General features: G+C 48.6%; 1 protein-coding gene and 3 long non-coding RNA genes across 7 annotated transcripts; 3 read left to right on the top strand and 1 right to left on the bottom strand.

Annotated features, from left to right (window-relative positions):
• The first annotated feature begins 10,518 nt into the window (after positions 1-10,518).
• On the top strand, positions 10,519-13,649 carry LOC112812926 (uncharacterized). 4 transcript variants are annotated; one of them, XR_003205394.2, is made up of 4 exons: positions 10,526-10,804; positions 12,357-12,484; positions 12,823-12,954; positions 13,098-13,649. It is a non-coding gene; the product is annotated as an uncharacterized lncRNA (long non-coding RNA). The 4 variants fall into 4 exon arrangements; XR_003205392.2 differs by having other exon boundaries at positions 12,818-12,954; XR_003205393.2 differs by having other exon boundaries at positions 10,519-10,909; positions 12,357-12,954.
• Positions 13,650-24,923: 11,274 nt separating this feature from the next.
• CRLF2 (cytokine receptor like factor 2) lies at positions 24,924-46,531 on the bottom strand. The gene is made up of 8 exons (XM_025857786.2): positions 46,409-46,531; positions 37,336-37,438; positions 35,589-35,752; positions 34,013-34,146; positions 31,516-31,678; positions 30,450-30,555; positions 28,064-28,148; positions 24,924-25,909 (listed from the first exon to the last, which is right to left on the bottom strand). Exons 1-8 carry the CDS (start codon positions 46,488-46,490, stop codon positions 25,634-25,636), a joined length of 1,113 nt encoding a protein of 370 aa, XP_025713571.2. The 5' UTR covers positions 46,491-46,531; the 3' UTR covers positions 24,924-25,633.
• LOC112812821 (uncharacterized) lies at positions 27,795-30,899 on the top strand. Its single transcript, XR_012381081.1, has 3 exons — positions 27,795-27,952; positions 29,088-29,311; positions 29,565-30,899. It is a non-coding gene; the product is annotated as an uncharacterized lncRNA (long non-coding RNA).
• LOC112812822 (uncharacterized) lies at positions 41,111-45,061 on the top strand. The gene is made up of 3 exons (XR_003205373.2): positions 41,111-41,209; positions 42,731-42,907; positions 44,067-45,061. It is a non-coding gene; the product is annotated as an uncharacterized lncRNA (long non-coding RNA).
• Positions 46,532-70,949: the final 24,418 nt, after the last annotated feature.

Genomic DNA, 70,949 nt, shown 5'->3' with positions numbered 1-70,949 from the left:
TCATCTTTGGGGACATTGTTCCATCTACTACTTGAGGATCACGACGTGGATGCTTTGGGGCCATTATTCCCTGTGCACCATGCACAGATTAGGACATACACATCTCTGAGGACGTAATTTAATCCACCGCATGGTGCCACGATCTACATTACAGGGATCCACGTAGCAACGGCGATAACTATGGCAGGTGGAATTCACATTCAGGTGACAATCATGATCAGTTAAGAAAAGCAAACCTGGACTCTACTGGAAATGGGGAGGGTTGTGTTCCAAACAAAAATCGCTTCTGGACTGAATGTCACAGCCACGGCCATGCAAAGAGAACCATGTCCCCTCACACACGAGTGCTCATGGCTCAGACACACTCAAACCAAACTAGACTGTCTCCCCATCAGCGACGTTGACATTTGGGGTTCAAGACTTGTGGGGGGGTGTTGTGTGTTGTAGGATGTTGAGTGGCATATCTAGGCTCCACCTAACACATGCCAGAAGCATGTTCCTACCTTCAGTGAAGACAACGAAAACTGTCTGCCAACATTGTGCAATGTTCCCTAGAGGCAGAGTCATCCCCAGTCTCGAACCACTGTCTAGGTAGGTAGGTAGATAGACAGATAGATAGATAGTAGGGCCATAGACAGATACATAGATGATAGATATAGATAGATAGATAGATAGATAGATAGATAGATAGATAGATAGATAGATAGATAATTAGCTGTGAAGATGGATGGATAGATATGATGGTTGGATGGATGGATGGATGGATGGATGGATGGATGGATGGATGGATGGATTGGTGGATGGATGGATGGATGGATGGATGGGTCGATCAATAGATGGATGGATGGGTCAATCAATAGATAGATGGGTAGATGATGGATAGATGGATGGATGGGTCCATCAATAGATGGATGGATGGGTCCACTGATGGATGGTGGATGGATGGATAGATAGATGGATGGATAGATGGATAGATATGGATGGTGGATGGATCAATGGATGGTGGGTGGATGGATGGATGGATAGATGATAGATAGATAGATAGTAGATGGATAGTAGATAGACAGACCATCTCTCATGCTAGGTTAGGGTGTCTCAGCCTCAGTACTGCTGGCATCTGAGGCTGGATCCCCTCTTTGATATAGGGCATCCTGAGCACTGGAGGATGTGGAACAGCGTCTCTGGTCTCCGCCCACCACAGCCAGGCAGGATCCTCCCCTCACCAGCCATGACAGCCAAGAACATGTCCAGGTCTTGCCAAGTGTCGCCCGGAGGCCTGATCACTCCCAGCTGAGAACCCCTCTTCCAGAGCCTTGTCTGCTGTGGGAGCAGACAGCTCGACCCACCCCGCTATCTCCCTGGTCCTGCAGCAATGTTCAGCCGGCGGTCATACCCTGAAACCCTGAATGTTCTACAGCCTGCACAGCCCTGGGAAGGGGAGCCACAGGTCTCTCTCCCCACTCCTGGGTCCAAGATGAGGTTTCCGCATGGAGAAAACACGACCGCATGGCTGGTCTCTCCACCGCAGGGGGACAGACTCCACCTCTGCCTCCCGGTCACCATCTGGGAAATAATTCTTGTCCCCCCAACACGATCCCTACACCCGGGGGCCGGGGGACAGCGAACTCCCCCCTTAACAGACAGCCCATCTACTGCAATTTGTGTGCACGTCAACTCTGACCAAAGCCTCGTGAAAGAAAGCTTCCTTTTTACTCGTATTCTCCAAACTTCCTTTTTTTTTTTTTAAGCTCACCATAGAACACTTCCTTTATTTATTTTCTCCCCCAACAATAATCTATTTAGCGCACACCGTCCTGGCTTCTCACCTCAGTGGTCAAGTCGTGAATTATGAAGCTTGGCTGTCCACCGCGGGCAGGTCCAGGCTGGTCCTGCTCTGGGAGCTGAGACTGGCAACAGTGGGGGCTTGTGCAGGCGACCGGGGCAGGGCGGAGGCCCCTCAAAGGGTTTCTGTGGCTTCAAGGAAGACGGAGGGAGGATACACCCGGCCGGCTGTGCATGAGTAGGTTCTCTTTCTAACCCTCTGGTGGGGGACGCCGGCCGGGCTGATGGTGAGTGTAGGTGTTTGCTCAGCACGGATGCTGAATTGAACCAGTGCCACCCCGCCCCCGGCCCATGGAGCCTTGTCCTTTCCCAGGTGCAGGGCTTGGAGCTCCGGGGGCTGGGACACGAGGGTCCTGCCCCCTTGACATGCTACCTGCCTGCAGATCTTCCCCAACACAGCAGCCGAATGCATGCACACCAAGAATCAATTCATGGGACGCGTGCACCCGCCGCTCCCACCCACCCGTTGACACCTTTTCAGTTCATCCAGGGGAGCCTCTCCTGCAGGCTAGCCTGACAGCATCCTGCATGCACTCTGTGTTCCCCACCTCTGTTCCCTCCCACTGTTCCCAGCACAGCAGGGCTGTCCATTCTGCAAACCAAGGGTGAACCCTGCATGCGCTGCACCCGTGGGACAGGACCAGAGAGGGTGCACGGCTGCCCAGCACAGACTCTCCCACGCCTGCCCGCGCACTGGCTTCTTCCCTGTTGCTGTCCCGTGTGAAGGGTGCCCGGGCCACGGAACCGCTGGGCCACTGCCCCTTGAACCGTGATGGACAATTTCAGACAGAACAAATGGGAGCCAGTCTGCAAGGCCATCGGAAGGCGTGACGAGCTTCCTCATAGGGACGAGGTTCATCCGTTCAAAACTCCGATCTCTGCACCGACCCCGAATGCCTCCCACTCAGGAAGGCTGCACCCCTGCCCACATCTTTCTTGGCATATTTTAGACACATTTTAGAGATTTTATTTATTTGACACATACAGAGAGAGAGAGAGAGAGCACAAGCAGGTGGACGGGTATTAGAATAGGGAGAAGCGGGCTTCCCGCGGAGCAGGGAGCCTGAAACGGGACTCCATCCCAGGACCCCAGGATTATAACCTAAGCCAAAGGCAGACGCTTCACGGACAGACCCACCCAGGCGCCCCCGCACGTCGTTTAAACCAGATTATCAAACTTAACACATTTAAACCAAAACCAACGACTAACATTCCCCGGGAAATTTTCCTTCCCGGATATATTTCTCCAACCTTTAAATATATATATATATATTTTTTTAATTGTTTCATGGAAAGACTTTTTTTAAACAGTTCTAAAAAATAAATAAAACTTAAAGATGACAAAAGTCGTTTAGTGGGTATGGAGCTTCAGTGTGGGATGACGGAAGTGTCCATGCTCACACGGGGTAGATGCTGATGGTGTTTGCAGAACTATGTGAATATGGTTGATGCTACATACCGCACGCTTTGCAGATGCTAAATTTTATGCTGTATGTATTTTACCACCATTTAGAAAAAAGAAAGATGGTTGAATGAGCTCACTTGGTTCTTTTCTTTTTCATTGGTTTTCCGGGTAATATCGCTCCCCGTAGAATGAACCGCCCCTACATTAATGCTGCCCTTGGGATGCAATAAAATCTTACTTACGAATAATACAAACCATCCCTCTTCCTGTGCGAACTCGGGCCTTTTGAAGAACTTCGGCGGGAGCGTTCAGGTCGGGCACTGTCTGGGTGGAAAAGCCGGATGCACGTTTACCGGGCTGGAGGTGTTCTGCTTACTCTGGTTCCTATTTCCACAAAGCCCTATTATCTGGAGAAAAAGGGTCCCCGCGTCGGCAGCGTGATCCCCATGACCCAAGCACCTGCCTGCTGCCGGGTCCTGCCGCGGTCCTGCACACCCAGCTCCCCACGTTGTCTCGCGCCCACCTAGACGCTGGGTCTGCACATGCTAAGGACACAGGCAAGTGGCCCAAATCACCGGACAGAGAGAGGAGCATGGTCAAAATCGCCCGCAAATCACTCTCCCCGAAAGGCGTCCACGGGGACCTCAGAACCATCACCACCTGTGTCCTCACTGAACCCAGTTTGGGCGTTCACGAAATTATAGAACCACAAATCCCACCTCCGGAGTCTGACCCTTGATTGGTGTCGCCCGCGTCCGGTAAATCACGCCAGGCCCCGAATTTCAGAATGGGGGCCACGGCGGGTCCCGCTTTGCCCTGACCGTGTGGGTAAACGGCGCATCATCCAGCACTGGGTGTTTTCCAACAAAAAAACAGGGAGGTTTGGGATGATGGCAGCTTGCAGACGTGGGGAGCATTGGGTTTTTACGTGATTTTTGAGAATGGGTTTGGGGAGACTTCACCCCATTGCGAATTCTCCATTTCTTGGGAAGTTCTGCTGGGTTGGGGTGTCGTGGTTCCGGATCGAGTGCGTCTCCGCAGTTTCCGATTGTGTGTTGGCTTCCACAGGCAGAGGAGGACGCCACAGACGGCCCCCCCGAGCGGCAGGGACAGGAACCCACGCTCTGGTGAAGCCTCTTAGCTGTTCCTGTCGCCTCTGAGCTGACTGCCGTCCCCCCGAAAGGGGCCCCGTTCCAATCACGCTTGCAAAACGATGCATGCAACATGCGTGCCTCGGGCCAAGAGGACCCTCAGCCGTGGGAAATCATACTTCCTGATTGCAGCACCCGCTGGTGGTGGACTCGGGTCCCATGCACACGGGGGTTGTCCAGGGGGAGCTGAGCTGCCCCCCCACCGGCTGCTGGGAGTGAGGGGTGCCTGTGCCCCGGAGCCGTCCCTGCAGAAGGGCTTGGGGGGCAGTGGGGAGGGGTCACGGAGGGCACAGGCAGCGGAAGGTGGTGTGGGTCCATCTGCACAGAGTCCGGAGGCTGCCGAGCTCCGGGGCCATCTGCACGATTGAGGGGGTGGTGAGTGGGGTGCTGCCACCCCCTAATTGCATCCTGCTTCCCACAAGCTGGGTGCAAAGCCTGCTTGACCCACGAGCTAGAGCCAACCCCGGCGAGTGACCCCGAAACACGCGGGGCGTCACCCATGTCCGTCCTGTCGCTTTTCCTCCAGATACAGCCCCTCCCTCCCACCCGCCTATTCCTATTTGGGGACGTGGCTGGTCCAGCCCGGGGTCCCCACGTTGTTTGCCACCGGGAAAGGGACGCCCTGACGGGGACTCTGCCGCGAGGAAGAGATGTGAGTGCGTGTGGGATGGACACCAATCACGTGGTGCTCTGTCTGTGGTCCTTTGTTGAGGCCACTGAGTCCAGGGGTCTGGGCTGTGTGGGGAGGGAGGGGCCCTCCGTGGCGTGCAGTGTTTCCTGCATGTGTCACCAGAATCAGGGAACTCTCGGAGAAGCCGTGGACGCCTGCTGCCCCCCAGTGGCGTGTGGGGAGCATGGCCCAGGTGGCCAGGCTGCGAGGAACCAGCTCTGATCCGTGTCCTGCCGCTGGTGTCAACGGTGCAGCCCACGGGAAAAACTGAAGGCATTGCCACCAGGTTCCAGGAGCACCCGTGCCGAGAGCCCCCGCGCACGCTGCATGTCCCCGCACGCTCCCTGTGCGTCCGCACCGCCTACAAAGCGCCGTGGACTGTTTTCCGCGTCTTGTGGTGTTCACGGTGCAGCGTTCCTGCCCCAGATCAACAGGAAAGGGCTCCTGCCTATGCGTCCGGCCCGCCCTCCAGGATAAACAGGCCGGGCGATCGTGAATGGAATCCTCCTAACTGCTCGTGCTGAAGACGGGTTCCTTGTCCGCACGGAGAGAAGCTGTGTACGAGCTGGCGTGCCCGTTTGCAACAAGGCGATGTGGATTTTCCAGCCCGTTGCAGGGTGCTTCTAAGTCCTGGCCCTGTCTCAGGCATCACACATCTGGCCACGTTGACCTGCAGCCTTGACAGCTTGCATGGAACAGATAGCCAGCCCACCTGCTCAGACGGCCACGGGGTAAAGCACACCCCAGGTGGGATGCATCCACGTATGTGTGTGTGTGGATGTCACAGGACTGGGGGGATATCGCGGCACAAACCAAACCCCCTGTTCCCGGCCGGGAAGCGTGCACGCAGGCCCTTCTTCTGAGGGCACGTCTGAGGTCCTGCAGCAAGGAGGTGAATCGTAGGTACCTTGTAGTCTGTGTGCACCACCCTGTTGCACACGCTGGCGGGAAACGGGCCAACGTGGAGCTCTAGGTTCCTTTGCTTCTGCAAAACCTGAGGCGGGATGATCTCGGGCTAGTTGCAGCCGCCTGCCCCAGGTGCAGATACTGTGCACCTTGTTTCCAGATTTGGGTACCTGCCAAAAACGCCTTGCTTCTTCGGGGTCGCGATGAATGGGCTCCTTCTGTCTCTCCTTCCTGCTTACATGAGATCTGGCTCTTGGAGACGGACGTTCCTCAAGGCCCGTGAGGCCGTACCGAGCAAGGCTTAGGGAGGCTGGTTGCGGAATTATGGATGATGCCTTGACGCATGCAACTTTCTTTGCTGGCCATTTTCCACAAAAGTGTACTTTTTTCAAAGACAGCCAGATTTTAAAGGGAGAGAGGCCAGCTGGGGTGATACTTATGAGCTCTAGCAAAAAATAAAATAAAAATTAGTCTCTGCCATTAGAAGATATTTTTTTTTTCTCTATTCAGGGGACCAGTTGATAATTTTTTTTTTTCTCTTCAGGGGGACCAGCTTTGTCTGCGGGAGGCTCCTTTAGGGAGGCTCCTTTAGGGGATGGAGATGGATTTCTTTGGAATGCAGGCCTACGTGTACAGGAAAGAACGTGCTTTGTTGAAACAATGTAGACTTAGAGGGAGGGAGGGAGTCACTGATCAGAAAGAGGACACACTCCCCAAGCCGCGACTCTGTATGCAGAAGGAAACGGATACAGATCTAGTTCCTACTGTGCAGTCACCAGAATTGCCTGAGCCCCTTCCTCCGTATCTTCTGCCCACTTCCCGGCCCAGAAGCACCACGCCCCTGGCATCAGCAAGCCAAATCTCTACCTGCAATGCTTCCCCTGATTTTGCAAAAGGACGTTTTTGCAGATACAGCTACTTGACTGTGGAATAGTAGCATAAATATATGTAACCTTATGCATCTAGGGACAAATGAAGAGCAGGATACAACGTATCCATCCTTACAAACTTCGGTAGAAACAAATAGTACAATAAAAAGTATCGGATCTATAGGCAGAGATAGGAATAAATGCTAAAATTAAATATATGTCATTCTGTGCAGTTAGGTAGAAAATGAAGACCAGAACGGAAGGCGTCTTAGTCTTATGCATCGAGGTAGAAATAGATTAAAAATATTTCATCCTATGCACTTAGGTAGAAACACATATCTATGTAATCTTATATATGTATTTGCCTAATAAATACTGCAAGTGGGCCAACTCAGATTTCCCTTTCTTGCACCAAGGGGTCTTTTCTACACATGCATTATGAACAATCAGACACATGGAGCTTTGACATCAAGTCTCACAGCTTCCTTATCCCCACCATCAGGCTTACTAAGAAAATAGGCTTCTTGACTCTTCGTCAAGAGTCATTTCCAGTCTGCCCGTTTTGGGGTGTCCTGCATAAATATCCCTCCCCCAGGTGGTTGGGGAAACCGCATTTGAGATGCCGTGAAGGGGTACGAGGGTCTGCATGGGGAAGGCAAGACTTTTGGTTTGCACATTCCCTCCTCAAGCTTGCGGGGTCCAGCCTGCTGCTATCCATGGCACGTGTTTCCAGCTTTAAAGACGTGGGATCCTCGTCACAGGAGCTCAGAGGAGGTGAGAACACGGGGAGCTACTGCTCATCCGGGAAGGTGAGGGGGCCCATCTGGGGAGGTGGGGGGTTCCTGGGTGCACGGACGTGCCTGGGCAGGGAGATCCAGGTGCATTGCAGAGGTGTCTAACCTTTCACAGGCAAACTTCATCCACAAGGGTCCCTGTGCCCCTATGCACAAAGCAGGAGTACAGGACTCAGGAAGATGCAGCCCCTTGCCCTAGCAGGAACTTGGATCTGAAAGCAAAGACAGCTCTAGGCTTTGCAAGGAGGAAGACAGTGCACAGCCTTCTCGTCTCCCAGGAACTTCCAAAGAAGTAGCTTCTAACCATCTGGAGCGTGCACGCAGGGGACCGCAAGCTGTCTTGATACGCTCAGAATCCGGCAATGCAGGAAGCAAGCACGGCTCACAGTTGGGGGCAGAGAAGACTCGCCCTGCCCATGTGGCGGCCAGCCCCGGGGGCCAGGGGGCTAAGAAAACAATGACTGTTCTCGCAGGCACCCTTGGGGTCAGGGGTCCAAGAGGAGGGCTGGTGCAGAGCCCCACATCTGGGACCAGGATGGAGAGACAACTCCTCCCCTCCCAGGGGTGAGGGCTGGGGGTGGGGAGAGGGGTCAGGAAACAGGAGAATAAATTAGAAAGAGGTGAGGAGGCGGGGCCCGGTTCAGGAATGCCCAGCGCAGTCCCCACCTGATGGAGACTCACGTGCCCAGCTGTGGTCCCCAGATCCTGGGTGGTGGGGGTGGGAATCGGGGTCTCACGAAGGTACGGTGTCACACGGGCCGTGTTCAAATTCCACCTGGCACCAACGAGCCTATGTTGGGATATTGGATGTTCTCTGCTCCCTTCCCCCTGTGCCATGCACTGGGACATAGGACGTCCCCCAGATGTGGAGCCTGCCAGTGCTGGGACACGCTTGCTCAGTTTCACGGGGACACATCTGTCCCTGGGGTGGGCGAGCACATCCGTGAGGATGACAATGTCCAGAATGAGCTGTTGCCGCCATCTTTCAAAAGCTGGGGGTTGCAGGTAGAATTGAACAATCGATATTCATGTGTATATAATGATAATATAGTTATTAGTCGATGCCTAACATGCATTATGGTATTGATAGTGAAGGAGTCCGGAATGAGCCACTGTGGCGTAAAAATTATTTTGAGCTGAAAGCATCTGAGTTTCTGAAATTCCTCACCTACCTGAAAGCAGGGCTCCCCCAGCAATGCAAGTGCCATAAACCCACTCCCTGGAGAAGCTCTAATCTCTTCTGGGAGATGAGGTGTCAACACCACATGCAGATGACACTGTTATACAAATATTATATCTCCTATTATCCGAAGACCCATTCATCTTTCGAAGTAGCTCTTTGCCCTTTTCTCTCCCCCTTTTGGTCATTTGTTCTCCTAGATGCCAGAGGAAAAGTTTCTCCTACCTGGCAATATTACTAGAGGGAAGGATAATCTGGTTTTTGTCAGTTTAATTTGCATGCCCCAAGGACAGAACCTAAGAGGGTAGAGGAGAAGTTTTTCCTACCTGGCAATATTACTAGAGGGAGAGATAATCTGGCTTTTGTCAGTTTAATTTGCATGCCCCAAGGACAAAACCTAAGAGGGTAGAGGAAAAGTTTTTCCTACCTGGCAATATTAATGGAAGGAAAGATAATAGAGTAGCTTCATCCAACCTTGCCACCCCCTGTTCACCTTTGCTTTTGTTTTTTCCCCTCTTCCTCCCCAAATGTCTGCCCCCCCAGACCAATGAAAGCCAAGGTTTGAGCCTGGGGTAGGGGCCACAGTGACTGGGTCCCCCACCCCTTGCATACATGGAGGAAGGGGACCCTGGGATGCTGGTGCCAGGCCACCGTGCAGGAGGGGCGTCCCAGAAGTGAGAAGCCGGGTGGTCCCATTGGGATCATTGGAAAGCCAAGCTCACCTCCTCCCAAATCCTTGACATTTCTCACCTAAGGGATGTGTGAGTGTGCAGATGCCTGCAAGTTTGCACTGGCGGCGTCAGAGAGTATGGGTATCCATAAGTCGGTGAAATCTGATGGCCTGCCTGGAGGAAGGCGGTGTGGACACTGGGGGGCACAGGGAATGAACATGGATGGATCTTGGCCATCATCCTGAACACTGGCACCCGGGGCTGCTCCTGGGCAGGTGCAGACCTCATGCCCAGAGGAGGCCGTCCCCGTGATGGGAGCGTGCAGCCCACATTGACCACCACGGACTGTGGCATTGACAGGAAGGCCCCAGAGCAGGAGACGTGAGCACAAACTATCACTCGGCACTCCCCTCCCATCACCGGAGAGCACAGGCAAATCCCTAAATCTTAACGGCATACCCACCACATGACTTTGGCCATTGGTTGGGTGTTTCTGTCGCTCGGCTTCGGGACGGAGAAAACCCTTCCCTGCCAGGATGAGCTATCGGTCTGCATGAACCAATCAATTTCCCCTGAGGTGTGTACTTCAGGTCTGTGTGAGTCAGGCTAACGTGAGTTGAGCCTTCAGGGATTGCTTGGCTTTGGCAATTGGGGTGAAATCAGACTTCTGAGTCTGTAAGGTTAGAGGGGGCAGTCCCACTATGGGGGGTGAATCCGGATTCAGAAACCCACCCTTCAGTTCAGTATTACAACTGGTAATTAGCATCACAAGAGCAGAAATAGACAAAATAACTGAGTAACTGGTCTGAATCATTTTTAGGGAAAATGTCAGTATGAGGATGTGCTCTTCTGAGCCTGGCTTGTGTCACGTCCCATCGTGGTGCACACGGTTGAAAACCTTCAAAGACTCGGGGGAAAAAAATACCTTTGATAGCTGTTTCTTGAACTTTTTTTTTTTTTTTTGCCTTTTCCTTCCTACTTAATTGAGATACGATCAACAAGTGACTCTGTGTGAGTTTAAGATATATAAAGTGATAAGCTGATGCATTTGTATGGTGCAAAATGCAGACCATGGTGAGGTTGCCCAACACATTCATCACCTCCCATAATTACCTGCTTCTTTTTTTAAATTTTGTGCTGAGAATGTTTCAGATCTAGTGTCTTGGCAACTTTGAGGCTCACAACCCAGCTTTGCTGACTATGGTCCCCATGCCTGGACTCGTTCATCCTATCACGGGAAGCACATGGCTCTGACCCACATCTCCGCATTTCTGCATCTCCAGCACCTAGAGACCACGTGTCCACTCTCTGCTTCTGTGAGTTTGACTATTTTGGATTCCACGTAAAAGTGAGCTCCCGCAGAATTGGACTTATTTCACTCAGCATAATCCCCTCCAGTTCCATCCATGTTGATGCAAATGGTGGGTATTCATCCTTTCTGACGGCTGAGTAATCTTCCACTGTATGTATACCACCTCTTCTTTATCCATTCATCTGTCGAGGGACATCTTGGCTCTTTCCACAGTTTGGCTATCGTGGACATTGCTGCTATAAACATTGGGGTGCACGTACCCCTTTGGGTCCCTACATTTGTATCTTTGGGGTAAATACCCAGTAGTGCAATTGCTGGATCATAGGGTAGCTCTATTTTCAACTGTTTGAGGAACCTCCATACTGTTTGCCAGGGTGGCTGCACCAGCTTGCAGTCCCACCAACAGTGTAGGAGGGTTCCCCTTTCTCCACATCCCCGCCAACATCTGTCATTTCCTGACTTGTTAATTTTAGCCATTCTGACTGGTGTGAGGTGGTATCTCATTGAGGTTTGGATTGGGATTTCCCTGAAGCCAAATGACATGGAGCATCTTTTCACGTGTCTGTTACTGATTTGTATGGGTTTTTTTGGGGGGAAAAAGTCTATTCATGTCTTCTGCCCATTTTTCAATGGGCTTATTTGTATTTTTAGTGTTCAGTTGTATAACTTCTTTATGTATTTTGGCTACTAATCCTGGATCAGATATATGGTTTGCAAATATTTTCCCCTTTCTGTAAATAAACTTTTTTATTATTATTATCCCTCCTCAAGGAGGCTTTTTTGACATTTTTCCTAATCCCCCCCACCCTATGTATAATATATGTTTATATAATATATATAGAACTGTGGCATATAGTTAAAAAGGGTAAAATGCTTTCTTTTCTCAGTGATTTCCCCCTTTGAGGGCTGAAAGGCATTACACACACACACACACACACACACACACACACTCATATGACAAAATGCACACCAATTTGTAAATTTGAGTACTGTGTGTGAGTTCTTATATTATTCTTGCAACTTTTCTGAAAGTTAGACATTATCTCAAAAGGTACTTTTTAAGCACACCGCCTGCATTATCTTTCAGACCTTGTCTCTAACTGTTATTGGAAGAATTACCTTTTTTTTATTTGGGCGACAATTTCACATAGTTTTAGTGCAACTGTCTTATGTATATATATATGGGATAAAAATATATATATATTTTAATGTTATCTGATCATTTTGTTATGGGCAGAATTATCTTTTATTTTTTTATTTGGGGGACAATTGGCATAATTTTAGCGCAACAGTCCCATATATCTTTTTAATGTTATCCGATCACTTTGTTATTGGCCGAATTAGCTTTTATTGTATTTGGGGGATGATTTGGCATGGTTTTAGCATAACTGTGCCATATGTATTTCTTAACGCTATCTGATCATTTCGTTATGGGAAGACTTGTGTTTCTTGATTTGGGGGATGGTTCACCATAGTTTTGGTACACCTCTCATGTACCCTGGAGAGAAACGAGCTTATGTGGTTTGGGATCCTATGTCCCCTCTGCTCCCCTCCAGGCTTCGGGCTGGCGCTCACTGAAGCCCCGCCAGGCAGGCAGGCAGGTCGCCCCTCCCCCTCCTCCGGCGCCAAGGGTCGCGTGACCCTGCTTTCCTGCAGACGAAAGAAAACAGCATTCCACAGAAAGGTTTGTGCTGGTGGCTTTTCAAAAGAAACCCCCAAATACGTTTCCCCGGACCCACGCAGAATTCACACATTTTGCACCCTACGGCTGGCTTCCCTCTTGTCCTCCTTCCTGTGTCTTTGTGCCTCGTGGGGACCCAGAGCTGGTGTTAAGATTATTTTGAGCTGAAGGCATTGAGTGTCGACCAGAGGCAGAAAGAAGCCTTCTCCAGGCGCTTCCCTCATCCGGCACAAACCCGCAACTCCCGGGAAGCAGAGCTCCATAAGTTCCTCTTCTGGCCCGCTCTCTGCCCCAGAAGGCAGAAAGCAGTAAAACCCACCCAAACCCTCTGTCCAGAGCAGTTTATGGCCCTGCAGGAGATGCAGAGACCACTCATATCTGTCTGGACCAACATCATTGCAACCTTTCTTACCTGCTGTTTGTTTTGAGAAAACCCATCGATGGTCCCACAAAGTCATCTGTGCTCTTGTAAGGTAAGGGCTTTTTCTCCCCACCCCCACACTGCCCCCGCCTTTTAGGAGGGTAGAGATGCCCCTGATTCTAAGCATCCCTTCAGCTACTCCTCACGGGGACCCCAGCACCCCACCCCCAAAATGTGGACTATTTTAAACTAAAGGTCACCGAGAACCAGCAGAAGCAGGAGACGCTCTAGGAACGGGGCGCCCATTTCTGTAAAGAAAATTCACATTCATAAGTGAAATATCCCCTTGTAGAGATGTCTCCCTGTCCCAGAGCTGGAAGAGGACCCCCTTGTAACAACTCTTATCAATGGAGGACGTCTTGACTTACATCCGCATAACAAACACCACGGAACACCCCGTTCACCATACTATCCTGGTCACTTTCCCATAACTTGCTTCCATAGTGCAGGAACCCAAAATCCCTTTGCCTTTGTTTAGCCTGAAAAAGTATATAAGCCCCTTCTAACCAACCCTCAGTGTTACTCATCTCTGGGTACTCTCATGTGTAAGTGTGATGCAATGTTAATAAACTACTGCTTGTGTTTCTCTTGTTGATCTCTCTGGAGCCAATGTCATTTTCAGGACCCTACTCAGAGAAGCCAAGATGGGAAGAGATTTTTTTTTTTCACTCCCTATATTCATCACTGAACTCTCCTGTGTGTATGCACACCAAATGCATAAATAAAATCTTTTTATTTTTCCTCTTGGAAATGCATGTTCTCAGTTTAATTGACAGCCCCCAGGCACAGAACCTAAAAGTGTGTGGGACATGTTTTTCCTATGGTGCAGTTCAAACCTCGCTATAGAACTATCATTGCATGTAGAGAGTCCTCTTGAGAACCACTTGGAACATCGAATGCTCCTGGAGACTAGATTTTGGAGCATTGTCCCAAACACTTCCTCTGCTCCATGCACCCACCTGTCTTGGGGTGTGACTAACATCTTAAGAATGTCCCTGAGGCAGAAGGATGGTTTGTGATGGGGCTTTATTGGAATCAGAGCCGCTCATGAAAGTCTATGAACATTAGCAGTGGGGAGCCTGCTTAGGTGTGGGCAGCGGTGTGGCTTACATGGCCCATCTTTGTCACTTCTTCCCTCACCACAGACCAGTGGCTGCCAAGCCTGGGTACGGCTCTGCGTATTGACCTGAAAGGTTTCTCCATATGGCTTGGGGTGGTGCTGGCTTCACACCGTCGTAAGGTGTGGGTGCTCTTCTTCTATTTCCCTTTGAAAATCAGGGTCCCACCTCAAAGGGGCAGACTGGGTCGGGGCTCAGACAGGGGCTCTTGTTTCCCTGCACGTGAGGGATAAGAGATGGGGGGGACCCTGGGGACACCATTGTCATTTAGAGCATGCTGCACAGCTGCTGACTTGATTTCCTGGGGCAATCATAACAAAGGACCTTAAATTGGGGGACTTGGGGCAACATTCTCCCCCAGCTCCGGAGACCAGACCCCTGAGATCCAGGCGGGGCAGGACCACTGAGATCCAGGTGGGGCAGGGCCCCTGAGATAAGTGTGTCTGTTATTTTTTTTTTTTTTTTAATTTCAGACTTTCTTCAATTTATGTTGCCAAATCGCTTCCTGGAATTTGGGTGTGATTTACCCCCCTGCGTCCCAGCTCTCCTCGTGGGACAGCTCTCACTGCAGCTGTGGGCTCTCTGTATTTTTGCATAATTGTGTTTTGCATAATTGAGAATGCGTCAAAAGTCCATTGTGGCGGGGGGGTGGGGAGAGATGCTACCTGACAGACCGTTCTGCCCGAGGAATCAGGCATTTAGGAAAAGTCCATTTTCACTTTACCCCACACCCAGGAAGGAAATCACAGATACATCCAAGATGTAAATGCTTGATTGAAGCAAACCTACGTAAGTAACTGCGAGAAAGCAGGGAATGTTTCGGAAAGCTCTAGACGAGCTCGTTCTTTCTAGATCTGCGCCCCGTGGAAGAGAAAACCAAGCTGGAAGACTGAGCCCCACGTGTGTGCGTTGACACCGAGTATTCCTGCAAGGCCAAGGATTGGCGTAAATACGGTTACTTCGCCCAAATCGGATAATCATATTAATATAAATGTCATTTCAAACATCTGCACAACCCATATATTAAACAAATACATATATGTAGATATATATACATATTTGTCTATAGCTAATAAATATTTGAAAAATAGATATGAACCGCCTCGCAAACGTAATATACACTACTTATCGAGGCGACTGTATTGATTGATTGATTGATTGATTGATTGATATAAGCTCTACACCCAGCATGGGGCTCAAACTCACGACCCCGAGATCAAGAATCAAGCGCTCCCCCCATAGAGCCAGCCCGGCACCCCTCGAAGCTACTGTTGATCAAAGACACTTTGCAAACCATTGTACGGTCCAACAGTTACAGGATGGGGTGGTAAAAAATCCCCAAGTATGTTCCAAGGAAAAGGGGGTTTCCTTCATTTTCATAGCTGTCACAGAAAACAGGATCTTGGGGGTAAAATAAAGCTGAACCAGCTCTGAAACACGGGAGGTCTTCAGAGGCTGGTTTGTACTTTGTCGGGAAGAGGACTAAGGTGCATAATGTCGATAAGAACTGTTGGATCTGGCTTCTGGATGCGCCCCGCACCGGGGAAGCTCTGAGCCTCCTCCATAAAAACACAGCGATCAATCCAGGGGACATCTGTAGAGTGGGCATCCCCCTTTGCCCCTGTCAGGGAGCTCCTGCCTCCACAGAGCACCCTCTGGGATGCAGGGCTGGCCATGTGACCCATGCCGGCCAATCAGAGCGGCCCAGGCCCTGCAGCACAAGTGGGTCCAGGAGCAGGGCTCCTCGGGGACAATTGGTAGCTGGATGCTGGGACATCCTCTCTGTCCTGGTAACACAGGCAGTGAGGGCCAGGGAGAAGGTTCACAAAGGGCATGTCGATCCTTTGCTGAGAAAATATATGTTTTGCAGAAGGACAGAAAAGGGAATCTACAAAAAACAGGAAGGTCAGCTGTGTATAGATGCAGAGGCTGATGGATGCCCTGAATGAGTGCAAAGTCAAAGCCAAACGGAGTCTCTCAGGGACATGAAGAGATGATGCATGAACTCAGATAAAAGAAAAAAGGGACCCAGAGATTTTTGAAGAAGAAAAAGAAAAAAGGGATGCAAAGATTTTTGAAGAAGAAAAAGAAAAAGAAAAAAAGGGGATGGCATTTGCCCTACCGAATATCAATATATAAAGCTCAAGTGAGGGGCACGTGGCTGGCTCAGTCCAAGGAGAGTGCAACTCTTGATCTCAGGGTTGTGAGTTTGAGCCACACACTGGGCGTAGAGATTACTAAAAAAAAAAAAAAAGAAAGTAAATTGACTTTAAAAAAAAAGAGTGACTTTAAGCATGGAGGGTTGGGGGCAAGAATCGACCAAAGACACCCATGTCTGTACATAAATGGGGACTCTGTTCATGGCAGAAATGGCATCGCCACACATCGGGGTGGGGGGGAAGGATGGATACTTCGGTAGATGGTGGACAATCAGCTATCCATTAAGAAAAAATACAAATTAGGCTAAATCTTCGTGATGGGCATGATTCTGGCCCCTAGGACCATCTCGCGCGGCACCACACCCATATATATGTCATGATGTTCATCAAGCAAATTGAGGGTATAATTAAGGCACCTACTTACCTGCATGCAAGATCTGGAGATGAATTTACCCAGCGTAATCCATCACACGAGCCCTTCCACGCGCGGGGGGAGAAAGGGGAGACAGAGAGAGACAGCCAAAGCATGAGAAGGGGGTGAATTCTGTGAGCATCCCGAATGAGCTCGGGAGTGGATTCTGGGAAGACACATAGCCCCGCGGACACCTTAATTCCGGGTTTTCAGCTCACAGCCTGAAAACCCAGCTCGGCAGTGTGCAACCTGTGCCCAGAAACGGGAACGACAAAACGGAAGTCATGTGGGGCTGCTAAGTTTGTGCTCCTTTGTTACACGGCATAGCTAACTAAGGCAATCTCTAACCCACCATTTAGAGACACAACGGTCGAGGTAGATTAAGCACATCCTGACAAATGAGGAATCATTGTAACTTCCAGCAAGGGGGTGTGGGGAGAGAATAGGAAGGTGTCTTTATGGTTTATGGGATAGGGAACGTTTGCTTCAACAAGGCACAAGAAGTGCATTCTGCAAAGGGAAGGAATCCACGTTGGAATCATTGTCTCCCCAGATTTGGGGACTTGAGATCCTCAAGAACCCTCTGGAGAAGGTGAGTGAGTTCATAAAGAATATTCTCTTAGACGTGAATGGGGGAGGGAGGGAGGTCAGTGTAGGTAGTCGGTCAACGCCGTCCGGGTTTTATGTTTGAAGGAATCCAGAGAGGTGTGCGGCGGACCAGAATTCCTCAGCCGCGGGTGATCACGTGGCCGTCCCCGCAGGAGACATGCAATCTTCCGCGGCTCTGTTTATGACCCTTTCCCGCCAAAGGGTTTCCGATGCAAAGGCGTGCACGCAAACGATGCCGACCTTAAAAAGTCCTCAACGTTTGCTAAGACGCGTTTCCCAAATCCCCTATTTCCCGCGTGGCAGGCGGTGACCACCCAGATGTGAACTCCGGGCGGGTAGCCAAAGGAAAGTTGAAAATTCCCCCTTTAGGGCCTCCTGGATCTGCCAGCCGTGGTGTGCCAGACACCGAGCGGAGAAAAACAGTTTACGAGAGTTTGCGCGCAACGGTCTGGGGTTTTTAGAACGTGAACGTGAAAGCGCGCGTGTTGAACTGGATTTTGGTTCTAAGAACTTCGTCAAGAAAGTGATTTTGACTAAACACTTGGAGGGTCTCAGGCCATGAGGCTCAGCACCTCTTAAATTCATGTTTTCTTCGTAGGCGTAGGGAGATACAATGCATAGCCTTTAAATATTCATCTTAGGGGATTTTTTTTTTTAATTGAAGAAATGTGGGAATGTAGAAAGCAGCGAGATGCGAATGAAACATAGACATTTTTACGATGTCTTTTTCCAAAATAACCAGAGGCACCTCGCAATGCTTGGCAAATGTCTGGACTTTTTTTTTTTTTTTTTTTTTTCCTATTAGAATCCTAATTGCTTCTCCTGTGTAACGTAAGCGCCCATCGAAAGCATCTACCAGTCCTGGTCTCGAGGGTAATAGGATACACCGATCCCTGCTTCCAAGCGTGGACGGAGACTTTCATTAAAATGAGGGCCGGTTTGTCCAGAGGGATTTCTGAGCATACGTTTTTATGGCTGAATTCCGAACACACAGAAATGCTGAACAAGTATAATTCCGGCACGGCGTGCATATTCTGAAACTGCTTTCTGCGGATTCTGGGCTTAAGCTAATGAATGGGTTTAATGGGGGTAATGGGAGTCGTATTTCTCACGGCCGGAGAAAGATTTTCGCACATGGAAAGATGGAGGTGTTGGGCTGAGGTTGGGGTATTATCAGTGTGTGAGTCACCCTGGGGGCGACCGAAGCAAAGCAACATAAATCAGGTGGCCCAAAACCACAGAAATGTATCCGGCCACCCCCAGCTCTGGAGACCAGAGTCTGAGATCCAGGCGGGGCAGCACCACTGAGATCCAGGCGGGGCAGGACCACTGAGATCTAAGAGGGGCAGGACCGTGCTCCCTATGGAGACTCCAGGGGAGGGTCCTTCCTGCCTCTTCCAGCTTCTGGGGCTCCAGGTGTCCCTGGGCTGGTGGCCGCGACCCTCCCATCTCTGCCTCCGTCCTCACGTGGCTTCTCCTCTGTGTCCGTGTCTCCTCTTCTGTCTCTCACAAGGACACCTGTCATTGGATTTAGGGCCACCCTCATGCAGGATGAGCTCATCTCAGATCCTTCACTTATATTTGCAAAGACCCCATTTGCAAATAAGGTCCCATTCTCAGGGACGAGTACACATGAGTTTGGGGGACACCATCCAACCAACTCACATTCCCATTAAGTAAGAACCCTATAAATACCCGCTCAGCAGGTAAGTGGTGAACTTCTTCCAAAATTTGATGACAACAGTTAATTCATGTGTCTTTCTCAAACTCTGATCTCTCACCGCTAGGTTTTTGTTTTGTTTTGTTTTGTTTTTTTACCACTAGGGTTTTTAAGAAGTACTTTTGGGGTCCCTGACTGGTGGACATACCAGTGAAGGGTATGTGCCCTCCACATAGAAAAGCGGATGTAGTGAGGGTGCTTCACGGTTTCCTCGTGTGACTGTAGGGATTCGTGTCTTTGGGGTTGGCAGTGGCCACTGGCCAGCCGGTGTCATCTTCGGGGCAGCTGACATCAGGGACCTTTGCTCGTTTCCCGGCTGTGAGCTGGTAGAGTCCGTAGTCCCGCCCTTCCCTCATGTTTCCGTGTGGTGCGGTGGACAGAAATGGAGGCACAAGGAGCCAGAAGCAGCCTCCCCAGGAAATCCAGAAGCACAGTGGAGAGTGGACAGTGTTTCCTCATCCCCCAGGGGGCGCGGGCACAGAACTCAGCCGAGGGACAGGGGCCAGAGGTCCACCAATGCCCTGTGCGTGATGCAGCAAGCGACTCTGCATCAGCACCAGGTGAGCCCTGCAGCAGCAAGCAGGACGGGAGGGTGGCCACGGGGACAAGGGCTCCCATAGAACAGGGGCCACAGCTAGAACCAGGTGGAAACACAGCAATGTCCGTGGAAGCCAGTGTGGACACGTGCAGAAGACCCAGATTCCTGCCCACCAGGCCGGGATGCTCCAAAACCCCAGCCAGCCGGCTTTGTCATATCCTCCCGGAAGACCCACAGGATGCGCCCAAAGGAGCTCAAAAACAAACAAACAAACAAACAAACAAAACAAAACAAAACAAAACAAAAATCACCCCACACCTAGTCAGCACGGGATATGATAATTCTTGTATTTGTGTCCTCAAGGAAAACAGGTACAATCAAGATGATCTATGTGCACGGACCGCTTTGTCCATTCATCCATCCGCGGGTACTTACGTTGCTTCCTTGTCTCGGGTGCTGTGAATCGGGGGGGGGGGTCTGTGAGCAGAGGAGTGCAGGTGTCTTTTCGATTTAGGGATTTTTGTGTCCTTCGGATAGATACCCAGCACAGGCATCATGGGATGGTCCGCTGTATTTTCTCATTATTTCACAAGACAACATCACCTTGCAGGCTCTGTCCATTATTGTCACCAAAGCTCGGACGATACGCCCCAGGCTGCCGGAGCCCCGTCATCTAAGGGGAACGGACATTCTTTCATCCAAATCCAAACCCGTTAACCACATGGGCAAAAAATGAAGTGGGGTGGCCATCGTCATTAAAGCAAGAACATTCGGGTGCCAAAACCCAAAACTGAAAATGCAAGCAAAACTGAAAATCCTAAAGATACGTATGCTACCTGGGTTTTATCACACGCTGTTTCCGAGCCCCCAGCTCGTGAGGCAGGATCGCAGGACGGTTCCGGGGCCAACATGTCTCCTGGGTCACCAGATTCTCGTCCAACAAAACCCACGTGTGGGCAACTCTCTGGAAAACCTGATGCTTACCCTGGTGGCAGGACTAGGTTCCAGAGAACGCCACCGTTCAGCTCCCTGATTTAAAGCCTCACCTCACGCGGGGAGAGAGGTGGGGCTCACCTGGGACACAGCCCAGAGGCCACTGCAGAATCAAAAGCCCTGGGTGGGATGTGCACAAACCTTCCGGGGGCTTCCATGCCCTCCGGAGCATGAGAGCCACCCCCCCATCTTTACGACATCATGCGTGAAGAGAAGAGAAACACTATTTTTTTGTGCTCTTTCTGAGGCTTCGCGGTGATTCCACGTTCTGCCGGGAGGATCTGTGTCCACAGTTCTAAAGTCAATAAGAAAATCCGGAGCTTTGTGTGTCTCGCAAATTTTGGCCAACGAGCTATGACTCAGGATGGTTTTGCGTGCGTGCGGAGCTCCAACAAAGACTGTGTTGCACGAAAACGTCCCACATTGTATTGTGCACCCATTCTGGAGTGTGCGTGATACATAATAACGTGCGCAGGATACAAAACACACAATATGTGTGGCAATCGGGACGATGTGCAGTAAGTGCTCTATGGAATGGTTTCCACATCCCTTGTAACATCAACCAGTCGGGTTTATGAGTAACTCCGCCGCATCCCTGGGACATAGAAGAAATATTCTCTTTTCTAAACCCGAATGTGTTGGTCTGAACACGGATTTTCCCCAGCAAATTCCATCATGATCCCATGTGGACATCTTATATTTCGTCCCTACGGCCAGTCCAGGAGGGGCTGTGGGTTTTCACACCAGAGGCAAAGCCTCAGAGGGGTTCAGACACCGCCTGAGGTCACACAGCACAGCCCAGGCGCTGGACAGCAAACCACAGGGCTGCTCACGTTCCTTGAAGGTCTGGCCATTCTCAAGGCAGGTGGACAGAGGGGCAGCCCTGTCCGCAGAGTAAAGTCTTTCCTTCCGCCTTCAACTTGCCCGTGGAAACGTCCCCTCTTCCTTTTCAAGTGCTCTGGGGGGGACACAGGGTGCTCAGTTGCAGCTGGGGTGGGGGCCATCCTCAGCTTTCAACCTGTCATCCGTGCCATGGATCATGATAACCACCGCGTGGGGGCAGGGACAGCTCAGGGAGGGGGTGGGCCCCAGAGTTGGGAACGAGATGCAGACGAGGGGACAGATAGCATCTGTGACTCATGACCGTTCTCGAGAACATCCGCCCGTTTGGGCTACGGGTTCTCAGGCCGCATGTGAGACCCAGTGTCAGGCCCGCCCCGCACATCTCAAAGTAGAGGTGCGGAGAGCCGCGGGGGCGAACAAGAATGCATGACGTGTGCAAACCCGAGGGCTTGGGGTGCGTGTGGGGGTTCCCTGTTCCGAACGCATGTCTTGGGGACCCAGTGATGGTTTATAAATTCTGGGTTTGGGGAGGCATTCTGTGGGATGGAGGGGTCCGCACTGAAGGAGGGGGAGCCCAGGGTCTGTCCCCGGGACCCCCAGCAGCAGAGCTAGTCTGACGAGTTAGGAGGGGGGCATGTGAATGAAGCTGCAACAATCCCAATGAAGGTCCCAACGCCCGAACCCTGGATCTCTCCATGACGCCAGGCCCCACGGGCCCTGTGTAGACCTCCTGGTGGAAAAGGGCCATGTCCCCCCAAAACCAGAGCCCACCAAAGGGCAGGACACAGGGTCCCCTGGGGCGGCGTGCACCTGCAGGGCATGCCCGACGCTAAGTCCAGGGCCCAGAGGGATGTCAGCACTACGAGAGTTAATATTTGGGCCTCAGCGCCAGTCCTGAGTGGGGCCTCATGAGCACCCCCCAACCGCGGATTCACCTTTGTCCATTGAACTGTGTGTAGGCGTGTCCTGGGGGTACCACCTGAAACCAGGGCTTGGACAGCGGAAACTGATGCCCCCAGAGGACCCTTCCTCAGCTCCCCAGGCCTCTGTTGCAGCCACTGTCTGAGCCACCTGTTTGGGGTAACTTGTTACTGTAGCCACAGGGAACCCATGCAGGGCATTGACAAAGACGGGGATAGCACTCTACAGATTATCTCCCCCTACATCTGGTCACCTCCAATATCTGGTCAGCTGGATATCTGGTCACCTGAATGTCTGATTGGGTTCCTCATCTTCTACCACCCTCAATATCTGGTCACCTGGATACCTGGTCACCTGCATACCTGGTCTGGATATCTGCCTACCTGGATAGTTGCTCACCTGGATATCTGGTCATGTCAGTATGTGGTCATCTGGATACCTGGTCGCCTGGATATCTGAGTGGGTTCCTCATTGCCCGCCCCCTCCCCAGGTAACACTGATCACCCTGCTCTGCCTTCAGCAGGAGTCCTGAGAGATCAGTTTAGCCAGAATCCCCCCGATCCCTGATGCTCCTCCTGATAATTATCCGTCCACAAACCCACCTGCCCCTTGGCTGTGAACCCCACTTGCCCACGCGGTATTCAGAGCTGAGCTGGGTCTCTACCAAGGTCTCCTAGCCTCTGTTGCAACATCCCTGAATGAAATCTGCTTTTACCACTTTAACTACTGTCCCATTATCTCTCTCTCTCCTTTTTTTTTTTCTTAACACGTAACACTGAAACCACGCAACTGACAGTATGAGGGTGCTTAGCACCATGCATATCTGTGAACGGGCAGAATTGGGTCTGAGAACTGGACCCGGGCTTTACTGTCACATAGAGGGGTTGGTGGGGAGAAGAGCTGAGCTGGGGTCTTCCTCCAGCACCTGGAGGCTCTCGATACCAACCAAGCAGTGAGTACTTGACCACACATCGTGGCGAGGCCGTGACTGTGTACGTGTATGTGTGCACGCAGACCCAGCACTCACGTGCAGAAAGCCCATACTCTCTTCTGCACTCATGTTCCTTTGAAGGGGGGGCCCTCCCAACCCAGAAGCCAGGCTTGTCCTCCTCGGCGGACGCCACCACCCACACCCCCTGCCCAGCGTCGCACGGTTCATAATGACTTGCGTAAAGCTCATGTTCCCTAATAAAATAAGCGCCACGAGTGCTGGATTCACACCTGCTTAAAAGTCGTGTTTGGACCCAGCTCCACCCGCAGGCCGGAGTGACGCTTGAACGCAGGTGGCCGTGAGCCCCCGAATGCCAGGCCACGTGCACTGGGGCATCACCAGCCCGTGAAACAGAGGCAGCCGTAAAACCTGCTTTCCGTGTGATAAAAACAGGCTGCTCAGCATCACTGGAAAATGCACGGTCCCCCGCCTCTGGTCCATGTGTCCGCTTACCTCCCTTCCCACGTGAGCAGGTGCTAAATCCACGTGAGCAGGTGCTAAATGTGGCGTCCCGGGAACCCATCCCGGCGAGGATGAGCACAATGCTTTTAACAAATAAGCAAGTGACGCACCTGCTTCTCGAAGACTGTCCTGCACGTGACAGAGACGCATCTCTCGGGTTTCTTGCTTTGGCTGGTGCAGGTCTTGGGAGCGTCTTTCCAGTGCAAAATGGTGATAATTACGGGAAGAGGAAACAGAGGGTGCGTGTGGGTGCACAACCATGGGTTCCCTGGCACCTCACCTCTGGGTCACCCTCATGGTGCAGGGTTTATGTTTCTTAACCTCACCTCTTCTTTTGATTAAATGGGAGCTGTTACGGGTTGAATTGCATATCCCTAAATCCATATGTTGACGCCATAGCCCAAGATCTCAGAATGAGGCTTTATTTGGAGATTGGGTCTTTAAAGAGGTAATTAAGGTAAAATGAGGTCAGTAGGGTGGGCCCTGATCCCATAGAACTGGGGTCCTTATAAGAAAATGGGATGAGAACACAGACACGCGCAGAGGGACGACCATGTGAGGCCACTGGGAGAACCCAGAGTCTACACGCCCAGGAGAGAATCCTCAGGAGAAACCTGCCTCGGCCCCACCTGGAGCTCACACAAACAGCCTCAGCCCCGCCCGGATCTCAGACTCCCAGCCCCCAGACTGAGAGATGAATACCTAGTGTTTAAGTCTTCCCGTATGGGGTATTTCTTCTGGCCACCCTAATATACGAGGGGAAGGCCTCACTGGCACCTGGCTCCAAACTGCAAACCCACCTCCATCCTAGAGAACAGAGAAAACTAGCAATTGCCTTGGACAACGTGAATGGGTTGTATGGTTTGAGGTTATGAAAACGGCAAGATTCTGTCTTTGCAATCTCTTAGCGGGTTGCCTGTGAGACACGTTATGTTCTGGTTTCCTGCACGTTCAGGGATAAAGCTCTTTTCTTTCCATTCTACCTTCGTGGAGGGGCTTTCTGGGCAGGGGAGAGGTTTTCTGAGGTTCCATTTCCCCAACACACACACACACACACACACACACATACACACACGGACTCCAAACTTATTTATTGCAGCCGGCAGGGGAGAGGGAGAAGGTACACCCAGCGCCAGCCCAAAGAACCACAACCTCAAGAATCTAAGAACATCCCATACTCGAAGCCCAGGGGGATAAAATTGGTAGTGTTCTCCGCTGTCTACACAAACACCAACAACCTACTTAAGTCTTAGTAAAACTCGTAAGCCAACGTCCTTTTGTCTCTTTTATTTTCATTCACAAAATAAAATGTGAGCCGCCCTCAAGGGCAAGATGCTTAGGGTGACCGCGTACGGCATTGTAACGTTCGCTATCTCTGGAGTAAATGCCATGAGTGTGGACGCCAAGAAAAATGGAGTCTCCTGAAGAAAACGCCCACCACCACCACCACCCCCCCGTGCTTGAAAAGTGGGTGTTTTTCTGTCTCAGAGCAGAAGCTGGGTGGCTGGTTGGCATCTGCCAAGCAGGATTCCTTTCCCACCCAGGAGCAGCAAGTTCTGCTTGCTGGGCACAAAAGAGCAGGGAAACTGTTCGGGGAATGGAAATGTTGGTTGGGGCACGGGTGACGTGCATGGAGGAGGATGGTTTCAGGGCACCCTGGTCCTGCTTCCTCACGATTTATGGGAAAACATCAGCCACAAGGAGGTGTGAGCTGAAAGCAAGAAACACTCCAACGCACTGTGTCCCATCTACGGTGAATCTGCCTTCGGGCCCTTGAGTAGCAATGTCCATGGGATGAAAGCTGACCCAGGGGGTGCACGGGTTTGGGGTCTTCAGTGACAAACCCCTCTGGACACGGGCCATGTCCATGTTCCCTTTACCATGGTGTTGAGTCCCCGAGATGCTCCTCCTTGATCCCATAACGTCAACATAGACCCCACCGTTGGCTTTTGAGTTTGCACCCCCTCATAACATGATGTATGAGTTGTCACTCATCACAAACGTAAAGCCCCCAAGAGAGACCACCTCGCCACCTTGCAGGGGCCGGCAAGGGAACTGGCTGGGGTCCCTGGAGGCCTCTTCCTCCTCTGTCCGTGGGCACAATGGGGTGGTCATCATGATGGGCGTCTCAGCCTCATTCTTCACCAGGTGGACAACTAGGGCCTCTTCCAGGACACACTCCTGCTCAGCACCCTCCATCTTATTCAAGTGGGCCACGTTCTGGGTGTCCTTGATCCACTCCTGCAGGGATGAAACATTGCATCCTGAAACCAAGGAAATGCCTCGTGGCTGGTGCCCCCTGACGGAGCATCTCTGGGACCCAGGCAGCCTCCCTCGGGTGGGAACGCCAATCCCAGGGGAAAACGCTCGTGTTCTTGTCTGACACCTCTGAGCTAACCCCATGGTGCTTTTTTGACCTGCCTTTTATCATCAGCCTTGAAGGCTATTTGCAAAACCTCTGTGGCCCCGTAAACGTGTTAGGACAAGGAACACGCCTTCTGCCACGTGCTTCTGAAACTCGGCTGTGTTTGCAAGTCGCCCGGCGTCTTGTGAGCGGGATGATCACTCAGCGGGTCCAGGTGGGCTCCGGAAGCTGCAATTCTAACAAGCCCCCTCGATACTGGCCGGGGGGGCGGGGCGCGCCTGGGACAGGGGGCTCTATGGGACTCATTGCCAACAGGGGGAGTGTCCTTGGCACGTGTGCCCAGCCTCCCCCATCTCCTTCTTCATTTTTTCTGCCCTGAAAACTCTTTTCTAATTCTCTCCCTTCTCCTAGAAAAGGATCAGGACACCACCACCCCTCTCCCACCATAAGGCACTTTGATCAAAAGATGATTTTGAGCTGAAGGTGATTGAAAAGGACAACCGTGGGAGGAGCTCTCTGCCTTCCACCTTTCTGCACAAAAGCCTAGGCATAAGTTTCCCTTTAGTAAAGATTTCCACTTGCTAAGGTGTCCCTACAACTGCAGAGACAGCCCTGGTCACCCCAGAGGGCTTCAGTCTGCGTAACAAACCTTAGTCGACAACCTTCACGGTATCATCCTATCCGCTTCCCACATCACACCTGCCACCCAGAGGCCCAACCCTCCCTTTTCCTCTGCCCCGTCACTTCTCCAAACTTTATCATGCTTCGTTCAAATGGCACAGGAGCCCCCGGGTCTAACCACCTCTTTGGGGTTTTCACTTCTTTTCTGCGAACCTTCCTCCACCCTCATGTGCATATGAAATAAACTTTTTTCTTCGTTAATCTGTCTTTTTCATCTGTTTAATTTGCAGGCCCTGAACACAGAAACTAAGAGGGTAGAGAGAAAAAAAATTTCCCCCGTTTTTTGGGGGTTTTTTTGTTTTTTTTTTTGTTTGTTTTTTTTTGCCTTCCCCTGCGTCTAAGTAGTTTTGAAATTAAACTTGCTCCTGTAGGAGGTGAAATGGTACACACCCGTCCCAAAATAAAGATATGTCCAATCCTCAAACCCCAGAACCTATAAATGTATACTTATTTGGAAATAGCAACTTTGCAGACGGGACTAACGAAGGATCTGACATGAGACCATCCTGGATGAGAATGGCCCTAAATCCAATGACAAGTGTCTTTGTAAGAGACAGAAGAGGAGACACACATACAGAAGAGAAGCCACGTGAAGACAGACAGAGATTGGGGGGGACGTGGCCACAAGCCCAGGGACACCTGCAGCCCCAGAAGCTGGAAGAGGCAGGAAGGACCCTCCCATGGAGCTTCAGGAGGGAGCACGGTCCTGCCCCGCCTGGATCTCAGCGGCCCTGCCCCGTCTGGATCTCAGTGGCCCTGCCCCGCCTGGATCTCAGACTGCCAGTCTCCAGAACTAGGAGATGATTCATTTCTGTTGTTTCAAGCCTCTGGTTGGTGGCAACACCAGGAAACTTCTGATGCATTGTCCCCTAAAATCCACACTGCCATCTGGTGAGCTCCTGGGGGTGGGGGCTACTCCTGTTTCCCCAGTTCCCAGCAACTCATAGGCAGCCTTCCACAGGCATTTATCAAGTGAATGAAATGATGACTATAAACGTTTTGAAAGCGGAAGTTTCTGGTCTGTTTTCAGCTCTGCAGGGGGGAGCACATTAAGAACACAACTTCCTGGTGAGATGAAAAGGCGATTGGGCTGGAAAATCCCGTGAGGGCACCGTTCTCTCTGTCTCTGGGGCTGACTTAAAGAGAAGCCGCCCTTTGAAACCCTTTCTGGAACCTCGTCTCTCTGCCCCGAGACAAAACAACGAAGCTGCCGCTCTCAGTTCAGAAAAGGCTCACAGGTATGTAAGGAGGTAGCTGGAATAAATATTGATTTTAAACACGGTAAGCAGGGAGTTATTAGAGCGTGACAAAGAAATCCTGTAGAACATGCACAGGAGGATGGCATTTACCTGGAAGTTACCCTGGTGGGATTCAAAGAGTCCAGGGAAGGTGAATTTGGGATCAGGCACAATGGGCATGAGGACCTTCTTAACTCTGAAATGGACACGGAGAGTCTGGTCAGGCAGGCTGGAGTCACGGCGCAAGGCTGTGGACTTTCAAGGGGCCGAGGATGGGGACACAATCCCCCCCCCCTCGGGGATGTGGCACCTGGATAGAACTGTGCCTTCATTCTCAAGGCATGCCCTTCCCCCCTCAACTCCCCAGGCACCTTGCTCCCATCATCCACCTGACATGTCCCACTGAGAAAGTGTGGGGTTACAGGGACAGAGCATCGTTCTGCACAATACCTATTGTAGTAAGTAAGTAACAGGGACTGTTACTTCTCTCTCCTGAACCAGTGGACTGAATGGTGTCCCCACAAAATTCATAGGTTGAAGCCCTAACCTTCCCTGTGACTTGTGTTTGGAGATTGGGCTTTTCGAGTGGTAATAATGAAGGTTACATGAGTCTTAAGGGAGGGGCCTGGCGGTGATCAGGATACGCTGCCCCAAAATATGCCCCCTGGACGGTTGATTATTTGGGGCTGATGGCTTTTAAGATAGAGGACACATAAAAGGAGCTCTCTGTTCCTCCGCACTTGCCTAAGAACAAGGCATCAGTTTCCCATTTTGCAATGGAAATTTCCATTTTAAAGGTGCCCCCCACCTCGATTACGAGGAAGAGAACAAATTTTATCACCGAGATCTTTCCACATAGACAACCTTTCTCTACTATTAGTTTTGTCTATACATTTCCTAGTCACCTTCCCAGAATTTACCCTCCTAGAGCTTCAGAACCCCTTTTCCTCTGCCTAGCCACTTCTCCACGATCATTACCCTTTGTTAAAGTGGCATAAAATCTCCCCAGACTAACCGCCTCTTTGGGTTTTCACTTCCTGTCTGGGATTCCTCCGTGCACGTGAAATTATGACATCAGTAAATAAACACATGCCTTTTGTGCTGTGAATCTGTCTTTGGTCACTTTAATTCACAGGCCCCCAAGTACTGAATTGAAGAGGTTCTAAGCTACTATGCTCCTAATCCGATATGACTGGTGCCTTTCTGAAAAGAGAGCGCGATTACAGGGATGCGTGTGCTCACAGAGAGAGGGGACATGGGGAGAAGCCAGCGTCGACGTGTCAAGGAGAGAGGCCTCGGGGGAAATCAACCCTGCGCACACCTGGATCTCAGCCTCCCAGCCTCCACAGCTGGGAGAGGGTAAATGCCTGTGACTTGAGCCTCCCCATCTTTGGTCCTTTGTTATGGCCGCCCTAGGGCACCCATACCCAATATAGTTGACTTTTCACCTCTCGTTGCGAATAGGGGCTTCCCTTGAAGACAGGGCAAGCGTTAGTGTTTTCCAAGGGTCGTGCCCCTCGGTTTCCCTTGGGGGTGATTTCAGCTCTGTATTTAAAACACCATGCCTGCCACCGGTAGACACCCTCATCTGATTGCCTCCTTTCCTCCCTAGCAGAACACCGTTTTGGTGGCATCTATGTGAGCCGGTAAAAGAGAGGAGATGAGGCTGGAAAAGTCACGGACAACCTACAAGAACTACACGAAGCACCTGCGTGCTGTATCAGGCTCCAGGGGGACCCTTTGGAGTTGTCCGACTCACCCTATAGCACAGACCCAGCCTCAGTGCTCCAGGGTGGTGCTTCATCTTTCTCTACACATGACCCCCGCTGTCGCCATGGAAACCTCATCCTAAGAGACAAAGATGGTGCCCACTACCCTGGGCATCGGTACCCTCACACGTCATTGACAGCCAGACGCCTGGGCACAACGCAAGTCAGTTTACGTAGGGATGGAAATAGCGGTGGCTAAGTTGTTGTAGGGAAGGTTAGCAAAGAAAACTATTTAATACGATATTTTTGAGAAGCTGTCTGCGGGTTCAGAGAATATTGTGTTGGTATATCTGTCACTGGATTTAAGAAGCAGACAAGCTTCCCTGTACAATTCTTCTCACTTCCCCAACAAATCAGTTTGATCAGTCTCAATGACAACTGAAAGGTGTTTTAAGCACCTGTCACTCTAACATGGTAGGTGGACACACCTCAGCAGGGTCTGTGTTTGAAGCAAGCTAACCCTCTGGTAGGAGTTGACACTCATATATTCTACTGTCTCTACGAGAGTATTTCTCAACGAATACCCCAGGTATCCCTGCATTTTTTGGCATTATTTTCCTCTATTTTCTTGTAAGACACTGTTGGCGAAGTGTGCATTGTGAGGGACTTGATGCTCACCTCAATAACCCTATCAGATGATTCTCCTTCTCTTTTCCACTTTGTGGACATATGGCAACCAAAGCCCTCTCTCCCGTGTGTATGACAAGACTGGTGAGGGTCACCCTTACCTCCATACTTTCCATAAAGACAGAAGAAGAAGGAACACGGTCAGCAAGGCAACCGTGCCAGAAATTAAAATAAATTTTGGGAAAAGCTTTCTCTCCTGGCATGAATCTAAAGAAAAGAAGAATGAGTGCTGTCAGTTTTCAAGATGGTAGTAAATCAGGCTCCAACTCCCCATTTCTCTTCCTTTATAAATGGCAACGTCAGCAAATCTTGATTTCGGTGGGAAGTATCCCGGAAAGAGAGACGGTGTCTCTGGACAGGCACACATCAGGCAGCCACTGCAGGAGGTGGGTAGAGTCAACACACTGCTCCCAGGTACCTGAGTTGCCAGCGGTGTTTGAGGGTACTGAGGCTTGCTTTTGGCTATCACTTGTCTTCTGTATCTCTATCTATCTATGTATCTATCATCTACCTATCTATCTATCCATCTATCTATCTATCTATCTATCATCTATCTATCCATCCATCTATCTATCCATCCATCTATCTAACATCTATACATCCATCCATCCATCCATCCATCCATCATTCTATCTATCCATCTATCTTTCTATCTATCATCTATCTATCCATCCATCTATCTATCTATCCATCCATCTATCTAACATCTATACATCCATCCGTCTATCCATCCATCCATCCATCCATCATTCTATCTATCCATCTATCTTTCTATCATCTAACCATCTATCCATTCATTCACCCATCCATCATATCTATGTATCTATGTACCATCTATCTATCCATCCATTTATGTTTATCAATCTATCAACTATCATTTACTTACCTATAATTATATATTTATCTATGTCATCTATCATCTATTTACGTATCTATAATCTATGCCTATATCACTGTAACAACATTCGTAAATACTATTTATTATTATTGCTGCTGTTGATAAAAATAAAAATGAAAATTAGCCCAATGAGGAAGGCAGCCTGGAGAGAGAAACAATTGCTTTGAAACTGGCCTCTGAAGTGGAAGGTGAGGTCATTCATTTTTAGGTGCCCCTAAGCCTCTCTCCCCCAAAAGACAGGTGTCGCACTGCTGTGTAACAAGCCTCACCTCTCAGCTCCCCCCTCTGCTGGTGTGTCACCTCTGACCAGTCACTCGGGTACGTGTCAGGGCCATAGCTGGACTCCATTGTTTTCACTCTGGCCCGGAAGAAATAACATTTCTCAGCATCCAAGCCATCTGTTGTAACATTGCAGGTTTCTCCCTCCTTGGACTGAAGGAAAAAAAGCAAACACAGTGATCAGTGATTTGACCTAAACTCTTTATCTTTGTACTAGGAAGTCACACAAGATTCCTACTTTTCAGCATTCACACTCGTGTTGCACTTCCTCTGTCTGCCTAGCAAAAACAACAGTAAAAAAAAAAAAAATGCAGCAACAATCTCTAGAGGCCCCTCCAAGAACAAACAATCCTTTGTAACAGACACTACCACAGATGCTTTTAAGAATTACCTGATGAAAACGTACTCCTTAAAAAGAAAAGTAATTTTTTGTATGAATACAAAAGTAACTCATGCTTTACTTTGGAAACTTTAGAAAATACACACACACATACCAACACGCAACAACAAAAAAACATAAAAATGTCTTTATTCTAGCCCCATGATATAATCACCATTAACAAATTGATATTCTTTCTTTCCTTCCAGGAGTAGTCATATAATACAATGTTTTACTGTACACGTTGCTTTTATCACTAAATATCTGTTATCATTAAAGCGCCTTTGGTGACTCTTACACATTTTATCATATTTATTTTGACTATCTTCCTAGTGCATGGCATACAGGTGGCCTCCAGGGCTCTGTATTTATTTTAGATAATGCTTCAATAGATGTCTCTGTGTATAAAACCTCATCCACATTTTCAATTCTTTCCTTAGCATCAGTTTCTAAAAAGGGACTGAATAGACCAGGACAACTGATGAGCCCTTCAAGTTTGCTGATGCTCAACATCCTTGACCAGTAACACATTTTATTATTAGCATGCTCTTTAGGTGAACTCAAGTACCCACCTGTTGCTTTAATTTGTATTTCTTTGACGAGTTTCATCAAATTTCATTTCAGTGATTACATTCTACTAGACCCAGCAATAGATCAGTTCTTTTCAATTTCTGATCGGTCCCCTCCTGCTTCAGTTACATACAACTGCCTTACAATGGTATTCTCATTTTTATCCTTACTGCTACATTTTATTGCACCATTTCCAGATTTTGGGGTGTGTTACACGGGCAATGCATCCGCTTAGGGTTTGTCTCCTCCTACAGAATGTACACTTCATGAGAGTAGGGATTGCCATCTGATGACAGATCTCCTTGCTGTCTCCACAGATGCACCTGGTGCAGACACCAGTGAACATAATAATAATGAGTGAGGGTAGTAAGTGAGTCGTAGCTGTGAGCCCTAGTGGTGAGAGTAGTAAAACTACCCATAGTAAGAATGAACTTACTTAATGCTTTTCATGTGTTATCGCTTCCATCCCCAAGTCACCCTAGCTAGGTGTTATTATTACGTTCTCAGTGCTAGGGACATAATAGATGCTCAGTAAGTATATCTTCAATGAATGTTGAAGGAAGCCCCTCCCAACACCTGTAAACGTGGCAGATATCGACAGTCCTGGGCTGAGATAGTCAGTTACACTCCCCCTGCCTTAGCTCCCCCCTACTCCCTGGATGGTGCTGAGATACGGTGCTTCTGGCTGACTTCATTATCCAAGTCTGAAGAGCCTGATGGACACAGGTGTACTTGCAGAATTGTGGAATCATTGGCTCCTGGGATTGTCAGGGAGCTCATACTCCAGGTAGTTTAACCACTTTTGCTGTGCTAGACTCTAGTCTTTAGGAAAGCCCTTCATGCCAACTTCAGACTTTGGGCACCTGCAGGAATGGCCACCTCACCGTACATGATTCGGGTGATTCCGTCTGCTCTCTGCAGATTTTGCCCATTGGTTTCTCTTCTGCTTTTGCAAGGAAGTTAGTCTCTTGTTTATATGGTGGTCATTTGATTACTGGGAGACAACTGTGAGCCCCTGGGTCATTGATATTCACACAATTTTAATTTATTCCATAGATTGTGCCCATATACTCAGAACCAGAAAGGGTTCTCATGTGTTCAAAAGGCATACAAAGAGGGGTGGATGGTACAGTGTGTGATGAGGGTGAATTTTATTTGTCAACTTGGCCAGGTGTGGTGCCCAGTTTTTAAATCACGTGCCCGCCTAGGCGTTACTGTAAAGGTATTTTCTAGAAATGATTAATGTTTTTAATCAGCCAACTTAAGGTCACTCTATAACGTGGGTTAGTGAGCTTTACTCAATGCAAAGGCCTCGAGAGGACAGACTGAAGTTTCCCGGAGAAGTCTCAAGACCATAATGGAAACCTGTCTGGGTTTCCAGCCTGCTGGTCTGAGACTTGCCCGTCCCTATAATCGCATAAGCAATCCCTTAAAATAAATATCAGCATCTGTCTCTGTGTCTCTCCATGTTTCTCTCAGTTACCACTTGGGGATTCTCACTCACACTTGCCCTGAGAAGAAGATGCCACCCCACTCACTTGCCACTCAGTGTCGAACATACTCTTGTACTGGATTTCATAGAGGAGACGCTTGTAGGGCAGATCAGAACAGGTCACCGTAATGGCTTCCTGATGCCACTGGAAGTTCAAGTCTTTCGGGGAGCTGGGTTTCACTAAGAAGGAGAGGCAACAAAATGATCATCACCTCTAGAAAGATAAAGATCCCACATCTCTAAAATTACAGTGGTAAGTTTGCTTAGACTCTTGTTCTTCTACCTGCATAAACCCTTCCCTTAATACATTGTTAGATTGGGGTTGGGGGTTATTTGTCCTTACTACATCTATAGGAGAGGTTTTAACCAGAACTCCAAGGACCTGTATGTGTGTCATGGAATGAACTCTTTGAAATTGTGTGAAAAATTCCTACGTATCTGTTATGCAATGAAGAGTGTTCCCCCACCCCTATGGGATGAATGTTGAAGTCCTAGCCCCCATATCTCAGAATATAACTGCATTTGCGATCATTACGGATATAATTATTGAAGAAAAGATGGGTTTTACTGGAGTAGGGTGTGTTCTGATCCTATATAATTGGTGTCCTCATAAAAGGAAACACAGACACACAGACGGAGAAGGACATGTGAAGAAAGAAGTATAGATGGGGCCGATGGGTCAACAAGCTAAGGAACACCAAGATTTGCCAGCAGTCACCAGAAACGAAGAGAAAGGCATGGAACAGATTATCCCCCAGAGCTTCCAGAAGGAACCAGCCCTGCCCACACCTTGATTTCAGATGCCTGGGGTCTTCTTAGCTGTGGGAGGACAAATTTCTCTTGTTTTAAGCCACCCATTTTGTAGCAATTCATTGCAGTAGCCCCAACAAACTAAAATGAAGACGGAACATGGAAAATGTCATATGGGACTCCTTTCTAGAAAATGAACACTTTTGTGAGTTACAGGGTATCTACCAACAAGTATGTTCAAGTTCTAACCTCTGGTACTGTGAATGTGGCCTTATCAGGAAATAAGGTCTTTGCAGATATAATCGAAATAGAATGAGGTCGTCCTGGATTAGGGTGGCCCTAAATCCAAGAACAAGTGTCCTTAGCCAGAAGAGGAGAGACACAGACACAGAGGAGAAGCCACGTGAAGATGGAGGCAGAGACAAGAGGGACGTGGCCACAAGCCCAAGGATGCCTGGAGCCCCAGAAGCTGGAAGAGGCAGGAAGGACCTCCCCTGGAACTCTGGAGGAAGCACGGCCCTGCCCCGTCTGGATCTCAGCAGCGCTGCCCCACTTGGATCTCAGACTCTGGTCTCCAGAGCTGGGAGATGATTAATTTATGTTGTTTCAAACCATCTGGTTTGTGGTCATTTCATTTGTACACTGTTTTGTAATCCCAGATAGACAGCCAACCCTCAGTGCATCTAAGAAAAACCAATGGGGCAGTACTGAGAGTAAGAGAGTGCTTCTCTCTCTTTCTCTGTTGGAGGGCAGAGTGCCATGCCACATCTTTGCCCAGCGTGTGTATCAAGATGGATCTTCTAGAAGACCAGTCTCTTCTAAGTTGGAGTAGGAGAGAAGCACTTGGCAATGAGTTCATTTTTGGTACTTACAGTAAGCGCTGATCCATTGGCACTTGGTGAGAAGGAGATGTGTTTCATTCTTGATGGAAAAGCACAGAATTTCATCTTTTTTTGCCTCCAGGAGGCATCCAGCAGTATGACTTTGTTGAAAAATATAGTTGGAGCATTGGCTACTGGTCTTATCACTGCTTAATCTGTGGTTAAACAAGAGAACCATTCAGCCAGAGAGAGTCTTTGAAAATAACACCTTCACAAACCTACTGGTCGCTCCCTTTGCTCCACATCTCTGCCACAGACTCAGACTGGATCCCCTTCACTTGTTTCAAGGACCCTTTCTTACAAGTATAGCAAGAACTGTCCAAACAGAAAAGTATCCCTTCTTTCAAAAGGTTAAGCTCCTTGAATGTCCCCTATAGTGGGTTGAATGGCTTCCCAAAAGGCATGTTCATGTATTAATCCCTGGAATCTGTGAAAGGGACCTTATTTGGAAATACAGTCTTGACAGATTAAAAGAAAGATATCAATATAAGATCACGTTGCATTATGGTGGGTCCTAAATCCAATGAGAGCATCCCTGTAAGAGACACAAGACAAGACACAGACACAGAGGAGAAGCCATGTGAAGATGGAGGTAGAGATGGGAGGGACACGGCCACAAGTCTAGGGATGCCTGGAGCCCAGAAGCTGGAAGAGGCAGGAAGAACCTTCCCCTTGAGCCTTTGGAAGGAGGACAACCCTGCCCTGCCTGGACCTCAGCAACACTGCCCCGCCTGGATCTCAGCAGCCCTGCCCCGCCTGGATCTCAGACTTCCGGTATCTAGAACCAGGAGAGGACGAATTTCTGTTGTTCTAAGCTGCTCAGTTTGTGGTACTTTGTTACGGCCACCCCAGAAAACTAATACAAGTAGAGTTTGACTTGCAGAGTAACCATGTCCCTGATTTGAGGAGGCACTTTAATAAGGATGTACCAAGATTGGCGATCTCTCTGAGGCTTCCTACAATATTAAGAAAAAACGTGGTGCTCAGTTGAGACCAGTTTAAGCTCTGTCTTTAAATCCTCAAATCCAAGCAGTGACTTGATCAAGAATTACGTCCTTTACAATGAAGAAACGGATGCTCAAAGGACTTACCTGTGTGACCAGCTAGAAAATTCAGCACTTTTATTTTAGGCTTATTTTCCTGGCCAATTCACCTTAAAATGTCCCTCTTGTGTTCACTTTCCCATTTGTCTCATGTGTTATCAAACTGCAAAGAATCAATCACACATCACACATCTCCCATTCACAGAATTGAGACTAAATTAATTGAAGAATCCTTTCCTCCCACATTAATACTCATGTCCTTGAGTGTGTAAGAGAAAAAAAGCCTGTGATAGGGAGAAATATTTTCGGAAGTTGGCTACTGGTAAGGTGGCATGAAAAGTCTCAGAAGGTTAACTTTTGCCATGGCTGCACAGCATGCTTCGAGGGAACAGGGCTCCAGTTAAAGGTATCTGTTGAGACATTGTAAATGGTCCCAGATGAACAAACACCTGTGGATGTCCTGGTAAGAATCTAGGTGGTTTTGAGTGTGACTCAGTCATAACTTGGTTGGTTGTTCTGGGGATCTGTGGTTGTGGTTGTGGTGAGGGCTCAGGCCTAAACAGAACACACACATTCACACTTGCACATTCTGATTCTTCACACCGTCACCACCTGACCCTCCCAATCGCCGGTGTCTCAGAGGAAGAAATATTTGAGCCCAGGGCATGGTGTGTTCCCTTCCTGAGGGCACTTACTTGTAGAGGAAAGTCAAATTTGTCCCAGAGAATTTGCTTGCATTCCATGTAACCTGCACAACTTCAAAATTAAAGTTGATAATCTGAAGCTGCAATGCTCCTTCTGGGTAAAAAGAGACAAATAGAGGATCTTTTAGGCAATGCTGAAAGCAGTTGGAAATTTGTCAAAGGACATCAGCACTTCTGTCACAAGAATAATAGAATGCTTTAAAGGGACAGAGAAAAATCAAGATTCTCACAAATAAGCCAGACATTAATTATGTCAGTAAGAGCCACAGGATATATAAAGGTTGCTCAGGACAGAGGCATAAGTCAGCAGCAAGATTACAGCTGCTTTTCTTCTTATGTTTGCAAGAGATAATGACCATTAATTAGTATGAAGAGTAGCTATTGAGTATCGACAGTGTGTCTCATGACACCACCTTTGTGGGCACACATGGGGGGCATTAGACACTGTCCACCATCCACCAAACTCATTGTCTTACTCAGAGCACCACACATGACAGTTTGAGAAAAAGCTCACAGACAAATGAGTCCTTTGGTCTTTGCTTTTCAAGTGGCTTAAGCTCGGGTACTTTTTTGATTTTCACAGATGTCTGGGTTAGTCATTGTGAAAGTAGTTAATGGGTGTATTCTAGGATTGAGCAAATATGCTATGATACTGTAGGTAATAAGAGGCAAGTTTCCAACTGTCAGAGAAGGGGTAACAATTTCGGGAATATGGAAGGCTAGAATGAACTCACTGGTGTTGAGTTAGAAGTGGAAGTATCAGAATTGGTAGATAGATGATAGAGAGAGAGAGATAATAGATGATAAATAGATAGATAATAGATAGATGATAGATGATAGATAGATAGATAGATAGATAATAGATATATGATGGATGCATGGATAGGTAGGTAGGTAGATAGAAAATGGATGGATGGATGGATGGATGGATGGGTCAATGGACATAATTCTAGCACGCAGCAGGTTGTGGGTGAGAGGAAGGTGAACATATACATGTCCACAAATGCTGAGAAGGTCAGGAACTCACACTCCACATTCAGTGCTGCGTTCAACTCCCCTACCCATCAAGCAGGAGGCAAATACGGGTCCTGGCCCTAGCTCTGTTTGCTCAGCACCCCCTGTGAGGTCTCTGGGCTGGATAACTTGAACATTCATAGGGTCACATCCCACTTCATGGTTTGGAATTAACCATGCTCTCCCATGATGGCCTCTCAGGAAGCCAAACCCAATCTTGTATTTCCCTTATGGTTTCTTAAGATCTCCAACCAAAATTCTCATGCAATTGGCCAATGACTATCTACACTGTGGAAATGAACAATGGCCACCCAAATGAAAACAAGCAGAAGGCATCTATTCAAAACTTGCTATTCCAGGGAGTTGAGCACCATCACCTGCATTTGGCAGACACCAAAGGCAGACAGAGGAGTGGGAGAGCCTCATAGCCAGGTGGGGGCTGGGGTGGGGTGCAGAGGCTCAAGTTTGTCCTGATGGAGGCTGTTGGCACAGGGGGAGCTTCAGGTGGTTCACTGGAAGCAGGGTGTCCGATGGGATTGGTTAGATGAGCAAAATTGTGTTTTTGTGGTTGGTTCAAAGTTGGAAGCTGGGATGAAAATTAGGGAAGTTGTCAGATATCAACTTGAGGGGCAGGTTTCCCAGGCGGGTCGCCATAGGTTGTGAATCAGAGTTCTGTTTTCCTAGATTGTTTGGCCATTGTCCATCTGCTATTTTGTCTCTCAGTTTCCTGCATTTTGGCAATCTGACTGTAATTCGTTGAGACCCCAACGAGTCCTCTCGATGCTGTTCTCAACCATGTTTAGTCTCATCTTCTTTTTCCAATCTGGTTGACACTCCCATGTTACCGACCATGCCCAGCCCTGTGCTCAACACATAGAAAAATGTTCAGGAAAGATGTGCTGAATTGGCAGCACATAAAGAAGTTGAACTCTCTGTGAAAAATCCCATTAGGGGACTCTGGTGGGGCGCCTGGGTGGCTCTGTCAGTTGAGCATCCAGCTCTTGGTTTTGGCTCAGGTTGTGATCTTGGGGTCATGAGATCGAGCCCTGCATCAGGCTCTGTGCTCAGCGTGGAGTCTGCTTCTTCCTCTCCCTCTGCTCCTCTCCTCACTCTCTCTCTCAAATAAATAAATAAAATCTTAAAAAAAAACCTATTATGGGACTCTGGGTCTATCCCAACTTCTGAAAATCAAAGGTAGAATGAAGGGTATAAATGTGCTTTGAGTTTTTAAAGAAGACTTTCTAATGCCCAAGGTGTACAGAATACTTCTGTTCTGTGCTGACGATTGTTCCTGACATAACTGATCACAAAATAGATGATCTCAACCTTGATTCACTGGTTCCAGAAATAGAGAGAAGAGATGTCAGGAAGGACGTCCTAGCTTCTGGAAAGCCCTGACCTTCAGAAGAGGAACTTGTGTCGATCTCGTACGGCGAATGCCTTCCAGGCTCTGAAAGGGAGGGAAGTATACAGCTCTGTCCTCAGCAAACATTATGACAGATCTTCAGACCTCTGTCTGTGGAAAATATCTAATGGATAAAACCAGATGCCCCAGGGCACCTGCAGGAAAGGAGAAATGTTCTTGCGGTTCACTACCTCCCCCACATGATGAGTCAGCTGCAGGACAGGACGCAGCTTGGTCAGACTTGAAAAGGGGAGAGAAAGGGAAGTCACCGTGTCTCTGTTGCTTCTTTGCTAAGTGCCCAGAATGGATTCAGACATGCCTGGCGAGTCTAGGTGAGGGACGTGATTGGGGTTCTCGCCACTGGGCAGTGGGCAAGACCTCTCTGAGAAGGAGGAGGAAAGCATGGAAGGCGTCCCGCTGATCCTACAAAACGTTTTCATGTAGCACCGTGTCACTCTTGAAGTGGATTCTTCAGTCGGGCATGAAAGCAGGTCAAAGATCAGCAAGCCATTTGTAAGGGCTTGGGTGCGGTTTGTAAAGTAGAGAGGGAACTCTTGCTTCCACATTTGGTCCTCACCCCTGCTCTGCCCCATACCTTGTAAGGGCAAATCAAGTTTAAAAATAAAACATTTGGGGCACATGGGTGGCTTAGTAGGTTAACCATTTGCCTTCGGCTCATGTCGTGATCTCAGGGTCTTGGCATTGAAACCTGTGTCCGGCTCCCTGCTCAGCAGGGAGCCTGCTTCTCCCCTTGCCCCTTCCCCCTCGTGCGTGCTCTCCATCTCTCTCCCCTTCTCTTTTTCAAATAAATAAATAAATATCTTTTTAAAAAAAATAAAACAAATAAAAGACTTAATTCTTCCTGTTAAAAATAAAAGGGGCGCCTGGCTCACTCAGTCGGTAGGATGTGCGACTCTTGGTCTTGGGGTTGGGAGTTCGACCCCACCCTAGGTCTTGAGATTACTTTAAAAAATAAATAAATAATCTTTTTAAAGAATAAAATAAGGGGTGCCTCGGTGGTGCAGTCGGTTAAGTGTCTGACTCTTGATTTTGACTCAGGTCATGAACTCAGGGTCATATGCAATGGAGCCCCATGTCAAGCTCTACACCTCAGCATGGAGTCTGCTTGAGAGTCTCTCTCCCTCCCCCTCTGCCCCTCCAGCTCATGCACTCTATCTCTTTAAAACAAATAAGTAAATCTTAAAAAAATAAATAAAATAAAAAAGGAAGACACGCTTCCCCTCCCTTTCTTGGAGAATTTACTTTAGGAAACTTGTAAGATCTTTCTCCATCTCTTTGACATACATTCAAATCTTTTTAAAAGTTAATACATTTGTTGCCAGATTTAGGACCCAGGGATATGTTTCTCAAGGACCTGAAAAACCAACTCTTTGAAATGCAAATACCAAGGAATGTGATGCTCCATCTCCCAATTTCTGTGTGAGGGTAAGTCTGGCTCCAAGTTTTAACACAACATCTTATCGTAAAGATAGGAGTTTATTTTTCCATTCGATAAAACCAATTAGTTAACAGATGGTCACTCCAATTACCGGATGAAATTAAGAACTTTGTGTGACAAAGTGTGCTGAGGGGTCTCCCACTCGAAGACTAGTTATCGTTTATCCGCAGAATATGTGTGTCATGGGTGATGCCCATGAGCTCTCAAAAAGGGTCTCTGTGTTTGCAGATCCCTTGTCTTTGTAGGTCTCTTCAGCGCATTGTGTGTGATGTGTATTGCATTCTGGTTAAATTCTTATTGAAAAATAAAGTGGTTTTTCTCTCTCTGCCACCTTTGTGGATTAGGCTTCTGGGTTGGCAAGCAATTTTGTTTCTTGTTAAATTTCCACAGCAGAGTCAGGAGCATCCCCATCTCTCCAGGAACTAGCCACGCTCCTGGGCCACGGGTCTGTCTGTTATTAGCCATCCTGGTGGCACCGTTTCCACTGAGCGATGGCATCTTACTCATGTGACCTCAGGGTCCCCATCTTTGAATATACGCTCCTCAACAAAAAGGAACACGGGGACACCACAACTGTGCTTTTTTCCTCCAGCTGTTGCTTGAAATCACGTGTCAATTTTACTAGATATGATGAATTTATTTGGTTGTGTTGAGAGGCAAAGATTTAAAACTGCGAATTGTATCAGAGAACCTGTAACAAAGGAAATCCTAGTAATAGAAGCTGTCTGTACAGGAAGAGAAGGAGGTAGAGAAAAATCCTTGGGACACTGATTGCCAGACTTCATCAAGAGTTCACTTGTATTCAAAATCCCCACTTTTGTGGAGAGCCCCACATGCACTAGATGGTGGAGCCAAGGGATGGGGAGGGCATGGGAGTCAGTGTTTCATGGGGACAGGGTTTCAGTTTCGGAGGATGAGAAAGTTCTAGAAATGGGTGGTGGGTTTGGTTACACAACACTGTGAATGTAGTTAATGTCACTGACCTGTACATTTAAGAACGATTAAGACAGAACATTCTATATATAGTTTACTATGATTTTTTAAAAAGAATAAGCAATGTAGTTTTGTAAAAAATTGTATCAAACCACTTAATTTTACCATACTTCTTAAAATCATTGCTTATGCTCTAGATTTGGGAACATCTGCCCCAAGGAATGGTTCAAATGAATTTCACTGCCTTGTGTTGATGCCGATCACGCAGGCATTCCAGTCTGGGGCTTTCTGGGCAAAATTCTTTCTTCCTTTTTTTTTTTTTAAGACGTATTTATTTATTTTGAAGAACAAGAGCATGAACATGCACAGAGGAGGAGCAGAAGGGGAGAGAGTCTTCAAGAAGACTCTGCTCCAGGCACAAAGCCCAACCTGGGACTCGATCTCACAACCCTGAGATCACGACCTGAGTGGTCAGCGAGAGTGGGACGCTCAATGGGATGAGCCACCCAGGTGCCCTCCGGGGGCAAATTATAAAAGTCGTGTGTTTGGACAAACACACTGTGGTCCATCCATAGGACAAGGTATCATTCAGCCATCCAAGGAATAAAGAATCCACTTGTCCTAGAACACGGCTGAAGTATGAAAACACGTGGCTGAGTGACAGACGCCACAGAGAAAAATGGTCCCATATTGTGATGACACCATGGACATGGAACGTCTGGAAGAGGGAAATCCACAGACACAGAAAGCAGGTTAGCGGTTGTCAGGGGGCTGGGAATGGGATCGGGATGGGAGAGGGATGGATTCATGGGTATAGAGTTTCCTTTTGGGATGATGGAAATGTTCTAAAACTCATTGCATATAGCTATGAATCTACTAAAAAAGCATTGAATTGTACGTTTTAAATGGACGAATTATATCCCAAAAGAGCTGCTTACAAAACAAAACAAAACAAAACAAAACAAAAAACAAAAAACATGTCGCCCTGCCCTGGCTCCTGTGGATTTTTCCCTTGACGGAGACCTTTTCCGCCAACACTGATGAGCAGGGTCCCCCCCACACACACAAAGGTCTTGCAATTGGAACCTGCTTTTGCCAACAGCTCCCCCATGTCAAGGACCCAACAGGTCTTTCGCAAAGTTGCCTCTGATCCCGTAACCCTCCCAGAGCTGCAGGAAATCTGGAGCCCAATGCATTTGCAAACGGTGGGTCTGCCTCCTGCAGGTGCATCACGGAAACACCAACAATCTCCCTCCCAGGTGCAGTACCCAGGTCTCAGCTAACTATACAGAGAGACAGAGACAAAAATGATGATTCATGAACCACACGAATTTGCTACAGGGTGTTTGGTTGTCACCAAGGGACTATGAGCCTAAACAGTGCTGGGTATTTCTGGGGTTAGTACGCGAGGTCTGATCAAAGCGTGGATTGCGTGGGGAGGGAAACCACGGAATGCCCAAGCTAGACAGCATCCTGTAAAATCCTCAGTCACGTCCCTTTTCCCTGGGGGTTGCCGCCTGCCTCAGGGTAGCAAACACAAAGACAAATACAAAGATGACAGGGACCCACAGCATTAGTCAGGTGGGAACGTCTGAATCATTCCTATCTGTCCTAAACGCAAGGACACAGAGCTCGAGAAGCGGCGAAGCAAGGTCCCCAAATACAGGCAGGTCCTTGAAGGGACGCGAAGCCCCATGCCCGCGCCTCCCCGGGGGTTCATTGGCTGGAAGGAGGTTGGCCGAAAACACAGCATCGCTCAGTCCTGCCCGATGCTGGCCGGGTCTCCGTGATATCAGAGGGACGTCCGGTTAAACTCTGCAATAATTCTGGTAAGGTGAGCATTATTAATTTTGTGATTTGGACTCTCTTTCTCTCTCTTTCTCCCTCCCTTCCTCTTCATTTACTGTGCAGCTGACGTGCTGGCGTGCTGGCGACCGTTAATCAAGTCAAATGCAAAGCCACCTACACGGGGGTGCCATCCTCCAGGCCCATCCCCACCTGGACCCCCTGTGGAATCCAGCTCCTGCCTGTCGGCCACATCCTTCCTAACCACCCGACCCACCTCGGGGTCCCCTTGTTCCTCTCGTTGTCCGCACCGGCTGTGACCCGGGCACACAGGTCTGCATTATGCGTGCACATCTCCCGCTTATAGATCTCTCCTGCCCATGACAGGGACGCTGCTAATAGCTGGCTGCCCCTCCACCCACCAAGACCCTATTTCCAAATAAGGTCCTGTGGGGAGGTTCCAGGAGTTAGGACTTGAAAACTGGGGGGGTCCCAGCTGAACCCACACAACGGGAGGGCGCATTACACACATGGATGTAGGGACAGTAATTGTAAGCATCTATGCTCTTAAGATACACCATGCTTGGTGTGAAAAGGCAGGTAGATGTGCGTTAATAGCCGTATCCGAAATGTCTCAGCCCCCTTATGTTCATGGGAAGACTTGACCCCGGGACTCCCTGCAAGGCTCATGCAGCATCAGCAGCACGGAGGGTAAATGAAAGCCAGGGTCCCCCCACTTCCTTGGTGCAGAGGCAGCCCGATGCCCGGTCCGTGTCCCACCTCAACATTTGGCTTCAGAGCAGCCTCCCTCCACGTCTATGGGATTCCGACTCCTGCCATGGGTGGCTGTGACCCATGGGAACAGGGCGTCCCAGTGGGTTCATGACGAAGACGCCCGGGGGGGGCGGGCCACAGGACCAGTGGGGGGAGCTTTCCTCAGGCTGTGCTCCTGTGGGAGCTGGTTTCCTCTACTCAGTTTCCAAGGCTTTTATGCCTTAATGACTCCGGCGGGGGGAAGGCAACTCGATTGAAAAGAAAAGCAAGCAAACCACAAACACCATTCACAAACCAAACAAGCTCCGGTGTTTTCTAAGAAGTTACTAGAAAGCTGTACGTTGGCTAATCGAATTTAAATAAATAAAAATAAATAAAGTGAAATAAAATAAAAGTGACGAGAAAGGGTTTGTGAGTGTGTTGCGCACGTTGTCTACAGACGGTGCTTACAAGCCCCTGTTTGCGGGTCAAAACCCAGAACTGGTCTACACGGTGCTTTTCTGAACATAAGTCCAAGTCTGGGGTGTCAGGGAGGGAGACCCCAATGTCTGGAAGCCACCTGGGAGCCGTTGCAGGTCCACGGGAGGTAAAATGCCCGTGCAATGTGTCATGGGTCTGCTTTGATGTCTGGTGCGTGGAAGGTCTGATCTGAGCATGTGACAATGGACCGATGGATGTGGCACAGAGTTTGGGAATTGTGTTACAGCCAATGCAACCCCTGCCCGGGGAGGCTCCCATGCAGGCTCCCTCGGACTCCTCACGGTGTCCACTAGAACCCTGATGCACCATCATGACACTCTAGTCAATGGGAGGTGGGGTGGGGTGGAGTGTCTACGGAGCCTTGCAAACCCAGGAGGCAAGAAGCCAGCTCAGCAACACTAGGATGAACATGCAGTGACATGAGGAGACACTTCACAGACTACAGGTCCCTAAACTGCCCTCCCCAGCTCCCGTCTGAGCCACCCCCATGCCAGAAAATCCAATCACACCTCGTGTCGGACGCGAGACCTGCCCCACCATGCCCACTGCAGCTGGATCTCTCCCACCTTCCCATCTGCCTTCTCTCGCCACCTAGCACTGTGTTAGCAAAGCATACCCCAGGAGCACGCAGCCTGGTGGTCGTGTTCCAGAAAAAAGCCCAGGAACAGGCCCTGAGAACACACAGCAAGGTGAGAGCTGAGATCCCTCTCAGGAGGTACCGCCATGGGTTTCAAGGATGACCCCACAGATGGATGGCTCTGAAGCCCATGGAGGGGGTGGAGGGACGCCCTCACCTTTCCCGGAGGTAACACGAGCTCATCACTAACAGAGCCGTATTCACTTAAACAAAATGCCTTCGAGCTCTTGGAAGGCGGAAAGGATGGGGAAGCCACCCAGAATCTCAATGCAACAGACATTGAGCTCTTTTATTTACTTATTTATTTTTTCTGCATTCGAACCGAACGCATTCAAACTCGATCCATCATGAACCCTCCGCAAACAGGCAAACTAGGGTTTGCGGAGACTCGGGAATCTGTGCACGCTCCTTGTTACTGTTACAAAAAAAAAAAAAAAAAGGAAACAAAAAATAACTACCGTTGCAAAAGAGAGAAAAAAGAGAAACACACGAAGATGAGGAGAAGGAAGGAAAGAAAGAAGGAAAAATAAAGGACATTTTAGGCACACAAGTCCCTACATCTGCAAGCATCACTTACCCAGTGCCCAGTCCCCCAAAATGCTCACAACGACCAGCAGGAAGAGTGCTGCAGATGCCCAGGGCAGAAACACTGTCCCCATGCTTGCAGAGAGACACGGTAGAGTGAGCAGAAGGTCTGTGCCTTCGTGCCTAATGTACAGAGGTTACCCTGTTTTTAAAGAGTGGAACAGAAACAAGGAAATGACAACGGGAAACAGAGTCAATCTTTACTTAAAACGATGACTCTTGTTTAAAAAGAGAGAGAAAAAAAACCATGACAAAAAAGCAAGATCACTCTTTTTTTTTTTTAAGATTTTATTTATTTGACAGAGAGAGACACAGCGAGAGAGGGAACACAAGCAGGGGGAGTGGGAGAGGGAGCAGCAGGCTTCCCACAGAGCAGGGAGCCCGATGCGGGGCTCGATCCCAGGACCCTGGGATCACGACCTGAGCCAAAGGCAGACGCCCAACGACTAAGCCACCCAGGCGCCCCGCAAGATCACTCTTGCCTACACACTGCCAATGAGGAGCTGGGCTGGAAAGCGTTCTGGCTGGTCGGGAGGCTTATGGGGAGAGTGAGGTCCTGCCGGCACTCTGTGGACAGCCAGGGTGGCAGGTCATCCAGAGGCAAGGACAGTGGACACCCCCTCCCATCTGGCTCCAGCCAAGCCAGGGGTGGAGGGTGAGTCTGGGGTCCATAAGGTTCACACTGGGGGACTTCCAGAATTCAAATGAAGAATCACTGTTTGCAGGATGTTAATGGGGAGACTGGTCAGTGTGTGTTGCTTGAGAGCTCAAAGCTCGGACTGACCACCTGTGACCAATTTCTGTCTGGTGCTTCTGCCTTCAAATGCACTCCTGGGAGTGGGTGCCCTGGGCTCTCAAAAAAAAAAAAATCAGAGAGGAACACTTGGCTGGCTCAGTCCATGAAGCATGTGACTCTTGGTCTCAGGGTCATGAGTTCAAGCCCTATGTTTGGGAGTAGAGATTACTTAAAATTCTTTTTTCTTAATTTTTTTAATTTAAATTTTAAATTTTTTAAATTAAAAAAAAATCTTTTTAAAATAATACTAACAATGATTACTGTACTGGTGAAAACAGACCATAGCTACAAAGCGCTTTTACAGATACTCATGGAATCTGTGAAAAAAAAAAAAAAAGGCAAAAGAAAAAAAAAAAAAAAAAAAACCCAGCAACAACAACAACAGCAACAAAAAAAACAGGAACAACTTCATTTTAGAATGAAAACTGTGTTTCTGGGAAGCTGAGCATGAGCTGAGTGACTTCCAATCACTTATTAAATGCAGGCTGACTCAGGTCTTCCTGGCCCCTGACCAGCAATCCTTCTACCCTGAGCATCCTGAAGACCAGAAGTCCAAACAGGTCTTCCCCGGCTAAAATTATGGTGGTGACAGGCCAGCATTCCTGCTGGGATTTCTAGAGAAGAATCGGATTTCTTGCCCTCCCAGCTGCTTGAAGCTGCCTACATTCCTTGCCTCCTAGACCCACATCCCTCCAACTTCTGCATCCAAGGTCACAGCTCCTTCTCTGACACTGACCCTTCTGCTTCTCTCATATAAATGAAGGCCCTGTGCCCACCTGGGTAATCCAGATGGATCCTCTGCATCTCCAGATTCTTAATCACGTCTGCAAAAGCACTTTTGCCTTATAAGGTAGCATATTCATAGATTTGAGGGATTTGAATGTGGACTCTTTGGGGGACATTGTCCCGTTTACCATGTGGGGATTAGGATGTGGATACCCTGGTGTGATAGCAGATAGATAGATAGATAGATAGATAGATAGATAGATAGATAGATAGATAAGCTGCAATGTAGGGTCTTGAGTAGCGTACCTGGTCTCCACCCGCCAGATGCAAATAGCATCCCCCCCAAGTCATGACACCCAAAAGTCTCCAGACAAGTGCCCCCTTGGAGGGTGAGTGTCATCTCCCTAACTCCCTTCCATCCACCCAACCTCCTCGCTGCCCTAGGGAAGCTGGACTTTCTAGCTCTTTTCCATCGGGGTCTCACCCTCTGGAAACTTCATTTCAGAATGTTCACATGTAAAAAGGAGAAATGCAGGCAGATGACTTGGAAAGAAATCGCGGGTCAGGCCAATTTGAGAAAACGGCCAAGCGTCACTTTGGCTCTTCTGTGACTTAGGAATGGAGATTTGGTGAGATTCAAACTTTATGGAAAGAGAAACACATGTAGTTCCCAAAAATGGATTATCACAGCTAATGGGGTTTATGACATGAAAAAGAGTGTTTGTCCTTTGGATGCACCAAAGAAACACTAGGAGAAATGTGGGATATATGATGTTCTCCGATACTTCCTCATAAACCATGAGACAGTCCCCGCCATATCTTACTGCCTCACACAAAAAATATTATGGCTCCAAGAAGGCTGACGGGTGGAAAAAGCATTATCACTGGAGTTGGACCATCTTGATGAACTGCCACTGAATCTCTGACATTCTCTGGCCCTGTCCTTTCACTTGGGAAGAAAATAAGTAGGGGAATTTAGGAGAAAATGGGCAGCAAGCACTGTACTCCCTTTTGGATGTGGAAGCACATTCCATGTGAGTTGTGAAGGCTATCATCATCTCTCATGGAGATGACACATAACCATGCCTTCTACCACCTTTGTTCATCATCTCTGCTCAAAACCACAAACCAATATTGTGTTGTTCATATTTCACGATGCCTGACATGTGCGATGAGTCAGGAACCAAGAAAAAAAAAACCAGATGGGGTTGTAAGCCGTTTGTTTGAATGTAGCTAAAAATGTCACTGCTTCTCTATGAAGAATGTTTCTCGTTTTTCTTTCATGTATTCATTTCTACTCATCCTGCCTATAGATGTTATTTTGCTCATCTATTTTTGTTATCTATAAGGGAATAAATCATGCTAAAATGTAGTAGTCTAAACGAACATTAAGCTGTTGTTATGTCTCCTGATTCTGAGGGTTGGCAGGACTCAACTGCTCTACTTGGTGTTGGCTGGAGCTCTAGAAAAGATAGAATGTTCTAGATGGCCCATTCATACCCCTGGCAGCTGAGCTGGCTCTCAGCCAAGAGCTTGACCTTCACCAACTAGAAGACTTGATTGGACGGAATGTTCTGGATGGCACACCTGTCATTTCTACCACCTTCCATTGGCCAAAGCAAGTGAGGGGCCAGTACAGACTCAAGAGGAGAGAAACAGGATTTCACCTCTCTTTGAGAGTTGCTGTGAAGAATTCACACTCATTTTGATTGTTCTATGGTTGTGATGTTTTTAATAAGGTTTAGGGTTATTTCTAAAAGAGACTTTTAATTCTTAGATCAACTCAAGAAAAGAACTATTCATGGAAATGACAATTTGCTCTAGAAATGGTTAAGCCTCCACTAGTTCTTCATGTCAAGCTCCTTCTGTATTTAACTGTGTCAGAATGTACATGATGAAATGATCTCTTATCTTGACTCTGGCTGGCTTTACTTCTAAATCTGCCCAACACGCTAGATGTAATCGTGAAGAGGCCTAGGTGCAGCTGAAAGTTGTGATCAACGCAGTTAAGCTATCAGATTCATCTCTGAGCAAAAGCCCGTCCAAGTTTACGTAACATTACATAAGGGAAGCATTTCCCCACCCCAGCAGAGGGGACTGCACTAGGAGGGAGGCATATAGGACAGCAGGGTTTTTACACTACAGGACGATGTGAAAAGCCCCTTTCATTATTGAATTTGTTTTGGTAGAGATTGGAAGATGAGCACGGGCACAGGGTCCAATCCAGAACCTTCTAGAGTGGAGGGGGTGTTGGCTTCGGAGGGTGCATGCATGGACACGGGGCTGCACACGTCTTGACCTGGAAGAAGGGAGCCTTGTCCACGTGTGCTTATGTTACAGTTAGGTCTTTTCCTCTCTCTTCTCTGAGGACTGGCCAGCACAGGCCATCAGCATGGAGCATGGACCTGCATACAATGCTGATGTCACAAGACAAAGAAAACGAAACTCCTTAACTGCATGGTTTTTCTGGGCCACAGAATTACAATATCGTGCCTCTGCTGAATAACATTCTCTAAAAACACAAGAGAGTCCTTGAAATGAAAAGTTGAACAAGAGCTGTTGCTTTTGTCTGCCATCCCAATATCCTGCCTCCCCTTGCTCCACCCCACTCACCCCCAACCCAACCCAGCCTTGCTTCTCACAGAAGTACCGGGATGGGGCCAAGTTGCTGATCAACAACCTGGGCAATTGTGGGAGAACTAAGCCAGTTCTCCAGACCTTTCCTAGATGAAGGAAATACAGTCGGACTAAGGAAAACCTTTTCATTTGTGATGTGATAAAGTCTCATAAACAAAATTACAAGTGAGACACTAGCTAAGTGGAGGCCTAAATAAATAAAGGATGTGATGACGATTAACATGGTAGGGCTCTGTCACTCTAGGTCTACACCTCCCGGGAACATGGTGTCTACCCTGTGTCCAACACACAGAAACTGTATGACCCTAAAAGTTGATAGAAGGAATAAATGGATGCATGAATCAGTATATGGGTGGATGAATGGATGGATGGATGAGTAGATGGATGGATGGACAAATGGATGGATGGATGGATGGATGGATGAATAAAGGATGAATGGAAGGGTGAATGGGTGGAGGGATGGATAACGGATGCATGGTAATGGGTGGATAGATTGATGGATGATGGATAAGTGAACGAATAAATCCATGGATGAATGGTTGGGTGGGTGGGTGAAATCATGAAAGAATCACCCACTCCTGGTTTTGGAAGATGTTGAAATGGGTTGACTTTCCTCCTCAAAAAAGATGTTGAAATCCTAACCCCAAGTACCTACGGCTATGACCTTATTTGGAAGTAATGTCTTTTCAGTTAATTGAGTTAGAGGAGAGAATTTGAGGGGGCTCCAATCCAATATGACTCGTGTCCTCATAAAAAGGGGAACTTGGAAACGCAGACAGCCACGTCCAGAAGGAAGACCATGAGAAGGCAGAGGGAGAAAGCGGCTGTCTGCAAGTTATGGAACAGCTGAGCATCCCAGAACTAAAGGGGAGCGCATGGAAGTGATTTGCCCTCACAGCCCTCAGAAAGAACCCACGCTGCCAACACACTGAAGTTGGATTTCTGGCCTCAAGAACTATGATGCAGGGACACCCGGGTGGCTCCGTCACTTAAGCGTCTGCCTTCGGCTCAGGTCATGATCTCAGGGTCCTGGGACTGAGTCCCGCATTGGGCTCCCTGCTCAGCGGAAAATCTGCTTCTTCTCCCCTTGCCTGCCACTCAACCTGTTTGCTCTCTCTGACAAATAAATGAATAAAATCTTAAAAAAAAAAAAAAAAAAGGAACTGTGATGCAGTAAATTTCTGTTCTTGTAAGCCACCTGTGCACATACTTTGTTAGGGCATCCCCAGGAAACTCACACAGGCACCATCCTAAGACTTCAACAGGCCAACAAGCTTGTTATGGGCAGAACAGCTCATTCCATTTCTGAATGGACAGAAAAGGTACCTGCCTCCCTCCGTTCTCAGACAACTGGGGATGGAAATACAATACTGCTTCCCAGGATAAAGAAGCTTCATTCTTTCATGAGCTCCCAGATCCTCCAGCAGCCTTGTCACCCTCTTGTCAATGTGCCCTGAGATTCAAGATGGCGGCCCCCCTTCTGTAGACTCCATTCATATGGCTGAACAGTCATACAACAAAGGGGGTCGTCAGGGCCAGGCCTGGCCTCAAGAGTCCCTGGTGGTACTTGCTTGGTCCATGCTCTTCCCCGGGCACCAAATACTCCTGCACTGACAGAACCATGCCAAAGATGGGGCAAGGCCAGCATCTAACATCCAGGGCATTGCCGGCTCCACATTCCACATTTGTAAGACATTTTGTGTATTCCCAAAAGAATGGGTTGTTTATGGTGGGACATAGGGTGAATGAGACAGTCTGAGGGGACCTGGACCCAGTCTGATTTCTTGGGAAGAGATCCCCAATTTGTCAAGAATGGGGTTCTCTACAAAATGGTAACTTTGTCATAGAAAGGAATGAGGCTCTAACGCCTGGTACCATGTGGATGAACCTTTAAAACATGCACAGGGAGAGAAGCCACACACAGAAAGCCACATCGTGTGTGATCCCATTGATATGCAATGCCCAGAACAGGCAGATCCGCAGAGACAGAAAGTAGATGAATGGAGTGACAGTTGGTAACCAGTGGGTGTACCAGTGGGGAGGTAGATGGGGAGTGACAGCTGATGGGGAAAGGTTCTCCTCTTGGGAAGATGAACGTGTTTGTTTTTTTAAGATTTTATTTATTTATTTGAGAGAGAGAGAGAGCATGAGCAGGGGGAGAGGTGAGGGAGAAGCAGACTCCCAACTGAGCAAGGAGTCTGATGTGGGACTTGATCCTGGAACTCCAAGATCATGACCTGAGCCAAAGACAGACACTTACCCAACTGAGCCACCCTGGAGCCCGAAGATGAACATGTTTAGGGACAGGTAGTGCTTGGACATCAGGAATGCACTAAAATCCACTGGATCATACACCTTAAAATGGTGCATGTTTGGGGGCACCTGGCTGGCTCAGTCAATAGAGCATGTGACTGTTGATCTCAGGGTCATGAACAAGCCCCATGGTGGATGTGGAACCTATTTAAAATAAAAATTTTAAAATATATGTAAAAAATAAATAAACAAAGTAAAATGGCACTTTTCTTTTGAGATGAGAATTTCATGTCCATCATTAAAAAAGAAAAAGATAAAGTTGTACTCAAGTATCACATGCCTACAAAAAAAAAAAACACCCATATCCTAAGGGAACAGCTGGATGGACCTTTGCAGATGGAGAATACCACAGCAGGCAGAACCCAGGTCAAGAACCACACTCTGGCCAGCTCCCCAGTGCCCGGCCCCCTCCCCTGTTTCATCCCAACACCCAGGTGGGCGGGTGCTGACCCCACGATCTTTTTCAAAAGGTCAAGTCCCAGACAAAACTGTGAAACCCCTCAACAGACATAGTTCAGATTCATAATAAGGAAATACTTAGGTCGATGTTGTTCCTTGTTCCCTGGTCACATGCTCTCATGCTCTCCAGATAGAATCTGCTCCCTATGCTGTAACTCACGGGGGAAACTCCTACGGGTGATATGCAGACACTGTGGTCGCAAGTCCAGAAGATTCACGAAGACAAGAGGCGTGGGGAGGGACCCTGCAGAAGTGGCTTTTCAAAAAATTATTTTTAGAGAGGTTTTAGGTTTATGGCAAGTTCAAGTGGAAAGTACAGGGAGTTTCCATATGCTCACACACATATTTCCCCCATTGTTAAGATCTTACATTTGTATGCTACATTTGTGAGAGTGGATGAGCCGATAAGTGATACATTATCGTTAATACGTTGACTTTTATCAATGAACTGTTAATGTGATGTGATTAATACATTGACTCACTATTATTAACTAAACAGTTAATAATAGTTTATATTAGGATTCTCTCTTGGCAGCACCCATTCTATGGGTTTTGATAAATGTGCAATGACATGGATCCTTCATTATAGTATCATATAGGATGTCTTCACTGCCCTAAAAACCCTCTGTGTTCCACCCGCTCATCTCTCCCCCCACCAAACTCCTGGTGACCGCTGATCTTTTTACTGTCTCCATGGTTTTGCCTTTTCCAGAATGCCCTGGATTTGGAATCATACAGGATGGAGACTTTACAGATTGGCTTCTTTCACTTAGTGATGTGCATTTAAAGTTCCTCCATGTCTTTTCATGGCTTGAAAGCTCATTTCTCTTTAGTGCAAAATAATATTCCATTGTTTAGGTGGGCCACAGTTTGTTTATCCATCCACCTGCTGAAGGACACCGTGGTTGCTTCCAAGTTTTGGCAATTATGAATAAAGCTGCTATAAACATCTGTAGATAGAAAATATATTTAAAAAAATTAAAAAATATATTTAAAAAAGAAAATATAGATAGATGATAGATATGATGGATAAATATGATGGATGGATGGATGGATGGATGGATAAACAGATAGATAATAGATAGATATGATGGATGGATGGATATGATGAATGGATGGATACATGGGTAGGAGGTTGGATGGATGGATGGATGGGTGGATGGATGATAGATAATGGGTGGATAGATATGATGGATGGATGAATAGATGGGTACATGGATGGATGGATGGATGGGTCGATTGATGGTTGGATGGATGGATGATAGATAGATAGATAGATAGATAGATAGATAGATAGATAGGTAGATAGGCACGCAGAGTCTCTCATGCTAAGCCAGGACTTCTCAGCCTCAGCACGGTCAACATCTGTGGCTGGATGACTCTCTGATATGTGGCATCCTGTGCACTGTAGGATGCTGAGCAGCATCTCTGGTCTTCACCCACCACATGCCAATAGCGCCTCACGACTGTGAGTTGTGACAACTAAAAGTGTCCCAGACATTGCCAAGTGTCCCCTGATGTGAGGGGCAGATGCTGGCCTACCTGGGCACAGGGCAGGACACACAGAGTGGGGTCAGGGGCCAGTGGTTGCAGAAGCATATTGATCATAGGTATGGCTGACATCTACTACCAGTAGAATTTAGGGGGATCACCCTCTATATAGTGGGTGGGCCTCATCCAATCAGGTGAAGGTCTCAATTATAAAAATGGAGGTTTCCAGATACAGAAATTAATGCTGCCTCAAGGTTGCCAAACAGAAATCCTGCCTGAATTTCCAGCCTGCCAGGTTACCCTGGAGATTTCGGACTTGCCAGACCCACAACCACGTGAACCAATTCCTTAAAAAAAAATACACACACACACACACACACACACACATGTATATATGTATGTATATACACACAGTTGATTCTCTGAACTCCTGCTTTCCTCTTGGTGTCTGAGTGACACAGATCAAACCACTTTGTCTGTATCTGCCTCAGTTTCCTCTCACATAATGGTGGAGGTGACAGGGTATCAACATCCCAGGAATGTTAGCACTTAGCTTCAAGCACATGGAGATGTCTTACTGGGCCCTAGCTGTTAGTTTTCCTCGTCCTTCCTCCTTCTAGAGAACTTCAGAGGCCATGGCGGGTTAAGCCTGGAGTTTTTAGACAATAAATAAAATCCTCACCTTAAAGTGGAGATGCTCATTAGGAAACGAATTTTCAACCATGGGATTTGCCACGGAAACGTTCTAGAGGGGACTCTGAGAGATAGTTGCAGCCCGTGTTCACGGCAGCACTATCCACAAAGCAACATATATGTTCATTCATGGATTCATGGACAAACAGAACATGGTCCACGCACACAGTGGAATATGACGCAGCCTTGAAAAGGGAGGACGTTCTGCACCTGCTGTGACGTGGGTGGACCTTGAGGACGTGGTGCTGAGTGACATGAGCCAGACACAGAAGGACGAATCCTGGGTGATTCCATGTACACGGGGTCCCTGGAGGAGTCCCAGCCACAGAGACAGAGAGTAGAGGGTGGGGCCAGGGGCTGGGGCTGGAGATGGAGAAATAGTTTCATGGGGACGCAGCTTCAATTTGGGAAGATGAAAAGTTCTGGAGGCGGATGGTGCGGATGGTCACACAAAAGTGTGAAGGTGCCCAATGCCACTGAGCTGTGCACCTAAAAATGATGAACATGGTAAATTTTATGCTATGTATTTTATCACAACGGAAAATGATGAATTTTTAACATACATATTCTTCCCCCAACATGGGAAGAGGGCTTTCTTTTGGGCGGAGGACCAAACATTGGACGGAGAGCCACCGGCAATGGGAAGACCCCACTAACACCTTCTCAAGGTCTCTCCTGAGCAGAGAGGGAGGTGCATTTGCCGGGAAGCATATGCATCGTGGCCTCTTGGGATGGCCCTGGCAGTGGCTTCACACGGTTCTACTTTTCGTAAAATTGGCCAAAATAAGACATTCCACCCCGTTTCGCCATGATGTGTTTTCACTGCCACGTGCCCTCTGCCCAACTTCTCCTTGTGTGTCTGGTGTGGCCAAGGGCCCTCTGGGATGGGCTTTCGGGGGAGCTGGGCTGGGGATGCGTTGGGTGGGGTCTTTTTGGGACCTATCAAGCCAACATGGAGCTCAAAGGTCACTGGCCACGTGGATGGCATGAGTGTCCCCACCAGTCACGGTCCTGAGTCTGGGACACGACGGGAAGGCCAGAGTCCAGGGGTGACATCCCACAGTGAACGTGTCTTGGGGCACAGGTGCCGGAAGCACGTGCGTGGACAGGGACAACGCAACCAGTGGCCAGTCTATGGAAAGGCATAATGGAGCCGCGCCAAGCCACAAATCCCCCAAAGTCTCAAACGCCTTTCCTGGACGTTGGGTTATTTTGTGACATCTGTCAGCTTCTCTAAATGTCCCATTCTTGCTTTCCCCCCCCCTTTCCAAGTAAATATTTGCTTTTGTATTTTTTACCCAAGAAACCCCCCACCACCACCACCACCACCACTCCACCCCACTCCGCCCCGAGGCTGGCTTATTAGAACTGGCTTCTTCACCCTGAGAACAACACCGGAGCTTAATCTACCAGCTCGGAAAAAGACTGTGACGTTTTCGCTCTCCTGGCTTGGAATCCCTGGGTGGTTGTCCCTTTTCCTCCAGAGCTCGGCCCTCCTGGACTTGGTGCTGAGCGTGTTTACAAACCCCGGACCCAAGCCTCTCGCAAATCTCCTCCCAGCCACCAGCCCAGGTGCACTCAGGCGCCGAGCGGAGCCAGGAATCCCAAAGCTCCCATTATTCGGCGAGGTTAACTATCTAGGAAGGTTGTAAAAATTTCCTGAGGGCAAAGTTATTCCCAGATTCCTTAACTCGGACAACCCCTGTTCTTACTATTTTTAATGTGTGACGCAAAGCAGTGCTGGACGTTTTCCAACGTTTGCTAGAGCTGCTCCGTGGGATTTCACTGCGCCCCCCGGGGCAGGAGGGCGAAATCCCACAGAGCAGCCCTGGACGGACACAAGCCTGTTGAATAATCCGCCAGCCCGGGTCAACAACCGTGTGTAGGACTTGGGGATCTGCTCTGTGCTCTGGTTTCAAAGCAGGTAGGAACAAAAAGATGCTTTCCGAGGAACTCCAAGCAGGGCATGGAAACAAGGGACTTCTCCAAGGTAACCTGATCTGGGGTGAAGATGGATTCCGCAGATCTACTCGGGCTCTGATGTGCATGTGAATCCGGTGGTCGGGAGGCTCTGGGTAAAATGTAGGTTCTGGGACTGGGACCCCGGTGGGCTCTGCCTTTCACCTTCCCCCAGGCGATGCTGATGCTGCTGGTCCAAGGACCCCCTTTGGAAAAGTGAGGGCTTACAGGGTCCTGAGGTGGACGGGGAAACCGCTGAGCACATGTCCCCTTCTTCCCAGATATTCGGGGTCTTCGGTGGTGGTCTCTGACTTCAGTTTTGACAACAGCACCTTGCAGGAAATATGGTTTTGTTTTTCCACTAGCGGTCAGCCCCTGCAGCACCCCTAATTCCGTGTCCATGGCTTTAGGAGAACTCTGCAATATCACGTGGAGTCTGCATGAGGGAAGGAGATTTGGGGTGACCCTGGGGTCTCTGAGGTGACAGATGGAAATTCGGGGTGACTTAGAGGTTTCCAGGTTCTGTGGGGAAGGAGATTTGGGGTGAGTCTGGGCATCTCTGGGGTGTGTGATGGAAATTTGGGGTGAGCCTGGGGTCTCTGAGGTGAGGGATGGAAATTCAGGTTTGGAATTTTCTGCAGTGAGAGATGGAAATTTTGGGTGAGTCTGGAGGGTGTCTGGGGTGAGTGATGTAAATTTGGGGTGAGTTAGAGCTTTCTGGGGTGAAAAAGAGATTTGGGGTGAGCCTGGGGGGGTCTCTTGGGTGACTGGTGGAATTCAGGGTGGATCTGGGATCTCTGGGGTGAGTGATAGAATTTCGGGGTGAGTTGGAGGTTTCTGGGCTCTGTGGGGAAGGAGATTTACGGTGAGTGTGGGCATCTCTGGAGGTGAGTAATGGAATTCTGGGTGACTCTGGGATCTCTCGGGTGAGTGATGGAAATTCAGCGTGGGTCTGGGGTCTCTGCGGTGAGTGATGAAATTTGAGGTGAGCTTGGGAGTCTCTGGGGTGAGGGATAGAAATTCAGGGTGGGCCTGGGGTCTCTGGGGGTAATGATGAAGATTTGGGGTGAGTCTGGGGCCTCTGGGGTGACAAAATTTGAGGTGAGCCTGGGAGTCTCTGGGGCAAGGGATGGAAATTCAGGGTGGGTCTCGGGTCTCTAAGGTGAGTGATGGAAATTCAGGAAGAGTCTGGGGTGTCGGGGTTGTCTGAGGAGGGGCATGGAAATTTAGGGTGAATCTGGGGTCTCCTGTGTCTCAGGGGGAGTGATGGAAATTCGAGGTGGGCCTGGGAGTCTCAGGGGTGAGGGATGGAAATTCGGGGCGGGTCTGGGGTCTCCGGGATGTCTGGGGGGAGTGATGGAAATTCGGGGTGAGTCTGGAGGTTTCTGAAGTGAGCTGGGGGTAATGAGTAATGGAAATGCAAGGGAACGAGTTTTACCTCCCTGAGATCTGCATCTTTGTCACAGCGGAGATCCGGAGTCCTGATTTTTAATTTGCATTGATAAGGAAATCTGCATTTGTGAGGGGGGTCTCCCTCCGGGGAGGAGGAAGTGGGGGAAGGGTATAAACCCAAGAACCTCTCCTCCTGGAGGGCGGCCAGGACTCACCTCTGCAGGAGGACCTCGCCCCACACCTCCGAGCTTCCCCAACACCCCCCACCATCCACTTTTATCCTCAGCTGGAGGTGACACCCAACGCGGTGGCCGCGGCCACTTGCGGGGGGAGGGAGGGCTCACGTGGGTTTGTCTTCCGGGGTCTCTCCCACGGGTGCACGTTATTAAACTTCTGTTCGAATTTTTCCTGCTGATCTGTGTCCTGTCTATTTGATTCTTCAACTAGAAAAATGTTGGATAGAAGAACATTTTTCATCCCCAGCAGAAATTTGGGGTGAATGGGAGGCTTTGGGAGTGAGCGATGGAAATTTGGGATGATTTGGGGAGCCTCAGGGTGAGTGATGGACATTTGGGGTGAACCTCTGGGTCTCTGGGGTGAGTTATGGAAGTTCAGGGTGATCCTGGGGGTCTTGGGATGAGTGATGGACATTTGGGGTGATTTGGGGGCCTTGGGGGTGAGTGATGGACATTTGAGGTGAACCTGTGGGTCTCTGGGGTGAGTTATGGAAGTTTGAGGTGATTCTAGGGGTTCTCAGGTGAATGGTGTAAATTTGGAATGAGTGGGGTTCTTGGGGGAAAGTGATGGAAATTTGGGGTGAGGGGACCTCAGGGTGAATGATGGAAATCTGGGATGAGCCCTCAGGCATGGGCTAACTGGCAAGCAGCTTTGTGTGAGACCCAGGGGTGCGGGTCAGGCAGCCACGTGCAAGAATCCTGGAAAACAAAACGTCCTCCATACAAAGGTTGATGTGACAAAAATGGTAGTTTTCAGGGTTCCTTCTGCTGTGGCAAGTTTGAAAAACAGTAAAAGGGTGGAAACACAGCCCATACCACAGGAAAGGGGGGTGATCACCCTCACCAATGGGTGTGCGAATGTGGCCTGAGGGTCCCTGCCCCGCGAAACCCTGGGTGAGGAAACTCCCCCCAGACAGGGCTGGGGTACGTGCAGATGGCGGGGCGTGGACCCCAGCTCCCGGGCTCGAAGCCGGGCTGTTTTCTCAAAGGGCATCTCAGGTGCATCCTGCTAATCTCTACTCGTGAAGATTTTTTAGGAACAAGAGCACAGCAAAGGTGTAGGGTTTAGGGGTGATTTCCGCTGGGAGATAACCCAGGGAGATAAGGATGCTAATCTCTGATTTATTAGGAGAAAAAAGAAAAACAAACAAACTTGCAGAACCAGCTCTGCAAGTATCAGGGGTGGGGAAGAAAAATAGCTTTGTGTGCCTTTGTGTCTCCGGGTCCTCGGGTGCTGACAAACGCCCCAGCCTCCTGAGCCGGGAGGGCTCGGGCTGAAGGTCGGACCCCGAGGACAGAGAAGGGCCACACACCGTTTCTCTGTGGGCTCACATCTCAGGACATCCCCTGGGCATCGCGAGCGACCTCAGAAACCTTCCCGGTCTGGCGTGACACGTGCTGTCCCAGGAGTAGCTCGGGCTGGCGGAGGGGGAGGCATCCCAGATCTCCAAATCCTGGCAGACTGGTTCCATTCCTGGCCCTCCTGATGGGGCACCTGTGCCGTTCTTTGCCAAGGATGGGTCCCTGAGTCACAGGACGTCACTGTTGGGGCAGGAAACCCCGTCCTCCACGACCGTGTCCGTGGAGCCCAGCTCGCCTGGACTGACCAGGTTTTCAGAGAGAGCTACTGACCCCTAGTGACCAAAAGTTCCAAACCGAAGCAACGCCCTGAAGACAAGTGGACGGCCCCGGTCCCTGGCAGCAGGTTAACGAGTTCCTCCTGAGCCTTGTCCAGCACCCGACGGCAAAGGGTCTGGAACTCAGGACACGCCCAGGCAGCAGGGAGAAGACATAGGTCCTGTCCCCCAAAATGATGTGCCGAAATTCGAGCCCTGGGAATGGGCTCTTATTTGGAGATGTGATCGAGTTAAGATGAGGTCATTGGGGTGGCCCTAAATCCAATGACAGGTGTCCTTGTAAGAGAAGAGGAGACACAGACCAGAGGAGAAGCCACGTGAGGACAGAGGCAGAGACGGGAGGGACGCGGCCATGAGCCCAGGGACACCTGAGCCCCAGAAACTGGAAGAGGAGGAAGGACCCTCCCCTGGAGCCTCGGGAAGGAGCACGACCCTGCCCCGCCTGGGTCTCAGTGGTCCTGCCCCGCCTGGACCTCGGTGGTCCTGCCCCGCCTGGAGTTAATACTCAGATCCAGAGCTGGGGAAGGATGAGTTCCGGCCTCTTTAAGCCCCCATTCTGGGGTCATTTGTTATTACCTGAAAAGTACTAAAATCCCCAAACTGACGCGTTAACGTCTCAGCTTCCTGACGCCCCTTGTCCGCGAACACAAAGTATGGCCATCAGGTGGCAGCAGAGTTTCCGGGGGGGGGGGGCAAAAAAAGTTTGTCTTGAAGGCATTTTGCCTTAAATCCAGCTTTTTAGGTTAAATAAAGAAACAGACAAGTACCCGCTCGTCTTTCACCCGCGGGCACTTCAAACAGAGAGTCTCAGGAAGATTTCCTAAGACTCCGGGGAGAGTTCTCATCTCCCAGAACCCAAACCCCAGAAATTTTGGGGAGGGCTGGGGGTGTCCTAAACTTCTCCCCACAAACTTAGGGATCCAGGATTCAGTCATCTCAACCTTTTCACATTTGTTTCTTTCCAGCGTTTACTCCCTCTCGGGGCAAAGAACACCCTAAATGTGGAATGCGGCTCTCAACAGTGAGACAGAAATATTCCGAAAGATGCAAAACCCTGCTCCCCAGATGAGGGGAAACTTTCCAATTTAGGAGGGCAGCAAAAGGAAAGTTTGGAGGGGAAAAATCAGGGCGGTCGCCCTGGGGTCTGAGCTGCCCACCTTTGAGTTGAGGGATGCAGAGGGAACCTCGGGGTTTTGTGTGTGTGTGTGTGTGTGTGTGTGTGTGTGTGTTTTGGTGGATCAGGAGATGTTTGGGTTCTCCGTGATATTCTGAAGACACAGCCTGACAGATGCAGTGTGTGCTTGAATTTCTGTCTTCTTATAAGGAACCCCGTGCAACGGGATGAAGGGCCACCCTAATGATGTCCTCTTCTCTAATGACATTGGCAAAAACCCTATTTCCAAATAGGTTCACGCTTCCCGGTACCAGGGCTTAGGATTTCCATACGAATTTTGGCGGGATTACTATTAAACACACGCCAGGGAACGTTGGCCAGAGCAGCTGTGACACCGTGTCCAGCCACCGAAGGACCCTAGAGTGTCTTCCACCTGCTGACTCTGTCCTCAGGGGCAGAAAAGACCCTTGTCATCTGGGGCAGGGAGCTCAGGAAACCACCGAGCAAGACCTGCCCCCCGCCCCTTCCACCCCCGTCTTTGCCTTTGATGGGAACTTTTGGTCACTAGGGGTCAGTAGCTGCCTCTGAAAATCTGGGGCAGGTCAGCTGGGATTCAAAACAAAAGTTGAAAGTTTAAATCAGAGGAGGGAGAGGGGGGAGAAAGTGAGTGTGGCAGGCCTGTCCCTACAACCCGGAGACCCCGCGGTGAGGAGGGGTCAGGAGCTCTGCAAGTGAGCAGGTGGAGGAGCTGACCAGAAGCCAGCAGAAGCTGAGGCACAGGGACGGAGGAGCTCATGATGAGCCTCAGGGGTGGACGCGGGCACCTGTGCACCGTCCCAGATGTCCCCCAGGAGGGTCATGGGGAGATCTGCAGTCTAGAGTGACGGGACAGGCGGAGCTGGGTCCCCAGGGCCGTCCCTCCTGCAGGACCACAGGGAGGGTCCGGGGGAGCAGACAGGCGGAGCTGGGTTCCCGGGGCTATCGCTCCTGGAGGACCACACGGAAGGTCCAGGGGAGGGGACAGGCTGAGCTTCGTCCCCAGGGCTGTCCCTCCTGGAGAGCCACCCTTAGGGTCCACGGGATGACGGGACAGGCTGCGATGTGCTTTTCCATCTTGCAGGAAATGGACACAGCAGGAGAAAACCCTCAAGAAGCATCAGTGTCACTTGGGTCAGGCTTTAACCTTCAGCTGGAAGGAATGATATCACCTTCTCCGTTAGGTGTCGCCATGCACTGAGAATAACAGAATTTGGTTCTGTTTCAGTTTTCTGGCCTGTCTTCATCCCTGCCCTGGGCAGGGAATGTGTGCTCTGCCTCCCCTCTGTCTTCGTTCCATAGTACTTTCGACATCATTTTAACTGGATTTCCCCATTTGTGGATTTATTTCCTTGCTCTTCCCACTTGTGCTGAGACTTCTCAGTTCCTTCTCTAAAATACGGCAGAAGAAGAGAAGGAAGGAACTTGCTTTTTCCAGAACAGATCCTACTTACATCCATCGACCTTAATGGTTTTTCTAATTTTTTATCATTTACCATTATTATAGGAGAACAATCATTAAACCCACGGGAGTTCTGAGAATCTAGAGAAGGAAGGTGCCACCGATTTCCCTGCTGTCGGCTCATCATGAACCCAGCCTTAGAAACATGTCGGAGACGTCACTTCTCTCCCCGCAGAACCTTGACCCCACCTGGAAGGTGAAACTACAGGAGAAGAAATTGAGGGGCAGGATGTGTCCCTGGGGAGACGTGCACGTTGAAGGGACAAGCGTGGTCTCCACAACCTACTTGGTTTTGGGGATGCCGGATGCTTTGGTGACGATGACTAAGGCGATTCAGGCGCTTTGCCCCCCAGCCTGAATCAGCAGGGACAAAGGAGGCTGCGCAGGAAGGTCTGGTGTCTGAGAGCCTCAGGACTTCACCTGCATCTTCCCGCACCTGTTCATCTCTTGCCCGGGAGGCTGCTTCGTCCGTCTCTCCCTGGATATGTGGATGGAAGAGAGGGTTTCCTCCACAGGCTGGGACATCTGCCCAAGATGCACAACACTGCTGAGATCCAGGCGGGGCAGGGCTGCTGAGATCCAGGTGGGACAGGGGTTTGCTGAGATCCAGGCAGGGCAGGACCACTGAGATCCAGGCGGGGCAGGGCTGCTGAGATCCAGGCGGGGCAGGGCCGTGCTCCCTCCAGAGGCTCCAGGGGAGGGTCCTCCCTGCCTCTTCCAGCTTCTGGGGCTCCAGGCGTCCCTGGGCTTATGGCTGCATCCCTCCCATCTCTGCCTCCGCCCTCACGTGGCTTCTCCTCTGTGTCCGTGTCTCCTCTCGTGTCTCTTACAAGGACACCTGCCCTTGGATTTAGGGCCACCCTGATCCAGGATGAGCTCATCTCAGAGCCTTCACTTCATCACATCTGCAAAGACCCTATTTCCAAATAAGGCCCCATTCTGAGGTCCCAGGTGGACATGAATTTGGGGGATACTCTTCAACCCCCTCCAGGAAACCTGCTTTGTCTTTAACCGGGACACCCCAGCGACTTCCTTCCATTGGCTCAGTAGCTGATGCTGACACAGCCCAGGAGCTGGGTGCCTGCATCCATGGCTACGCAGAAGATATGTGTTAAAACCGTTTGACACAGGTAATGTTTCAATCCGGTGGTTTTCAGTAGACAGAGAGAGGGCTTCTCCCTAGATTCTCTGTTTCGAGATGCTCCGGAGCATATGTTCTTCCCTGTGCCTGCTGGTACACACCAGATTCTGAAGACTCTCCCAACCCATTGAAACCACACCGGCTTGGCCTCACCTGTGTGTCAGGGTGTCAGGGGGTTTGTTATTAAAGATTCACTCATGTGGGCTAAAGGCGTGGCCTAGAAGTGGACCCCAAGGACCCCAAGAGCCCCTACCCTGCTGCACCCTTTACAGTTTTCTGTCTGTTCTCTCCCTGTCCCCTCTCTCGAAGCATGGAGTATCACCTTGGGCCATTTCCTGGGCTCTCTAGAAGTATGGAACATCACCTTGGGACACTTGCTGGGCTCTCTAGAAGCATGGAGCATCACCTTGGGCCGTTTACTGGGCTCTCCAGAAGCATGGAGCATCACCTTGGGCTGTTTACTGGGCTCTCCAGAAACATGGAGCATCACCTTGGGACACTTGCTGGGCTCTGTGGATACAAAGGCAATGGAGACCCAGCTTGCCTGGATCCCCCAGGCTAGTGGGAAAAGGGATGTCTAAGGAAAGAATGGGGTTCTCTGGGTGGTAAATGCACCAGGGGCCACGTGGCTCTCCTCAGGTCCAGAAAACACTTTGCAGGACTGTCCCTTCCAGATCAACAGACAAAGACACTGAAGAGGGAAGGGATACTAGGTGGAGAGACCCCGAGAGCACAGGTGCAGGAGATGATATTGCTGGAAGCATCAAAGTCGGTGCAGACTCTCCAAGGCTGACGGGCTAAAAACCACAGAAGCAAGGAAAGGTTTCAGATGGCTGCTGAGAGCCTTGGGAGCCTTCCTGCAAGACCCCTCTGCATGCACTGCCTAAGTCTGAGACCTGGCTCAGCCAAAGAAGAGGTGCTGAGAAATCAAAGTGCAATCGGCCCGAGGACTTATCATCTTCCTCCGCCCACGGTGGGGACATCAGAAGAAGCCCCATGAGCAATGGGGGGGATGTCTCTGGGGCCATTATTCTCTCTACCACATGGGGATCAGGATGTAGACGTCTCTGGGGATATTATTCTATCCACTACAGGTACCAAGATCCACTCCCTAAGTCTTAGGCTTAGTCTATGGCTCCATGATTAATTGGTCCCTAAAACTACTATTTGTGGAGCGCCTGGGTGGCTCAGTTGGTTAAGTGTCTGCCTTCGGCTCAGGTCATGATCCCAGGGTCCTGAGATCAAGCCCCATATCGGGCTCCCTGTTCAGCGGGAAGCCTGCTTCTCCCTCTGCCGCTCCCCCAGCTTGTGCTCTCTGCTCTCTCTCTCTGTCAAATAAATAAAATCTTAAAAAAAAAAAAAACCCTGCCATTTGTACACCTGGAAGGGTCTAAAATAGAGGCTTGATGTGCAGTGATTCCTTAAAGGATTCAACTGACCAAAGTCACTAAGATCTGAGTCTAATTATACTTAAGGTTGGGGTTTTAAATATAAAATATAATATACTACATATTACATAAAACATATACATATATGTAATACATGAAATATAGTATATAAAAGTATATATGATTGAGTAAATAAATATATAAATGCATAATTGGTTATATATTGTTTAAAAGTATATATTTATATAATATATACATAATATGTAATACATAATATATGTGATATATAAAATATAAAGTCAATCAGAGAAAGACATGTATCATATGACCTCACTGATCTGAGGAATTCTTAATCTCAGGAAACAAACTGAGTGTTGCTGGAGTGGTGGGGGGTGGGAGGGATGGGGTGGCTGGGTGATAGACATTGGGGAGGGTATGTGCTATGGTGAGCGCTGCGAATTGTACAAGACTGATGAATCACAGATCAGTACTTCTGAAACAAATAATGCAATATATGTTAAGAAAAAAAGAAGAAGAAGATAGCAGGAGGGGAAGAATGAAGGGGAGTAAGTCGGAGGGGGAGACGAACCATGAGAGACGATGGACTCTGAAAAACAAACTGAGGGTTCTAGAGGGGAGGGGGTGGGGGGATGGGTTAGCCTGGTGATGGGTATTGAAGAGGGCACGTTCTGCGTGGAGCACTGGGTGTTATGCACAAACAATGAATCATGGAGCACTACATCAAAAACTAATGATGTAATGTATGGTGATTAACATAACAATAAAAAATTAAAATATATATATTATATAAAATGAATATTGAAGTGTATTTTCTATTACATAAACATATATGAATATATATGTATGTAATATATAAAATGTAATATGTATTACATATATTATATATACATATATGTAATATATAAAATATAATATACAGAAGTATATATGTGACATTTTAAATAAATATATGAATATATAATAGATCATATATTGCATACAAGTTTATACATTATACAAGTTGTGCATAATATATGACATATTTGTTATATATAAAATATAATATAAATTACATAGCAAATATTACATAAAAGTCTATGTTTTCTATTACGTATACATATATATGAATATATATGTGTATGTAATATATAAAATGTAATATATATTACATAAAAGTATATTTTATATATAATAAAAATACATGTCGTATATTAAATATAACTGCTACATAAAAGTATGTATTTTGTAATATAAATATATGTAATATATGTATTGCATTAAAGTATGTATTATACATAATATAAAGATAAATATGTGTAATATATAAAGTGTGATACATCGATTACATAAAAGTAATATAAATATATATAAATATGTGTAATATGTAAATATATAGAAATATATATAATATAAATTATATAAATACGTGTAATATATAAAGTGTGATACATCTATTACATAAAAGTATACATTACATAATATATATGTGCAATATATATAAAATATAATATATGCATTACATAAAAGTAAAAAGTATTACATAAAAGTAAATTATGTATACTCTAAACTATAATATATAAAATATACAGTGCACACTGCAATAACGTCCATGTTATATATATATATTGCATGAATTATATGTAAAATTCATAACATAATATAAATGTAATGTCTATAAGATATAAAAGTGTATTTGGCAGCATGTGTGTGTATTCATCAAACAGCAGAACGTGGCTCTGATATTTACCTGAAACCCCTACTCACCAGGACATGAATCCCACCGTGGGGACCCCACCAACCTGATCTCATCTACACCTAATCTCCTCCCAAAGGCCCTCTGTCTAGTGATCCCCTCGGGGGTCAGGCTTCCACAGGTGACTCTGCGGGACACATTCATGTCCACCCTGGAAGTACTGAGCAAGGTGGCATATCCTCCTTTGCAAGAAAGAGGCCAGCGAGGTGCAGGCTCTGCTCTGCACACTTTTGGAGACTGAAACTCTGTCCCTGCATCCAGCTTCCAGGGGCTGGGGGAGCCTCAGCTTGAGAGGAAGGATGAGGAATCCGTCAGGCACAGAAGCAGCTGGACTGAAATCCAGCCTGGCATTCTTGTTCCCCTGAAGATAACCCTGAACCCAGTGCTCCCTGACCCTGAGGAGATGGGGCTGCTGCATGCCTGTCCAGGAAGTGCAGAGGCTCACTTGCTCGCTTGCTCACTCACTGGCAGTCAGGAAGTTGAGAAATCCTGCCTGAGGCTATTTGGAAACATATGTCTCTATCTGCTTCTATTTCTGGGGAAAGAGAGGTTACAAGTAGCCAGAGCTATACACTGCAGAAAGCTTGCTGAGGTCCTGCTTCTGAGTAGCTGCTCACCTCACCTCTGCTCTGGAAGAGTGATGAGGACAGCCCCCCTTTCTTATCTGGAAGGACACATTGGGAGGGAGGGTCTGAGTGACCATGAGTGGGAAAGGGAGCCTGTGGGGACAGAACGGGCAAGCGAGTATCACCGAGCACCCAGAGCAGGTCTCAGCCTCGGCACCATGGACATCTGCGCTTGGATGACTCTCTGAGGTGGGATGTCCTGGGCACTGCAGGGTGTCGGGCAGCATCCCTGCTCCCTGGTCTCCGCCCCCAGCTGTCAGTGGCATCCCGCTCCCAATCCAGACAACCAAAAATGTCCCAGACATTATGCAATGTCCCCTAAGTGGAAAAATCAACCCCAGTTTTGAAACACTGCCATAGACAGAGAAATAGAGAGATGATGGCTTGGTGGATGGATGGATGGATGGATAGATAGATAGATAGATAGATAGATAGATAGATAGAAGGAAGGGGTGGATGTGCACGTTTCCACAACAAATACTCTGCAGTTGCGTCTGTTCGGAGGAAAGCACAATGCATCCTTGTTCTCCAGAGACTTTCCATGGAGTAGCTCTGTGCCTCCCCTCCAGACTGCGTGCGGAGAGAGACGGGATGAGAGAAGATCTGAGGGCAGAGCCTGGCATGCTCTTAGTCAGTCTTCGCTACATTTTGTAGGCTGCACGCCCAGGGATGGGCCCCATTTCCCTATTTAGCCATTGATGTCAGGGGCACTGCTATTACCACTTATCTCAGCCAACACCGTCACAACGTGGACACCTCACTTTTTAATATTTGCATGAATATCCCTGCTTTCAGGGATGCTACACCAGGAGAGCTTCTCTTTCAAAAGAATTCAAGGCGCACTGAAGCGTGTTCCTATTTGTCTTACGGGCACTGGCATTTCCTAAATGTTCCTGCTGGCTTTCTTCAATGGCCTTTTATTTGGTGTATGTATGGAGGCCCTGCCCGCCCCAATCAGGACTTCCTCAAAAAGAAATGTGCATCCCATTTTCCTTCCAGTGGGACACACACAGAAACACATACACATTTTCTCATTAGGAAAAAAGGAAAGTTAATGTTTCATTCTTTTTAACTTACACGTAAGTTTTCAAATATGCAAAATGATATGGAAAATAGTGCAAATGTCATGCAAACGTCCCTCCTTGAATTTCTCAACTGTTGGGAAATTGTCCTATTGCAAACATTAATTCACACATTCATTCATTCATTCATTCTTTGTGTTTCTTCATTCATTCCACAGATAGGTCCTGGGTATCACATGCCACCCACACTCTAGCTGCTGTGAGTACAGCTCAGGTTCCCTGGTGTGGGCAGCCAGATATCTAATCAGGGATGGAACAAAGTTTTCAAAGTTGAATTACGTGCAAGATGATGTGGTGTAGGTATACGAGCTGTGGGGAAATGAGTAGGTAAAGGGCGTCAGGACAAGGATGGGGTTGTGGATTCAGCAGGGCTGTGAATGTTGGCCTCATTAAAAAACCCAAGGGAGCTGAGTAAGGTCCCTGCAGGCAGGGGGAAGATTGAATGCAAACCCAACCCTTTTGGGCGGGGTGAAAACAGTCAACAAACTACAAGTAGGGGGGACCTTCCTCATCCTCGTAAATGGCATCTGTAGCTCACCTCATACTCAGTAGTGGAAGGTTCTAGCATGGGCAATTAGGCAAAACTAAAAAAAAAAATTAAGCATACAGGTCAGAAGGAAGTAAAACTAAATCTAATTGTAAATGAGTTACATATAGAAAATCTTCAGGAATGCACTAAGCAAACGATTAAAACTGACAAATGGATTCAACCTGGTTCCAAGACACAAGATCCATGCACAGGCACATGCTTGCAACCCAAAAATGAAATTAATTTTTAAAAAGTTCATTTACAATAGCATCAAAAAAGAACCCAATATGCAGGGACAGTTTAATGAAGGGAGTGCAAGACGTGTACCCTGAAAAGTACCAGACATTGCTGAAGACTGAAGTCAATAAAAAGATGCCGTGTGTTTGATTGGACACCTTAACTCTGTTAACATGGCAGCACCTCCCAAATCTTGAGATTGGTCTTCAGATTCAGCGCAATGCCTATCAAAATCTCAACTGCCTCGTTTTTTTTTGCAGAAATTCACAAGCTGACCCTAAAATTCATATGGAAATGCAAGGGATTGAGGGCAGCCAAGACAGTCTTGAAAAAGAAGAACAGCGGCACCTGGGTGGCTCAGTCAGTTAAACGTCTGCCTTCGGCTCAGGTCATGGACTCAGGGTCCTGGGATGGAGCCCCACATTGGGCTCCCTCCTCGGCGGGAAGCCTGCCACTCCCCCTGCTTGTGCTGTCTCTCTCGCTGAGTCAAATAAATAAAATCTTAGAAGAAGAAGAAGAAGAAGAAGAAGAAGAAGAAGAAGAAGAAGAAGAAGAAGAACCATGGTTTCAGGACTCACACTTGCCAATTTCAAAACTTTCCACAGGGGCTACAGTCACCAAGAGAACATTACTGTTGCATACGGGTGGTATGATATATAGATATATAGATATATCAGTGGAAAAGAATTGTGAGCCCAGAAATAGACCTTACCACTGATCGCTGGTTGATTTTCAGCAAGGGTGCCAAGGCCATTCACCAGAAAGAGAAAAGTCTTTTCATCAAAACAAAGGAGCAAAAGAAACAAAAAGAGAGAGAGAGTCAAAC

This window comes from Callorhinus ursinus, unplaced genomic scaffold (assembly GCF_003265705.2).
Source record: "Callorhinus ursinus isolate GAN/ISIS: 27379988/994484 unplaced genomic scaffold, GSC_fseal_2.0 scaffold16, whole genome shotgun sequence".
Classification (NCBI taxonomy): domain Eukaryota; kingdom Metazoa; phylum Chordata; class Mammalia; order Carnivora; family Otariidae; genus Callorhinus; species Callorhinus ursinus.
This window is presented reverse-complemented; position numbering and strand designations above follow the sequence as displayed.

Excerpts from the sequence above, each read along its gene's own strand:
- CRLF2 (XM_025857786.2), bottom strand. The coding sequence starts at position 46,490 with ATGGGGACAGTGTTTCTGCCCTGGGCATCTGCAGCACTCTTCCTGCTG. Across the intron at positions 37,439-46,408 it reads TTTGGGGGACTGGGCACTGG|AAGGAGCATTGCAGCTTCAG; the intron begins GTAAGTGATGCT and ends CTTTTTACCCAG. Across the intron at positions 30,556-31,515 it reads GCAGAGGGGGGAGCTGAGAG|ATTCATGCCAGGAGAGAAAG; the intron begins GTGAGGCTTGTT and ends TCTTTTCTTTAG.